The sequence below is a fragment of the Amborella trichopoda genome, chromosome 1 (assembly GCF_054954075.1).
Source record: "Amborella trichopoda isolate Santa Cruz 75 chromosome 1, AtrichopodaSantaCruz75HAP2 v2.0, whole genome shotgun sequence".
In the NCBI taxonomy this organism is placed as follows: domain Eukaryota; kingdom Viridiplantae; phylum Streptophyta; class Magnoliopsida; order Amborellales; family Amborellaceae; genus Amborella; species Amborella trichopoda.
The window spans coordinates 879819-941879 of NC_142336.1; the positions used below are offsets into that span (position 1 = coordinate 879819).

At 38.0% G+C, this 62061-nt stretch overlaps 1 protein-coding gene across 11 annotated transcripts; it reads left to right on the forward strand.

The window, feature by feature from the left end:
• Positions 1–8749: 8749 nt before the first annotated feature.
• Positions 8750–56438, forward strand: LNO1 (Nuclear pore complex protein). 11 transcript variants are annotated; one of them, XR_002279429.2, is made up of 20 exons: positions 8750–9417; positions 9924–10132; positions 14895–15063; positions 15427–15567; positions 23331–23455; positions 24682–24794; positions 25430–25569; positions 28877–29042; positions 29243–30224; positions 39298–39450; positions 39633–39690; positions 40759–40892; positions 40973–41097; positions 41768–42116; positions 42879–43062; positions 43167–45128; positions 46004–46163; positions 48961–49094; positions 49419–49715; positions 56086–56438. XR_002279429.2 is itself a non-coding variant. In XM_020661934.2 (19 exons), the coding sequence occupies exons 1-18, from the start codon at positions 9204–9206 to the stop codon at positions 46129–46131; spliced, it is 5244 nt and encodes a 1747-aa protein (XP_020517593.1). In that variant the 5' UTR covers positions 8750–9203; the 3' UTR covers positions 46132–46163; positions 56086–56438. The 11 variants fall into 11 exon arrangements, 7 of the variants coding, with proteins under 7 accessions (XP_020517593.1, XP_020517592.1, XP_088721664.1 ...); XR_002279428.2 differs by having other exon boundaries at positions 48961–49715; XR_016054910.1 differs by lacking the exons at positions 48961–49094; positions 49419–49715 and having other exon boundaries at positions 29243–29781; positions 29890–30224; positions 41839–42116.
• The last annotated feature ends 5623 nt before the right edge of the window (positions 56439–62061 follow it).

Genomic DNA, 62061 nt, shown 5'->3' on the forward strand with positions numbered 1-62061 from the left:
AATTCAATTTAATTATATTATATATTTGTTATAATGGTCTCATTACATTCAAATCCTTTGACTATCTTTTACGATATATTTCATTCAATTTCTTCATTTTTTTTAACCACCCATCAATGATATTCTAACAGTCACATTAAACCAAACCTTTTTTTTTAAGAAATAAATAGAATAATATAAAATAAAAAAAAAAGCTTAGTTATTGATATGGGCATATCGAAATCTAGACAATTGGATGAAAAACATGTCATATGTGGCAAGGGGAGAAGCTCCAATGCTTATAAAAGGGGCAAACTCACTCATTTCAGTACACATATAAAAATCTTAGAGCCAGTACTCCTTCTCTAGTTATCCATAAGCTGTACATAAAAATGTTTTTTTTTCATATCTTTCTCTCTATCATTTCAACCTAATTGTTTTTTTTTTTTTTCTGGAAATTTTGGTATAAAAAATGCTTAGTATCGCTTGAGAATCTATTTTTATCTCTAAATATAAAATCTTAAACTCCCAAAACGGATCAAATTAAGTAGATCTATAAAGACTTGAAAATGGATGGTCCAAATGATTTGTTGTAAGATACACTATTTTTAAGGATGAAAATATTTGTTTCATTTTATATTCACATGTCTCAATGTCGAGATTATCAATTAGATGGTTTTCCAACATCAAAACAACCTTCCATGATGGACTTTTGAAGTGCACCTTAATTCTACATTTTAAGGTCGCAACCTTATATACAAATTTTCATATTTTATTGGTCACTTTGTTGTATGTCATTTTTTACTTACTTATGTCCATCACACGAATAATGAGAGAGCCAGTGACAACTCTGTCATGCTAGTAGTCGAAATATAGATAGATCAAAGTTGTACTGCGAAATAAGCCTCAAGCTAAACAACTTGAGAATAATACTATTGTATACCTTACAACTATAGCCCCTTGCTAACAGCTTCAGAACAGTACCAGACCACCACAGTCCCATTTAGAACATCAAAAAACCCCTGATGACCAATTTTGGGCTTAATCGAACCATCCAAAAGGGGTATATGCCCAAACTTCCTAAAAGCGGGTAGGTTTTATACTATTGTGGTACAGCTTCACTGAACCAGTTCGCAAGCATGGAGACTACGACGTCACATCTCGAGAGGGACTTCAATGACACACATAACCTTCTTCTGGACTTAGAATAAGCTCAAACTTTGACATGCTCTAGATCACGACAATCCCGTCATTTTGACCTAGGGCATGCACCGTGGCGCGACCCAAAGTCAGACTTATTCTGGAAAGAAGGTGAGCACAAAACCAAAAAAATTAGAGTTTTAAGAAGAAGACATCTCGAATCTCATGAAGCACAATTCAAGATCCGCGCATCCGATCATCGTGAAAACGAGTTCAATGCAACCACCTCGTGAAGAGCTGCGAACTGGTATAACTGTTGTACTTAACCCAAGGACGAATAAGCACAAATCCCAAGATTACAAAAGAAGCAGGACTGCTCAGTTGCCAAAATCCCGTTTCTGATGACCTCCCAAATTATGAAATGATGCAGATACAAACCAAAATGGATCAAACTTGGTGCAAAACGACTGTGATAGTCTCATCTTTCACCTACAAACAAAATAAATACTTATAGCATCACAAGTTGAATAGCCTTGGCCACCAAGGTTCATGAATCTGGCCAGACTTCCACCTCATGGAAAAAAACTGCCTCGGCACGATTAAAGGCATAAAAACGCTCAGAATCGAACAAGCATTGAAGATATAACAACAAATCATTTGAACCATCGCTACAAATTTATGGAAAAGCTTAAAATATCTGGCAATGGCGGAAGACCCCTCAAAGAGGTATGGTTTTGTCATTAGCAAAAAAGGCTTTGGGGGCATTTTGGTTATTGGACCTAATTTCATGATTTTATTTTAAATTCTTTTAGTGCTAATTAAACGTAGTTTTTTAGCATCCACCCCTGTTCGGTGAGTTCTCTATGTAAACAAGCATAAGTCACTTGTAAAAGAGTGGATTATTCATCACTCAAATAGAGGCATCACATTGTTTTCACTCATTTTTTGTTTCTAAACCCTTAATCCCATCGAGATGAGAGATAAACTTTCTGAGAGAAAATACCCTTGAGTGTGCAGTCTCATTCTCTCTCTTTCATAAATCAAGCTACACCCGGAGTTGGCGAGCTCTCTCTGTCTTCTCCTCTAATTGCCACCTGCCCCCGCGCAGCAACCACATCCGAGACGGACATAGTCACGAGTGAACCCAAGAGTTCTAACCCTCAAGACACCGCCCTAACTTCCTCTCATACAGTCGAGTTGAGCTGAGACACGCATACGCTCTCTCCCTCAATCACTCGGGAGGAGTCAGCTTGAGCTGGTAGACAAGAGGGATCCAACTCTTCAATTACCTCAACCGCCCAATCGCCCAACTCTCATGCGAAGAGGGAGAGCTTTACTACCCTTACTTCGCAGCTTATCCCTTTCGCCAATTAGCATCCTTGAGGGAATTGACATGGGGAGGGACGATCGAACCCCCATCGCAATTGCAAGCACGAGAGAGAGAGAGAGTGAGAGAGAGAGAGGAGATATTTTGAAAGCCTGAAGAGAGCCCCTGTCCAAACTGCACTGGCAGACATTCGGATGGCTTCGTCATTGTTCTAAGAGGGTGAACCGCCAGGGTGTGTCTCCCGAACCCCAAGCGGCGAGGCAATCATCTGAACGTACAACGGCTGTAAAAATCTCTCGTTGTTGGTTCCTATTCGCGCTCAGAAGAGTTCGCGTATGCGCACCTGGCAAATGTGAGACGTGCACAAACCCTCCGCGGTTATTTGAGAGAGGATTTTTCTCCCCCCGTGAGCACCCCTCATCCGCACGAGGACTGAAGCAAAAATTAGGCCGTGACCAAGTTGTCACTAGCTCTCTCCTTATTCGTGCGAGGGACATAAGTACGTAAAAAATGACCTACAACACACTTATTTGAAGCATCAAGATATGAATACAGTGTTTTTGAATCATCAATCTTGATCGGTAATCAATAAGAACTTAATTAGTTATTTGACTCATTCAGGAAGTATTATATCATGGAAACATGTTCTTCTGTTAATAAAATGGGGACCCATATAGGCAATTCGCCCAGCTCCCAACTTTTCTTTTTTTTTAGAGTGTCTAAAATTTGTTGGAGCTGATTCCCGCACCAAAGACCCATCAGTTTTGACCCATATCGGTTTATCTGGTGAATGATTCAACAACTTGATCAGGATTTAATAATGTTATGTGAATGTGGGAAAAATATATATATTAAATGTTAAAAATAAGGAAATTATTGTTAATATCTCTATTTTTTTTAAAAATGAACTTACCAAAATTCCTCCTATTTTTTTCTATTTTCTATACCTAAAATGGCTCTGTACATGCTCGACAGATATGCCAAGTCCGTGGAGCTCATTTGTTATATGCATAGGGAGCACCATTTTGGTGTTTGAGACCTTTATAGACCCTGGTTAACCCTTTAAATGCATGTAAGGTGTCCATATAGGGGTGGCAGTGGGTTGGGTTAGGTATGGGTCCAAACGGACGCAATTGGACCCAACCTAAAAATAAAAATATATGTTTTTCGATATATTTAAATATAAAAAGTATATAATAAAACCATTTACCTTTGGTACAAGATGGTCACAATTAATCTTGACCATTGGATTTGAAATTGGATGGTTGTATTAATTCCATTAACCAAGCTCAAATTTCAAAAGAAATTTTCTCGAACTTTGTAACATATCCCAAGCTGCCAGATTTCACATCAGATAGTTGCAAATAATTGTGAACTCCTTGTATCAAAGGTACATGGAATAATTGTATACAATCGTCAGCATCATCATGTTAGCTTTTTCCCAATTAATTGAGGTCGGCTTCATTGTATACAATCCCATTTAAATAAATTATATATATATATATATATATATATATATATATGTGCGGTTTGTATAGAGCCAAGGCTCTGAGCAATCAAAGTAAAGCGTGCATTCAAATAGTGTCGAGAAATGCGATTTAAATACTGGAAATATTTGTGATAGCCTTAAAATATATTTAAAGCTTCACAACTAGTAGATCCAGCAGGTCTATGAAAATCATGAAAATTGATGGTAAAAAAATACGTTACAAGATGGACTATTTTCAAAACTCGAAATACATTTTTCTCATGTCCATGCATCTTGATGTCGAGATAATCAAATTTGGAATATTTTGACATCAAAACAACCTCTTCTAGCAAAAGTTTTGAGGTGGGCTCTAATTTTATTGTTTAGAGCCTCGGCTCTATATAAATTTATTTATAATTTAAATAATGTAACTAAAAATATATGATTAATTCATTTAAATACTATTAAAATATTATGTATTAAATATTATTTAAATAACAACACTATTCGGATTAGGGTCGGGTTGGGTCCATGTCGACCTAGACCCAACCTGACAGGTCCAATTCTTGGGCTCATACACGGACCTAGGTCAGGATCGGACGTTGAGTCCAGGACCATTGCCACCCCATATGTAAAGGTTTTGAGCCCAACAATGCCCTATTTTGAGACGAGCTTTACAAACCTAGTCTGTTGAGCACCCAATTAATACTCTCTGGTAGAAGAGGAATGCAGTGCACATTGCATGATGCACAAGTCTAAAATTATTGTCATAAGTGCGGGCAACACGCTTACACTTTGTGATGAATAGTGTGCAAATCTAAATGATAACCAGTATCTATGTGCATGTTATGCATGGCATTCTAGGTCTACACGGCCTTTTCAAATGGTAAAAATACTTTTGTTTATTTTAAAAAATAATACTATATTTTGTGTGGTTTTTCTAAGTTTTTAATTTGTATTGAGAGAAAGGTGTGGGTTTTTTAGTCTCATGTTAAAGATAAGAGTTTGGATATAGTGGCATTTAAGTGTGGGTATTCTCCTTCTTTATGTTTTTAAAATAAAGGAGAGAGCCATGGTGCACGTGCGTGGCACTCGTGCAACGTACGTACATGTGTATGAGGACGTCTAATGACACACTTTGCACTTCACACATGTGTCATTGGCTCGAGGCTCGATATTTTTTGTGAGGGCGGCACGTGCAAGAAATCCTAACAGACACTAATTGTTTAAGACTTGGAGCACCTTATGTATATAACTGTTCATATCCAACATCTAATACTTATTGATGGTAGCTGTTTGTGATCAAACAGTCTTATTGTGTAGTATTACAATATGAACTGTTCACTTAAACAGTAAATTCACAACCACTTGTTACTCTATAAAAGGAATTGTTCTTCCCATTCTCTAGACGCCTTTTTAATTAGAGCACTTGTCCTTCTCGCTATACTCATTATTTATCTCTTCCTCTATCTAAATATACAACATTATAGTTTTACAATGGGCTTCCAGCTCAAGTGCAAAGTGCTTTGAAGCATCAAAATAAACCTTTTGTTTTCTTATATTCCAAAGACAAATTGTCATTTCATATGCACATTTTTTTGAATATTGAAGGAGGTTAATATTATATAAAAAAAGTGATATGCGTATAAACAATAGGAAGGATTTTCACTTATTTTTTGCTTAATTCTTTATATTTTTTTTGCCCTTTTGTCATCCAACCAATTTCTAACAGGACCTTCATGGACACAATAGATTTGTAGAAGTCCAAGTAAGCTTTAGGGACCTAATAGCTTCGTAAAGCTTTACTTATCTATGAGGTTGTAAAGAGACATTAACGATAATTTCCTTTAAAATATATTATTTTAAACATTGCTTTATATATTTTAATTATTTGTATGTCATTGGAGCATTTACTTTAGGGTACGGTTTGTATAAGGCTAAAGTACTAAACAATAAAAATAAGGTGCACATTCAAATGATATCAAAATATGTTGTTTCATTACAAAAAACCTTTTGTGATGTCTTGGAAATTTATTTTTATCTCAAATATAAAATTTAAAGATTAAAAAAGTGTGGATCGAGCCTATCTATGAATACTTTAAAATCTTAAAACTTGACGGTCTGAATAATACATTACAAGATGCATATTTTTCAATACTTAAAATCTATTTTTTATCATTTCCACATATCTTGAGGTCGAGATGATTGAACTTAGGGTTTTTCAGCATCAAAGCAATCTCTTCTAGTACATTTTTGAGGCACACCTCAATTTGATTGTTTAGGGCCACGCTCATATATTAACGTTTTCGTTTACTTTATGAGCCTCAAATTCATAGATCTAAAATGGAATGTATTTAATGAGCAAGTTATAATATGTTTTGAATCCTAAATCCATACTTAAAACAAAATTTTTCAAGGGTGACCCTAATTGTGTAAGACCTCGTTAAAACTTTAAATACAATTATTTGATTGTAAACTGACTGTAGACAATATGATCCATTGTTATTTGCTCTTTGTGAGTGCTTATTTCAAAACACTGTATGGGTGAGCTTCTTATGTGTCTTGTCACATATACACCTTATATGGATTTGTAATTTTTTTATTATTGAAGATGTTATATTTTAGAAGTAAGGTGCGCATAAAAACTCACAAAAAAAAGTTGTTCTGATATTAAAAAGCCATCTAATTGTTAATCTCAACCTTGAGATATACGAATATAGAAGATAAAGGGGGTTTCAAGCCGATTTTGCATTGGTTCGTATTCAGCGGTCGAGATGAAAGGATATAGAAAAGAAAAGGGGTTTTAAGGCCTAAAAATAACATATCTCATAACATTGTATTTGGACCATCCATGTTCAAAATTTCCAAGGTTGAGTAGATTTGCTCGATGAATACCATTTCTAGAGTTTTAATATTTCATAGTTACACATGAAAATAGATTTCCATGCTACCCTAACGTATGTCAACACCAAAATTACATATTTCGACAAAAAGTCCGCAAGATGCTATTTTTCAGATTGTTTAAGGTTGACATGTTTACCAACACTTCCCTGGGCATTTATCAAATGGAAAATCATAGAAACCCCTTGAGCCAACTTTTAAGGCATAGACTACCCTCAACACTTTTTATACCACATTACTAACCTCAAAATTATTTATTTTAGCACACACCTCAAAGGGAAAAAAAAAAAAATTTAGGATGAAAATGTCCCCTCTCCTCCTAGATTGTTGGTACACCTCCTCTCGATCTACTGGAAAAAAAAATTAAGCCAGTCTGGGACACTAGGTGTAGGATTGACTTTAATAGAGGCAAAAATCCATTCCAATGCACTATATGCCGGACTGGCTTCATTGTTTAAAATGAAGCTGGCTTGACAAAATATGTATTAGACCGGTTTCAATAGGACAATAAGTTTCGACAAGCTTCATTTTAAATTCACAAGCTGGGATAGGTGCTAAAAACCTAGGTTTAAAGCAAATTTTTCATGTAAAAAAAAAATTATTACTTTCCTTGAGGGGGATAGATGCAAAAATAAAAAAGAAGTATAAATGAGACCATTTACCTTCGGTACAAGGTGGTCACAATTTATCTTGATCATTGGATGTAATATTGAGTGACTGCAATTATTTTTATTGACCTTGTTCAAAGTTCAAAAGAAATTTTTTCGAACTTTATGACACATCCAAGCTATCAGATTTCACAGTAGATAGTTGTAAGTAATCGTGACCTTCATGTATGAATGGTAAATGGTCGCATTGTATACAATCCCAAAATAAAAAGTGTTCAAGTTAACGATGTGATTAAATATGTGCTGGGACATGCCTAAAAAGTTAGGTCTAGGGCAGGGTGGATGTCATTCTTGTTCCTTAAATTTAAAGAATGGGCAGGTGTATGAGTGCTAATGAATAGACATAAAGTTCCAAAAGAAAAATTTTCAGACTTTATGACTCACCCCAAGTTATCCAATTTAACATCTAATGAGTAAGAACAATTGTTAAGTCTATATACAAAAGATAAGTGGTCTTTTTGTAAACAATTCCCTATATGTTTTGAAAAAATTACAAAAAAACCTAAAGACCACACTTTCTATTCAACTTACCCCGACCTAATTTTTTCTTTCACTTTTTTCCCCAAGACAAACTTTCTATATAAATACCTCGAAAGGGAAAAAGTTAGACAAAAAATGGCTTTCCCATATACAAAAATCATTTTGGACAGATTTGGCTTGACTTTTGGACCCCAATTGCACATTGTCGGAGCGTCGGAGTGGCATTTGCAACTGTCAGACTGTCTTTTTCAATTGCGGGACAGCACTTTACACAGTGCCAGAGCCCTATTGTCGGACTGCACTTTACTTAATACCGAAGTCTTACTGTTGGACCGCACTTTACACAGTACCTGAACCTTACTGCCAGACCGCACTTAACACATTACCTAAGCCTTACTCTCGGACCGAATTTTACACAGTAAGCCTTACTGCCAGAATGAATTTTACATATGTCAGAGTGCTACTATCGGACCGCATTTACACAGTGCCGGAGCCCTCTATTTTGGTGGGAAAGAAGATAGACATGGGTATAGTAAAAGTAAAGGAAGGTAGTTTAGCTATTTTTTTATTTTTTATTTGATTGGGGGGTTTTACATTGAAAGTACATTTTGGAGAAAAAAGTGAGAAAAAAAAGTTAAGTTGGCCATAAAAAATATAGTTTGGGTTTTTTTTTTTTCCTATTTTTTTCCTTTATCAAATGACTTCGGTACTAAGTTAGTGCTATTAACTGACAAATTGTAAGTACTTTGTCAATCAAATGACTTTGATATTTTTCTTGAAAAACACTTGTGTGCCGAAAATAATGTGACCTATCCATATTCGTATGGAGATGCCCACAAATCTATCTTGATGAAACTTTTAACCACGTAGAGGGGCACTTTGGTCATCCCTTTCATGACTGAAACCTTCCCGCCACTCTTCGCTTCTTATGTACTCTCTCTCTTTATGAACTCTCTCTCTCTCTCTCTTAATTCTAGGGTTTGTTTCCTTCTCTCTCTCCCTTCTAAGTCTAGGATCTCTCTCCTACTTCCACGGTTTAATTTTATATTTTATCTTCCAATGCTAGGGTTTTATCTGGCCTCTCTCTATTGTCTCGCTTCCCACTGGAGTTTTCCTCAAATTCGATTGCAGGGTTTCTCTCTCTTTCTTGTAGGGTTTCTCTCTTACTCTTTTCCTTTGTGAATTATTTGCATCGAATTCTAGGGTTTCGTTGTGTTTTGGATTGCATTATCTGGTATCAATGGCGGCGGGGGGCTGGGAAGGAAGAGAAGGTCTTATTGAGCTGGAAGCAGGGGAAGGGGAATCACGCGGATCAAGTGATGTGATTTTTCAGAGAATTGGAGCTTCTGTTCCATTTGCTAAAGGTGATTGGAGCTTCGATCCTGAAAGTCCACCAGCTCAAGTCCTTGCTATTTCAGATCGATTTGGAGTACTTTTTGCTGCTCATTCTCAAGGTGAGAACTAATTCTTAGCCACTGGTTAACTTTATCAGTTGCTTACAAAATTTTCGACATCTTTAAAAAATTTAAAATCGGGGCGCCTAATTAGGAACTGAAATAAAAGCAAATCGGGATTGCTTGTTGTGCGTTTGCGTAGTCCCAAATTGGGGCTTTATTTTATTCTTCGCTGTCCCACCCTTCATTTTTATTCTCTTGTTAAAATCTTCCATTTGTGATTCAGAATATTAAAATGTTAGCATTTTTGTGTTGCTTTTTTTGTTTTTGCAATGTCCAAGTTGGGTTAGTTTCATTCTCTCTCTTTTGAGATGGAAAATATTTACTGCTTTATATTCACCTGCAAATGTCGTGAAATTACATGTAAGAGGCCTTTGAAAATCATTTAGGACAATTGTTATGCTTTTGCAATATTTCAATCCATATAAGGAAAGCACTTTTTTTATTTGATTGTTTTCCTTTTTATCAGTTCCTTTGTTTAATTGTGTGGATTCGATGATGTATAGGGTTTTGTGTTGTGAAGACAAAAGAGATCATAAAATTGGCTGAGGACCTCAAGGAAGAAAGGAGTGTTTCATCTGTTAAAGAGCTGAGCATCATGGTTGTTCCACTTGCCGGTGTTTACCTATTTGCTCTGTCTACAGATTCTCAGACTCTTGCTGCGTCTGTAGCTGGTCAAGTTTACCTGTATTCTGTAACTTCACTTCTTAACAAGGTAGCAATGCATTATTACTTTATTGGATTTTTTTTCCTTAAAATTAACTGAAGTTATTATCTTCTTTAATAAGGTAGCAATGCATTATTACTTTATTGGATTTTTTTTCCTTAAAATTAACTGAAGTTATTATCTTCTGTAATAAGGAAGCAATGCACTATTACTTTATTGGATTTTTTTTCCTTAAAATTAACTGAAGTTATTATAGTATTTATGCTTTTTTTTCCCCCTTGTTTATTCATTTGGTTTCTTTGCTTAAGTCTTAGATAATTGGATGTTAGGTGAGCCTCTAGTTTCTGTTTTAGTGATGTAGCACTGTGCTGTTACTCTTACAAGATGCCAGCTATAAGTTATCGGCTACAGTTTTTTTAGCAATATGTGTGATATTGGGAAAGGACCCTGTCTCCCCCCTGAATTACCCCAAAAAAAAAAAAAAAAAAGTGCGATAGATACCTTCCAGCTATGGTGCTTTCAGTCATTGAATGATCGTAATCAGTAATATCTTTGCAAATCTTTTGGGGACTATCCTGGAATCAAAGATTGGCATGTGGGTAAAGGAAAAAAAATTACAAGTGATTTCTCAAGCAGGTTTCCGACAATATCATTCTACAATAGATCAACTCATCATCTTGAAATATCTCATTGATCAGGCTAAAAGCCAAATCAAGAAAACTTTCATATGTTTTGTGGACTTCTCTAAAGCACACGACTCTATCAATAAAAAAAATCTATGGCAAAGACTACAAAATATCGGGGTCCCAATGCCTTAAATGTCAGCAATCCAAATGCTTTTCTTAGAGGTATGTATCTGACTCAAAGATGATACTTTTCATAACAATGTGATGTTTCATAGCTCTGTTGGTGATAAGCGAGGTTGCCCTCTTCCCACCCCCCCCCCCCCCCCCCCCCAACTATTTGGTATTTTCATAGATGAATTAGAGAGATGAATAAGACTCCTCCCAGTCATTCTATTCTATTAGGCCAATCTCCTGTTCATCTCTTGCTCTTTGTAGGTGATGTGACTGTGATTTCCAAGTCATGTCAAGGTCTGCAGCAATGCTTCACATTTTGAATGAATTTTGCCAGTATTATGGAATGAGTATTAATTTCCAAAATACTGAAATTATGATTTGTGGTACATAAATACTGACTTGGCGTTTCAGATAGGAACTGAGCAGGTTGAGATTGTTTCATCATATAAGAGTTTGGGTTTAGAATGCTCCAATAATTATAAATGGGATAAATGCATTTCACAAAGAGTCACAGGAGGTATGAAAGCCTTATTTGCATTGAGAAGCAAATGCAAAAAGGAAGCCATCTTATGTTGGGATGTTCGGAGACAATATTTCCACAATATTGTACAACCAACTGTCCTTTATGGTTGTGCAGTTTGGGGCCCTGGATTAGGAGACAAATATTGGAAGAAAGTAGAAGAAGCTCGAAAACAATTGTTGTTGGAAGAGTTCAAGGTAAAACAACAAACCCAATATGATATTATGCTCCTAGAAGCTGAGTTGATGTCCTTGGAATTTGAGGCAATTTGTCAGTTTGTTACTTTTGCCCAACACCTCACAACTTCTGCAATTGATAAAATTTCAAAAGAAGTTCTCCATGCTACTCAAAATAAGGGTTATACTAGGGAAAACTTTGGTTAAAGAAATGGAACATTGATGAGCAAATCTTCTATTGGGACCCCTAAGCAAATTCGGAAAATTGTTTGGAAAAAAGCAACCCAAAGGATTTGGGAGGGAGTAGAAGGAAAGAAACCGTTTTATTTGAATAGTATCATGGGAGAAATTTCAGTAAAAACAACTTATTTGAGTGATCCTATCCCTCTTTGTCTATAGATTCAGATCAGTAGGGCGAGAATGGGATCTCATTACTTTCGTATTGAAACAGGAAGATGGCTTCAAATTCCTAAAGAAGAATGCACTTGTCAGCTTTGTGCCAAAGATGCTATTTAGGACGAGCATCATATTTTTCTGCAGTGTGCCACTACAACAACAACCCAGGAAAAGTGGAACATCAATGTTCATAATTTGATTGATTTGTTCCTTATGCCATCTAGGACTCTTGGTCACTTTATAGGGGAAAATTTTCAAACTCCTGCCATGTACACTTCTGTCCAATTGATCCTGAGGGTCTTATATGGACGTAATAAAAGTTTAGTTTCAGTTTCAGTTTCGTTATAATGTGGGTCACACGTGCATTTTTTCATGACTGACATGCCAATTATCAACAGAAAAGTTACCTTTTTAACTTCAACACAGGAGTGCAATTGTGGAGCCTTGAATCTCTTTGACTTATTCTTTAGGCTTCTTTGGCTTGAACTAATGAAGAGAATTTGCTCTAGAAAGGTGGTTTTCTTGGGACATATCAGATATGTTATGGAATACTTATCTAATTATTTTCTTGTTTGACTAGAATTGTTAGGGGCAAAAATTTCCCACAAGGTAATCTACGAACATATGCATGTGTAGCATGATGGTTTTTCTGCCGTTTGAAGAATAGTAAATCGTTTGAAGAATAGTAAATCTCATTCTGGACTGTTGAACAGAGGCATCTTGGCTGATTTGATGCTTGATTTGATTATTGACATTCACATTATTGGATAGAGAAATATCAGTTTAATTCAGTATTCCATCCTCTGGAGTGGTAAAGGTCATCATTATTTAGAGAATTTTGTGGATTATTCTACAAACACTTCTTCGACAATTTTGGATGTTTATGCGGTACTTTTTCATTACGTACTTGAAGGTTATGTTTGACAAAACAGGATTTGGATATTCAAATATTTAGAAATCTAAATAAAGGCATTGCCTTGCTTTCTATATATTTGGATTTTATATTATCATGATATGTCTTTTTATGTGCCCGTTGGCCGTTCTAATTGTATGTCAAATTTTTCATAGATTTGAAATTTTTTGACTTGATGGCTGACAAAATTATAATTATTGATTTTTATATTTGGCACACATTTGAGGATGGGTTTGCTCCACCATCTGTTTTACTAACAGATTAACAGATGGAAAAGAGTGATGTTTCAATAGCTATGAGAGTATGAAGTCTTGTGGAGCAAGCATAAGGAGACATTCGGCCGGGAAAGCCATTACCAAAGCTTCATTATCTCCCCTTGAAACTGGAGAAACGCTTCTTTCACATTCTCTCAGAGGTTCCACTAATTATTGCCATGAGTTTTGCAAATATGGCCAAAACCATGCCTTTTGAATCCAAAGGAAAACAGCCCATCTCTCTTCTTCTCACCAGAAAACCAGAGTCCCCTGTCCAAGTCCAAAGCCGTATTGTCAATTCAAGCTCCAATGAGTGGAAGAAAAGGAAGCTACCCATCAAGATTGAGATTACATCGTCTGGTGAAATAAACTCTATTTTCTCCATACCCAAGCCATCTCTATCTACCAAACCCAAGCCTTCTCTATCCCCTAAACCCAAGCCTTTTCTCTCCATCAAACCCAAATTCAATGTGAAATTAAACCCCATGTTGATTAAAATCCCATCATTGAAAGTTTCATGGACTTCAGCGAATAGACTCAGTGAGAATAAGAAAGTTAAGAGCAGTGAGACTAAGACAATTCAGAGCAAAGGCTCATCGAACTGTTGAAGACAAGAAAAAACCCAAAGTAGTGACTCCCCTTTCACCTTCTACCAATGGAATCATGAGAGAGAAGCAGCAACTTAAACCAGTGACCCAACCTCACCTTCCAAGCCTGTTGGTAATGGAGTTATTTCAGAGAAGGTAAAACCGAAACCTGCAAACTCTTTATCTTCTCCTTCCACTGGCAATCGAGTTATTTCAGAAAAGCAAAATCCCAAAACCTGTAAGCTCTTTATCTTCACCATCCTCAAGTAATGGAGTTACAGGTCTTCGTAATGGAATTATTAAATAGAAGAAAAAACCCGAACCTGTAAACTCTTTATCTTCGCCAACCTCTGGCAGTGGAGTTATAGGTCCTCTTAATGCAGTGATTATGGAAAAGAGAAAATCCGTGCCTCTAACCTCTTTGCGTTCTTCAGCTAATGGCATTGGAGGCTTGACAGTAACATGGAAACTTCTCCTTTGATAAAACCTCAATTGAGAGAAGCAAAACCATAGTTGCCAAAGATCCCACTACTCAAACAGTGGAAGAAGTCGCCAAAATTAGCAGGAACCGCCAAATTAGCGGTTTGCTTGACAAGAAGAAGAAGAGGCCACTGATAATCGCAGTGAAGAGCTTTGACACAGACAACAGTGTGAGAGAGATATTAGGGTTTAGAGGGTCTCCGTCGAGTGACAGAGAGAGGGTCTATGATTAGATAGAGAAAAAGGGTTTTAGTTGAATGATAGGAAAAGGGCTGTTGGACGGGAGAGGGAGAGTGAAAAAAGATGGTTATGAGTGGATGAGAGACGAAATAATTTTAACGCTAGAATTGAATCCCGCAAAATTCAATTACAACTTGAATTTTTGGGGATTTAGATATAGGGAGGTTATCTGAATATAAGAAGATATAGTTTGGTCATCTGAAACAGGGCATTTAACTTGTATAATTCTAATTATAATGGATGCTATATTATCCTGAAATATTAGGATATTCGGGTGTTGTCAAACAGTCCCCGAACTATCATCTTTTGTTCTAATTGATGTTTCTTCACCTATAACCAGAATGCTATATTTCTTTTGTCATTTATTTCTACTTTTTTTTTTCTGGTTTTTCTTGCACATGCTTCTTACTTGTTTGTTCTTTTGTTTGATTTGCTGATTTGGAGGAGGAAAAACCATTCTTTTCATGGTCACTGGGTGAATCTAGCCATGTGAAGGACTTCAAATGGAAAAAAAACAAAGACAGCGAATTTATTGTTCTTTCAAGCAATGGTTTGCTGTCCCTTGGAGCAGTGAATGGTCCTATCAAGGACATGAAAGATGACGTTGATGCTGGTCTGTTTTGATACCAAACTTTGATTTCCATATTTTTGTCCAGGCTAGAAACTCTATTGGTTTGGATTTTCTAGTTGTGTAAAACTGCTTGGAACTGTTGTTTGTTACTTTTGGCTGTTGTGATTTTCAAAAAGTAAATATTTGATTGAAAATTTAGATTCTTAACTTGCTTATACTATAATTGTCCTTTTTGCACATGGCCGATTTTATATTTCTTTGGGTTTTCCTTTCTGCACATGCTCAAAATTTTTTTTTGCTCATTTTTATGTTATTTTCCTTGACATGTCATGGGGTAGCATCTGCAATCATCAGTTTTTCCATCTCTTATTTCCTAATAGTTGGGTTGGTTTATTTGTTGTACAGTGGATTGGAGCGTGCATGGAAAATTCATTGTTCTAGCAAGAAAGAGTACATTAAGCATTGTATCAGTGGAGTTTGAGGAGAAGTTCCATATATCACTCCCTTTTCAATCATGGAATGATGATGAAGACAGTACCATGACAGGTCCACACCATAGCAATTTTTGTCTCTCTCCCTCTCTGAATGCTTTCAATTTATCATGCCTATCTTGTGATCTACCTAAATTCTTTTATGTGAATTTACAAGGGTTTCTTTTTCTTGTATAATTGGCCATATCATTAATTATCTAATTTCTTATTTCATTTTTTTTAAACATGCTCATTTGTTTTAAGGGGAAGACATTTCTTTGTTGTGCTACCATTTCCATTGTATTTCTATAATTTTTTTCTTCAGTTATGCTAGAAAGAATATTCTATTATGGAAATTCAATTTCAATATACATGGTATTTACTTGGTAAATAACTCTTGTGACATTAGATTGGATTGGAGGTTGTTGCTTGGACTTCGGCTTGCAAGGAGTAGCTAGTCAGAGCTTTGCATTAATATATTCATGCAACTTCAGTTGTCCATAACAATGTTCTTATGTTGCCTACCTGCTACTGAATATGACTTTGTTATGTTAAATTTGAAATGTCTGAATCATAGTTGAAGTAAAAGTGATTTGAATTTACAAAGCAATCTTATTATTCGTGTGATGTTTCTTTAACTTGTGATTGACAATAGTAATCATTACATTAAGAAGAGATGCACCATTGGCTCTCGAACCTCCTGGAACCGCAACAAAGAAACCAGCCTTTCCCATGTTGATGCAATTGTAGATCTCATTGAAACCCAGGGTTCATGGCATATGGTCCTAAGGTTTCTTAACTGCCTTCTGGCTGCTATTAGACTTTCCTATAAGTTAACATTTATATAGATATACTATAGTGTATCATAGATATACTATAGTGTATCCTTGACAAGCGTGGCTTTGAAATGCTAAGCCTCCATATACCGATTAGTACATGCTATAAAAGGACCTCTCTTTTTTTTGTCCATTGAGTAACATGCATGTGTATCCATTTGATCTTCGAAGGAGAGCCTTTGTACTACTAGACAAAATTTGCTTTGGTCAAATGCCCGTTTGAGGTTAAGTCCATCTCCCAATTAAGCTATTATCACAAAAGAACCTGAGCTTAGTGAACCACTCCATGTCGGCCAAGGGTTACCTATAAAATTCTTGTTAAATTTACTTGTTGCCGAGTTCATAATTTCTCACGAGTCATAGTTTATTACTGAACAAATCAAACTAAAAAAGTTATTATGTATGACCAAAAGGCCTCTACGAAAAGTGGAAATGTGGAATCTGTCAGTCTTTGGGGCTTTATTGTGCACGTGTATGCACATGCGTGTGTATTACTCGCATTCTGTTTCTGTCTCTGTCACTCTCTATCCTTTGGTGAGTGAAAATTTTATTAATAAATCTGAAAAATATAAGATGGGGAAAAGAGGGTAGACCCCATAATCAAGAAAAATTGAAGATTTACTTATGGGAGTGGGAATGCTCTCACCTCAATTTTTTGGATTCACTCCCATATATGCTAACATATTTTTTGAAATCAGATAAAAATTAACCTAATTCATGGCAACCAGTGATTTAGAAAGCGTGAGGTGCCAACTAGCTGGGCGCTTTATGATTGAGGTGCTCCAAGGACAGTGTGGTAGGTTTGATTTTCTTTTTCTTCTTTTGGGCTGTTTTTTTTTTTTTGGGGGGGGGGTAGAGTGGGTTGGTTTGATACTTTCGTGTGCTTGAAGCTCGGATTATTAGAAATACAGAAGATTGAAACTTGAATTATCAGAATCTGAATATTGATATTTGATAATTAGAAAGTTGAACTTGAAATAACATAATAAGTACTTCAGTCGTAGAACAATCCATAGGACTTATGGATTGAATATTGACATGCCTTACGGAAAAGACATGTCCCCTGAGACTTTATTTATTTTGACAAGGTTAAGTGCCTTTAAAATCTCAAGCAACAAAACAAGAAAGCTTAAGTTAGATTGCAAACTAAGAATCATTGTCAAGGTCTATAACCTCATCACGAACATCAGCACTATCTCGAATATCACTATCCTCTGCATCTGTTGCCTAGCAGTCATCATCAATCACTTCCCTCCTTGACATATTATTCTTTCTCTGCCTCCTTTGAGTTAGTCTCCTCTCTTATCCTCAAGTTCTTCCGTGAAGTTCTAGTGACCTACACAAGGCTTGATGAGAACAACCCCACAAACTTTGGCTTTGGCACAATCCCTCTTTAGAGAACACGTGATCATCTCCAACATCAAAAAGCCGCTCTCTAAAATATCCATATATCTGATAACAGTGGAGTTCATATGAAAGCATTCCTTGAACATTGAATTAAACATACACTATGTCTTCCAGTCTCTTTTGCTCCAATTTGTCTCTTGTTTGTATGGACCTCTTGAATAATGCATAATTGCATGATTTAGAAAAAAATAATGCAAGTTAGGGCTGTCCTAATATGGGATAGGAGTAGGATATAAGAAATTTCCAAGTCTAAACTACCATTTTGGTGTGGAAAATATAATTTTTTTTTTGAAAATTCTTTAAGATTGAAAAAATGGAAAACCTTGAGAAATTATTCAAGTCTACTTTTCTTTGGATTTAATTCACAGTGAAATATCAAGAGAGGTTGCAAGAGGAGATTTTTATGCGTTTTAAAGCTCGTTGTTCATCCAAAACATCGAGAATCAGTGATTGGGTAACAATGATTAGTCATCTATGGTTAAATTTACACATATTTGTATACTTCATACAAAGTTACATGCATTTTAATATTTTATAAGCATTATATGTAAGGAGTTTGACATGCGTTATTTTATCGTATACGCATATATGTAAGGTAGGGGCACCTCAAAATGAAGTGCCTTAGGTGTCCACATTGTGGCCTCCCTGGCCGTCTAGGTGCCGCTTAGCTTATTTTAAAACCATCATTGTCATCACCATCGTCATTATAGCCTTTCCCAACTGTTTGAGGTCGACTACGCGAATCCTAGTCCGCCATTCTGCTTTATCAAGGGCCATACCATCAGTGAGGCCATATGTCTCTATATCCTTTCTCATTACTTCCAATCGTGTCCTTTGAATTTCCACTTGAACCAACTCATATCTCCTAACAGGTACTGTATTGGGATTGTGCAGCACATGGCCAACCCACTTAACTCTACTTTCTCTTATCTTATCGCCTAATGGAGCCACACCTAAGTTATCTTGAATACATTCATTTCGAATTCTATCATTTCTTGTCTTGCCACTCATCCATCTCAACATCTTCATCTCAGCTACTCTTATCTTATATGTATGTTGTTTCTTGTTCGCCGAACATTCTGGCCTATAATGCAAAGCTGGTCTCATAGCTGTCCTATAGAACTTCCCCTTTCCCCTTTAGCTTCATTGGTATGTGGCAATCACATAAAACTCCGATTGTACATCTCCACTTCGTCCACCCAATTCTAATTTTATATGCGAGATCTTCCTCAATTTCTCTATTTTCCTGGATTATTGACTTAAGATAATCGAAAGTGCATAGTTTTGGGTATTTCTTGGCCGTTTAATCTTAACTACTTTCTCATCTCTACTTCTATAATTTCAAAATTTACATTATATATACTCTTAGTCTAGCTAATTTAAATACCTTTAGATTCTGAAACATCCCTCCAAAGTTCTTTGTGTTGACGTTGTTTCGGATCTCATCGATCAAATCTATGTTGTTGTGAACAACATACACCGCGGTATATCATCTTGTAGGTGCCTAGTTAAGTTGTTCATAACTAAGACAAATGTATGGCAAAACCATCACTGTCTATTCCACTTATTATTTGGATGTTTGAAATAGCTAAATACTTTTACTGGTCATGCCCTCAATACTTAGATCTTTTCCTTAGCAACCTCCATTACCTTGTGAGTAGGATCCATTGGTTGTTTCGTCTATCTAACCAACACAACAACTTAAAAAGGATCAAATGTTGGAGGGATTAAATGATCCCATTCTAAAATTGGAGTTGCAAAATATCATAGAAGCCCTCTCCTTTTGCATGCTTGCACACTTGCTCTTTGTCCATTGTTTTGAGACAAAATATGGCCTTGAGCTTGTCTTATGTGCCAAGATAGACTGAGGGGTCAAATATGAATTAGCAAACCTTGTTAGATGTGGCCTACCGACTCTTTTTCTACGAACTTCCTAATCATGGTTAGGACTTGTATGTGGTTGTATATGGAATGGTAACATATTTTGCTGCCTTTTTTACAAAGTCCACAATAATGAACTTACTTATCACCTCAAGCATGAGGTCAACACAATGCACCTCATAGGACGTCTTGAAAGCATGCGGGCTCTTCTCCATTAGTAGTTTCATGTGGAAGCCGACATATTAGTTGCTGTTGTATTTGTATCGCCTTGAATGACATATTGTTCCCGACCCCCTCTATCCATAAAACGTGCTTGGCATTGTGTGTTACTTCAGTGCATTAATGGACTTCAACAATGTTGTCCTCACTAGACGCTCAGTATAAAGTTGAGGTTACTTGTTCCCCTCCTATCAGTCCATGAATCGTTCATTGTTGTGCCCCATGCTTCCCTATGCATTGTGAGCTCTACCTCATCTAAAGCAACAACTCCTTGAGCTCATAAGGTGTAAGTGCTTTCAATTCATGCCCAAATTGCTCATTGATTCCAAAGCAGTGTGAAAGTTCTTCAAGCTTGCGGTATTGAAAGAAATTCCTACTTGTTACATACATCAGGCTATTGCATTTGTTTTTTTTTTCTTTTGAAAGAGTATAAATATATATATATGTATATATATGGAAGATGCTAGGGTCAGCTATATATATATATGGAAGATGCTAGGGTCAGCCACTAGCTGATGGAATAGTATAAGCCTAACGACCTATATTGAATTTTGGCTGAATTGACGGACTATATTTCGGTAATACAATTTTAATAATTTTTTATATAAATCCAATTAACATAAAGTTTGGAGCATCAACTCTTCTCATCAATGTGCACATAATAAAAATATTAAAAACTAATTTGCATAAAGTAAATTGACCAAAATACCCCTAGAATAGGAGCTCCAAATTTCAAATGATTTGGATTCTTAGAAAAAAATTAAAATTCAATTACGAAATAGAACGACAATCATTGGATTTGGCCCAGATTTAATATGGGCCGTGGGACTTACACTGTTCCATCAGCCCATGGGCTGATAATAGCTTTTTCATATATATATATATATATATGGAAGAAGCTACCTATGGGCGAAAATAAATAGTGTTTTCGCTCTTAGGCGGTACCGTCACGGACATGCTAGGTCTGTGACGGTAAAAAATTCACGTGGAACCGCAACGGACGACGCGTCGTCAGTTGTGGGTCCGTTCAATGGACTGCCACGGACATAGCAAGCATGTACGTGGCGGTGAAAAAACACTGTAGCACTTCACCTATAGGCGTTTTTAAGGTTTTATATATATATATATATATATATATATATATATATATGTATGAGATAATCTAAACTTCATAACCCTTCAAATTACAAAGGTTCAAGATAGAGAGAGTTGGGAAGGCTGGATTTATTAATTTTGTAGTTTATTTTTTTAAAAAAGTTACTTTTTTGGGGCAATTTTGTAAATATTACTACAAGACAAATGGTACTTTTGTCATCTCCATAAAGGGTAAAGTTGAAATTTTAACTAAAGGACAAGGGCACTCCACAAATAAAGTTCCAGGACAATAACTTCCAAAATGTCATTGTACTTTTGTGAAAATTTCAAATTTGCCCTTACTTGATGGTAAAATTACCTATTTAAATAATTTCTTAATAAAAAAGTAGTAATTGTTTTGTTAATACACCCATCACAAGCCCTTTTAATTTGAACCTTTGTATTTTGAGGGGTTGTTAGCTCTAGACAAACCCTATATATATATATATATATATATATATATATATATATATATATATATATATCGAGGGCACAAAAATCTCACAAAGTGGGTGGGTTTGAGGTAGCTTGCGTGGGGAGCCCATTTACAAAACAGAAAAGGAGAAGAAAAGGAAAAGACAGAGAAAAAGGAGGGAGGTTGGTCCGGCCACCCAGAAGCCGAGAGCCTAGAACCTAAGAGATAAAAAACTGAGACATGTGGCCCACCAACATGCTGGGTGCTCAACACACTCAGGCTATTCATTGACATATCTGACCCCGATCTTCCCTTTCAAAGCGGTTCTTTATAGTAGTGTTCCTTTTTTCTCTAATATCCTCCGGATTATAGGGAAGGGTGGCAATGTGTCGGGTAGTGTGGCTTGTCCTGGTTGGCCTTGCCCTAAATTGCTCAATCTTGGGCCGCTAAATTTGGCTTGAGGGACGGGCCCAAGCCTAAAATCTAGGTCTAGTTGCTGGGCTGGCTAGCCAAGCTTTTTTTTTTAAATGAATTTTAAAAAGATATTGGTTGAGTTTCTACTGGCCTGACCTGACCCATTAACGGCCAGGCAAGGCCATCTAGTTGAGGGACCAGGCTGGGCATGGACCCCTTTGGCTCGGTCGAGTTTGGGCCTGGCCCAGGCCATCCCTTGGTTGTCCCCTTGCCACCCCTGATCAAGGGTGACATAATAATTCCTAGGTCCATTTATGCAAGGCTTCTTCTGCCCAAACCCCGTTTGCTTACTAATTCTTGTTGAGCAGAGTCTGTCTTGGGCATTCCTTCCTCAACATAGTAATATTTAACTTCTTCTCCAAAACATTCTCTGGCCTCACATTCTCCTCATATCTCGTTTTCTTTTCCTTTTTTCTTCTACATTGCTCACCTCTAATACTAGCCAAGTGTTTCTCTAATGATGTATGCTGGTATTATGAATAATTTTGCAAAAATATTTGTTCCATTCCATTTCTTTTTGCTCCAAAGTCCAAATATTCAAAAAATCACTAATTGAAAACCAAATCATCAGAAAAGTCATCAAGGAACTCAAACCCATGCTAGAATAAAATTACAAAATCAAAAGGTCTAGAATCAAAATTTGAGACTAGAAAAAAATCACAAAACCAAGACCTAAATATTTGGAAAAGTCATTACGCCTAAACAAAATCTTGAGAAAAGTCATCAATAAACCGATATCTATATTAGAAAAACTTTGCAAAATCAAAGTTGAAGCCCAAAATAAAAAATTGAAAATAGAAAAAAAAAAAAAAAAAAAAACTTGTGACTTGGAAATCACAAATGAAAAAACCCAAATTGGAACTTAGAAATCACAAAACCAAAAATCTATCTTGAAAAAAAAATCCGAAACCCAATCTTGAAAAGTATCTAGTAACAAAATCCCAAAATTGAAATAAGCTAACCTTTTTAAACCTAATCAAAGTTGGCGCTAATGGGCAAGCTGTGGCTCCTTTAACATCTTCTTGAGTTCACAAGGAATCGTTTTCTAGTTTCTATGCTTTTTTTTTTGTAGGAATTGGACAGAACACAAAAGAGTTTTAATCTTGAAAAAAAATTCTCTAATATTGGTTCATATGCATGTGGCAGGTTATGTGCATTTAGCATTGAATCTTATGTTCTTAATTTTGAGTTAGACTCCTACATAGATAACAAGGTTATAAAGAAAGTAAACTCTTGTATGTGAAACTCTTATGTCCTTCTTATCTATCCCTTGTTGGTCTCGGATTTTGTTAGTTTTCCGTATCTAATCTCTTCTAGGTATTCTAACATCTGAGATGCATTCTTTTTTGTTATCCCTGTCTTTACTGTATTTCAGCTGCGTTAGTTGATTTTGATACGTGTCAGTTGATTTTCTTAATTGGTTGGGTTTGTAGGCATGTATAAATGCTAAAATATTTTTGCTAATCATATCAGTGGATTCTATCAAATGGGTGCGCCATGACAGTATCGTTATTGGATGCATTCAGTTGACTAAAGATGGAAAGGAGGATTGTTATTCAGTTCATGTCATCACTAGCAATGGCTGTAAAATAACAGAGGTTAGCTTGCTATTGAAACAAAGGCTACTTCACTAGTTGTTTATTATTTTGTTTTTGTAGATTGTCCTTTCCTTACTTTCTTGCATTATTTCAGTATGAGCTTTCGGTTTAAAAATAGGGCAAGTTTTCTATGCTTCCCCTACAGCATTAAACTTTTATGCTTTCCCTTATTCAACCGTCCATTCTACATGGAGGGCCAAGATTGCCCCAATCACAATATCGCGTCTCTACATTATTTTATTTTTAATTTTTTTCTATATACTATTTTGACACCAAATTTTAGATGCCCCATCCTCTATTAAACTCGCACTAGTAAAAAGTATAAAAAAAAAATTTTCAATAAAATAAATGACCAAAATGCCCCTAAAAGTTTCAAGGGGTATTTTGGTCATTATATTTTATCGAAATTTTTTTTTTAATTTTTTATAGGTGCCCTCCAATGAGAAGATGGCACGTACTAAATTTCATATTCATACAAGTTTTATAAAGAAAACTAAACATAAAATACTTTGAGACGTCGGATCTAAGATCAAACGGTGAGTGGCTCTCTGGATCAAAATTGGACGGCTGGTTGGTAAGGGAGGATAGAACTTCTATGCTGTAGGGGAAGCATAGAACCTTTCCCTTAAAAATATTTAATCTCAGTTTTTCACTTGTTTGGATACTTTCATTTTTAGTTAACATGTATGCTCTTGTTAAATTGTTGGTACATTTATCAATGTACTTCTGGAGAAGTATAGAAGATAAGATTTACATGTGCAATATTATTGGGATGATAACTTAATAACTCGAGGTTCTCTCTTGCAAATACCACATTTTCATGCTTCATTGGTCTGAAACTTTTGGGCTTCTTCCTCGACTTGGATGGCACTTGGTTAAACAAATTTGAGGTGATATATGAGCTAGTTATCTTGATTGTGGCATCTTATGATTCAGAACTTAGGCTGTCTCTAGTTCTTATGATTGATTCAATAGTTGGTTTTGATCATTTGCATATTGAATTTGGGGGCGAAGCTCTTCAATAACTGAAGTTCCTTATATTCTTGTACACGATTTGTGCATTGATAATTCCTATGCTCCCTTTTTTGACTATTTGTTGGCTTTTGGATTTTATGTTCAAGTATGTGCAAGCATAAGGTGGTGTTAGAATACGTGTCCAAAGTTTTGCATATGACTCCTTATTAAATGGTAAATGGAAATATGGCTGACTTACAGTTCTTTTGCAGGCATCCTCAAGTATGGTAGCTCTGTCCTTCAGTGAATTTTTCCTTGCTGTGAATGAGTCGATTTTACCAAATGGACATGGGCCATACTTGTTTGCAAACTATTTGGACATATGGTATGTGAGTTTATTTTCCTTGGCATTTGCGTATTTGAGATTAGTTTAGTTAAATGATAATGTTGATATTATGTTGTCTTCTTGTGCAATCTTCTTCTGTGGTCTATCAAGTTTTGTTAGTTGTATGTGATAAAGGGATAGACATAGTTTTGCATCTGCAAAGAATACCCTTGCAAAACCTGTATAAATGTAGTTTTATTCCAAAATGTTGTAGGCGTGCTTAAAAGCATGCATCCCAGCTTGCAGCTCGTATACCTCTAATGAAGAAGCATACATATTAAGATGCGCATGATAAACGTAAAAAAATCACATGAAATAATGACCTCATGTTTTGTGGCTTGTGACCCACTGCAAAAAATTATCTAAATTTGTTCCTTCTGATAATAAAAGTACATCGTGATTTGATTTTTTTTTAGTACTGTTTAAGACTTCTGAACAGTTAATTCTTTGTAATACTGCTCATAAAAAAGTCTCATAGTTTCTGGGGAATTCCATTGAAATTCCCATGTGTTTCTTGAAAATAGATTTTATGGTGTTTCTTGTATTGTTTTTGTAGTGGCCACAAATGTTGTATTGATGTCCTTGATTTATTCTATGTCTGGTAATGATGGGGAGCTTTGTTGTTTGTATGGTAGGGGGCTTGTTGTTGCTTCCAATAGGAAGACGGCAGATGAACATCTTGTTCTCCTGGGATGGTTTTTTGATGGAAAGAAGAGGGAAGCAACAGCCATTGAAATCATACAAGACAAATGGAGGCCTAGGATTGAGCTGCAAGGTGCCTTTTTGATGGGGAATCCACGTTTATGTTGATAATAGTTATAGATTGCATAGCTTATATTTAAATGGTTCTTTTAAGGTGATTAATTGAGGTGTTGTTGCTGTCTACAAGTATATGGTTAATTGGATTCAAGTTTTCATTGTTTTGTCCATTGGTCCCTGACGTCATTGGAGCAAGTTGGGAAAAAAAAGGGTCTTCATTTTTTGCTCAAACTAGGACCTTTCTTTCATTATGCATATGTGCAGAATAACTTCAGATATTAAATGCCCTTTAACTTTTCCTTTAGAGTTGTTTTTGGATTGGGTGTAATTCTATTGTTTGTTAGGATAAGAACACATCATTAGCTAAGGTTGACATTCAACTATCAGGAGGCATGGTGGTTCTAATTCGTGTCACATCTTTACATAATTGAACATCAGTCCATTATGGGCATTTTTATCATTACCCTTCACAAATGATAAAATAACCCGAGCCAGAAATGGCCAAAAAGAAGGTGAGGGCATTTAGTGTCCTAAATTATTTGGTGAAGGCCAAGATATTTGACCCATTTTCCCATACACTTTTGCTTCTTTTTCTCTTTTTTTTTTTCCTTTCCCCGGTTAAAGTCTAAGTTGTTTTGAGGATTCTTTGAAGGAGATGTACCCTGAAAACAGAGTTCATGGATGAATGAGAGCTTCTGTTGTGTATAATGATCTGTGCTGAACCCTTTCTTGTGTGAGTGAGCTTGCCTTTTTTTTGGCTTCTCTAAGCTCCTTGGATTAATATATAGGGACCTCCTCCCTAACCTACCAATTCATAATATTTGCTGGTATAATAGTATTTATCCGTAAATTGCTAGTGTTAGCCCCAACCCCAATTAGTTGGGAAAAGGCTCTGACGATGATGATCTATAGGTAAATTGCCTCTCTGAACCTCATTTGATCTTATTGAGCGAAGCTCCATCCTAATCAAATGGTTTATTCAAAACAAATACACTTTTATTGTTTGCTGGGGCTTTCTGTTTTACCCTAAGTTGAGTGATACTTCGCACGGGATCTATGTAGTCTTCAAGAACTCTTCTAACATGAACTCTAGTTAAACCTTCCAATTCTGATGTACCCTGGGGAATCTGCCATCAAACCTGTGTCTCAGGAAACCCTGCATCTGGGTCACCGATCGTACCTACCATACCCTTGATCTGGTTTTTAAGGTACTGCTTCAAGAAACAATCTTCTACCTCTATTAGATCCTCTGCTTTAAAGCCCAATAACTTCTTAAGCACCGGCGTATAAAATCTGAGTCCTCAATTCATTCCCTGAGCCGCTGAGGCTAAAAAACTAATACATGAACCATTTAAAATCCTATTAGTTCTCTCTTTCTTGATACCTCTGAAGATCACATTAGTACATTACTTATTGGACGCTACTCTATGTTTGTACTGATTCCAGCATCACTCGTGGTACCCCAAAGAGACCATAAGTTGCTCCAACATCCATAGGTACAATGACGCGGCAATGGTCTACATTCTCCTTACCTTCCCTACCTATGAAGCAAATATTAAGAATACACCCCAGTGTTTTAAAATGCGGCCGCATCATGTGGTATGCGGTGGGCATTGCATCTGCGTAGACCGCATATGCGGTTTTGAGTGCCGCATCAGAGCTGCATATTTTTCTGCAAATTTTTTTTTCGATTATGCCCCTCTAGGAGGGGCAAACTGGTCTTTTTTACCATAAAAAATTGGGGGAAACAATTTGGGAGGGTATTAAACTCCCTAAACAATCATTTAAAGCCACTTTTGTGGCTTTTTTAAGATCAAATCGAGCAAAAAAAAAATTTTGGCGGAAATTTTTTTTCATTAGATTCTGGATTTGGGTATTGTTTGATACTTGGATATTGATTTTTGATACTTGGATATTGATTAGAACCTTTTGATTGTTGATTTAAGAAAGTTTAGGTGAATTTGTGACAAAAAATCGTGGGTTTCAGAGGCCGTGAAGAAATTGAGCACTAAAATTGGGGATAGTGGATACAAAATCTTCGACAACTAATTATTTTGGAGTTAATCATTAAACTAAAATACCTACTTTCACATATATCACCTCCATATTTTTTTTCTATGCATTGACCTATTTTTTTAGATTTTTTTGAATTTTTTTACATTTATTGACCGCATCGTCGCGATGCACCCGCATCGAGCCGCATCGGCCCCCCCACCGCTTTTGGCCGCATCCTGCCTTCGAAAACACAGATACACCCCACACTTTTATGTGTGGTTAGCGTTAGTCAATTACTGAAAAAGTAAGCCTAAGATGGAGGCAGATTTTCCCAAATGTTGCGACCTAGGGTTCTTTTCTGCCACCCCATTCCCCTTGAAGATCCTAGGGAAGGTACAGAGAAAGGACTCATGCTTCCCAATTCCACAATTTCTTACTGAAGTTTCTGCATGTGATAAATTTTTCTTCAGGATACCATAATATGTGCCCAAACTCATCCATCTTCTCGTCCCTCAAAGCGTTTCTAGGACATGGTTGCCATACCACTTTGTCCCCTCTCAATCCCTCGCCCCAAGTGCCAATGCTAGTCAAGCCTAAGGTGAGATCTGGAGATTCATTGCTGCATACCTTAGATAGCTTACAGGAAGCTTGGGCAATAGATTCTTGCTTCTGTAGGTCACATATTCTTACATGTCTCTGTGACACCGCTTTTGGTGCACCAGTTCGAAGTATCTCCTATATTTCCCTGCTTTTCATTTTTGTTAGTTAATCCTGTATCTCTGACCCATCTCTTAGGTATTTTGCTATTATGCAGCCTTCCTTATAATTGTGCTGCACTGCTAGCTTCCATCGCCAACTTACTTGTAAAATCATTTGTACAATTGGTCTTATTTGTCAGAAATTGGCTAGTTTCATAGTTGTTGATTGGAGAAGAAAAAGAAAGTATTGCTATTATTCAGCCGATCTAGTTAACTATTTAGCGTGATTCTCTTGTTCTTAACCATCTTTAAATTGGATATGGTATTCTATTGGAGCCTTGATGATTCATTAGGCAATGGATTTTGTGTTGTGTGGTTTGCTGTTGGATATACCTCTTTTTGGCTTGTCAAATATCAGTCTGTTGATCTTATTATTTCCAATACCTTCATGGATGGCATGAACTGCACTTCTATACATTGTTGAATTATGTGCCACAGGCACATCAGTTTGATGCACGAATGATAAAAGTAGATTATTGTTTTAACATTGGTTATGTTGCTTTAGTTTAAAGAATGGAGTTCATCTTTTAGTCTAGTTGCACTAAGCTTTCTTTTGTCAACTGAATTTAGAAAATGGAGATGATAATTTGGTGGTGGGATTTGGTGTGGATAAGACTTCAACAGATGGCATATTTGAAATCAAACTTGCGGATGGAGAATTAAAAGAAATTTCACCATATCATATTCTGGTCGTTGTAACTATTGACGGGCATATTGATTTGTTTCGTATTGCCAGGTGGTCTTTCTCCTCTATTTTGATTGGTAAAATGTCCTGTTTTTATTTTTGAAGTTGGGGGTTTCATGTATCTCTGAGAAGATGGATTGAGATGGATTGTGTTTTAATTTTTTTTTTAAGAGCGATAGAAGCCCAAGGTTGCTTTGTTTTGATTCTAGATGGTACTGTTCGACTTTTTTATCATCTCAATTTTTTTGCAGTATTTCTGCACCACCAGCTTTGCCTGAGGTGCACTCTGAGCTGCCTGATAGTGTGCGGGATGCAGGAGCACGCACTTCAACAATTTCAGATGTTGGACATGAATTATCTAAAACTGCATCCATTTCTTCCATTCTTGATACCCAGGATGATTCCATGACTTCACAGGTTGAGGGAGTGCTTGGTGGAGCTGAAGAATCAGTGAAGAAATATGCTGCTGGAGAGTCTGAGCCAAACGAGAATTTGAGTTCCCCATTTGTGTCATATCAATCATCAAATAAAGCAACAACGATGACCTCAATTACTTCTGACTATGCAAGTCCATTTACCTTTAACAATGTAGAATTGAGAAATCAGGGGATTTTGACATCGGAAGGCCGTGATAAACAAAGGTTTAGTACTACTGCAAGTCAAAATCAAGGCACTGCTGGTAACAATGCAGATACTCTTAGTGGAGAGAAACCAATATCAGGAATGTTTGATATACAATCACCTCTAGTGCAAAGCTCTGCTCCTGGACTGAAAGATTCTCCCAATATAGGTACTACAAAATCTGTTTTGGATACTACTGATATTGAAGTGAGGAATAGCTCTATGATTAGAAGCATCGCTGTTAACACAGCTGCTATTATGAAATCACATTCTCTAGGTTTACCCAAAAGAGATGACTCGGCGAAGATTTCTGTGGACAAAACTAGATCCATTGGCTTTCCAACAGTTGCATCTGAACCCCAGTCTGGTGGAAACTTCTTTGGTTTTAAAAATTTTACTGGCCCATCTTCATTGTCATCTTTGGCTTCTAAGGGAGACCGCCTCATTTCTAGTCATCAAGGAAATGAGAAAAATATTCTTTCAAGTTCACGACAGGAGGTTTCTTTGCCTAGGATGTCTGGCAATTATAATGAAGAATTCAAGAACATTGGTAGAGGTCACCAGCCTCCCGGGACTGTGGACTCTGTGGACTTCATGAAGGAATTTGACAATGTAAGTTTTATTACTTGCCCTATATGCTCTTGATGTTTCTGATTGCTCTTAATTGTAGCCTTATATTCTCTTTGATTACTTCCCACATCTGAATTGATTGCTTGTAGTCTACAATTTCCATATTGGATAAGCCAGACCCTCAACTTGTCTGTAGTCTTTCATCCAGGAATACACAGGAATTGATCAACTTGAAGCCACCTAATTGTCATTTTCTCTTCTTTCCATTCTAGACAGGGTGTTTCATTTGGGGTAGTGATTGTTGCATGTCTTCTTAGTAAATCATGTTATTTTTTATCATTGAATTATATGCCGTCCAAGTATCTGTTTATCCAGTTACATGGTATCTGTAAAACTGTTTCTTATGGTTCCCAAGTCATCGCAATTGATTGATTCCAACATCCAAGATTCAACTCATTCAACCAAAAATGTTTGTTCCACTTATTTAGGACACTCGTAGGGAATTGAATGCTTTATGTCATCTCTTGGCAATACCATACCTATTGCTGTGTAATTTGGGGGCCTCTCAGCCTTGGCTCTTATGTATCATTAGTGATGGGAATTATTTTCTACCGTCTGGACTCTTTTATTCCACTTTGATGAGCTTCCAAACAGCTGGTTGTCACCTTCAATCTTCCATTTTCACTCAACCTGTCAATCAGTGTATGTGGTTGGCTCTCCATAATGAAGTTTTTAAATCTTTTCCTAACTCATCCATGATGGCTACTTACTGTTGTTTCTAATATTGCTCTTCATGCATCAATCCAGAGCATAGTTGTCGGATCTCCCAACCTAAGTCTTCATCCCTCTCTGGAATCTCACTCCTTCGCTTTTTTTTGAGGAAGGTTAACTTTATGTTAATGCAGTATAAATGTACAGAAAGCACTAATTCTATAGTAAAGGGAGCCCACAAGTGGGTGCTCAAAGTACGAAAGAAGTAGGGCAAATTGAAATGAATTGCTAAAACCAAAAATAAAAAAAATCCTTAATACAAAAATGGGTCTTATGTGTGAACTGCGGAAATGTGATGCTGCTGGTGCACCTTCAAGGGTGAGGGAGAAGGCCATCTGGCAGTCCTGGAAGCCCAAGTGTGAAACACAGCGAAGAAGAGATAGAGGTAGGTAGTAAAGAAGAGTTGGAGTGAAGGAGAAGGAGAGGTTAAGGGGAGAGGCAAGAAAAATAGAGCTGAGTGGGCTCAGTGGACAGCACCATAGTTGAAAGCCCTTAAACTTGTGCATGTGAACCAAGTATTGGCTGCACTTCCTGCCTGTGGTATAGCGTGGAATGAGGCAAGAAGATGAGAAAAGAAAGAGAAGAAATGACGAGAGTAAGAAGTGAGGTTAAAGAGAGAATAGAGGAGAGGTAGGGAACAATGAACGAAAATTCGGCCGCCCTGTCGTCTAGGCAACATTTTTTGAAAAAAACACCTAGTTGTGGACTTGGCGGCCTATCCTAGGCTGCTTTTGCTAGGCACCCTCCTAGATGGTGTAAAAGGCTGGTGCTTAGGCGCCGCCTAGACCTGCACCAAAAAATAGTACTAATTTGTAATTATTAATTTATTGGTAAACCAAAAAATAATAGTAATCTAGTTTTAATTAATATATTGAAGGATTAGAATTTTTATGCCACTTGTTGTTTTGCATGTAATAGTAATTATTTATTCATCGATAAATCAAAAAATAGTATTAATTCATAAGTATTAATTTATCGAAAATGGTTTTTGCATGTGATGGTAATTATTAATTTATTGGTAAACCAAAAAAATAATATTAATTTGTAATTATTAATTTATCAAAAATGCTTTTGCATGTAACAATAATTATTGATTTATAGGTAAACCAAACAATAGTATTAATTCATAATTAATAATTTATTGGTAGAGCAAAAAATAGTATTAATTCAGCGTTAATTAATATATGGAAGGATTAGACGTTTTATGCAACCTGTCGAAAATGCTTTTTGCATGTAACAATAATTATTAATTTATTGGTAAATAAAAAAATAGTATTAATTTGTAGTTATTAATTTATTGAAAATGCTTTTTGCATGTGATAGTAGTGTTAATTTGTAATTATTAATTTATTGGTAAACCAAAAAATAACATGAATTCAATTTTAATTTATATATGGAAGGATTAAACTTTTTATGCCACCTGTCGTTTTGCATGTAACAGTAATTATTAATTTATTGGTGAACCAAGAAATAATATTAATTCGTAATTATTAATTTATCAAAAATACTTTTTGCATGTGATAGTAATTATTAATTTAATGGTAAGCCAAAAAATAGTATTAATTTGTAATTGTTAATTTATAGTTTCGTAATTATTAATTTCTAGTATGTACAAAAAAATGGGGGGAGGTGTGGGGGATCCAATTTTTTTAAAAAAGACAACACAAACCTTTTTTGGGCCTGGGCGCTTGCCTAGGCGGCCCAGAGCCCAAATCGCCTAGGCGGTGGTCGCCAACGCCTTTTAGAACATTGGTAGGGAAAGAAAAGGAGGTAGAAAAGTATGGGGGTGAGAGAAAGCAATGACTAGAGAAGGGCGAGAGAATTAACGGTAAGCAAGAAGAGAGACTGTGGAGAAGGAGAGTGAGGAGAGAATAGAAAAGAGAGATAGAGACAAGAATGAAGCCTGATTGAGGAGGGGGAAGAAGGATGAGAAAGAATGAGGAGCCGATTAGAGATTAACATTAGAAGCTAGAGGAAGGAAGACTAGACAGAAAATAGGGCAAGGCCAGTTGCTGTCATATTATTTGCTCTTCACCTTTCTAATTTTATTTTTCTTCTTTTTTTTTTTTCTCTCTATCCCTCCTTTTTTAAAGCAAGGGAGAGGTGGAGCAGAGAGAAGAGAAAATAATTAGAGAGAAGTGGAGCTAGAACCTGGAGCTAAGAGTGCCATGTCTTTAGCTAGCCTGTCTGCTGTTGAATTAACTTCTCTGTGTATGTGTATGAAAGAAATAGAGTTAAGGATCTGATAAAAAATGGGTGCAAGGCGCCATGGAGGCTGGCTAAGGTTTGAAGCCCAAAGAATAATGTTGCTAGAGTCGGCCTCTACTAAAATCCCAGCATATGAATGAGTTGTTTTAGATGCTCTCTTGAGGACTTCGAATAATGCCAGGGCTTTCGCTGTGGTGAATTCTAAAGCTCCCAGGTAACCTGGGAAAGAAAAGAAGACTCGTTCAGAGTTGGCAAGGGCACCACCAAACCCGAGGGACCACTATTTCCAATGGAGGATCCATCATAGTTAACTTTAACCAAGCTAAAGGGTGGAATTCTCCAAACATCCCTTTAAGTAGCTTTTTTTTTTTTTGGAGGGTGTGTGTTTGTGCAAGTGAAAGGAGGTAACCCAATTAGTGTGGGAAATTGGTTAGGTTGTGATATTTGTAAATGGGAATAATCTTGGCCCAGAAAGAAATCAAGGCCATAATGGAATCAAATAGGAGGAGAAAGATGTCTAGCTGTACCCCAGAAGATTCTTGAGTTCCTTTGGAACTAAATAGACCACAATAGAGCCAATATAGAGTTGCGCCATAACATATGACCACTTCTAGGGAATGGGGGAGCAAAAAGAGTGGAGAAGAGTTGGGGTAGAGAGGCAGGGGTGACCCATTGGAGATCAAAAAGCTGGAGGAGGGAGGACCACATGGAAGAAGCGACGTCACAATGGAGCAAGAGATGAGGAATATTTTCCTTGTCATGAAGACAGAGGCTGCAACGATTGGGCAGAGCAAGGCTATGCCTTTGAAGCTGGTCAAGGGTCTGGAATTTGCCCTACAGAAGGATCCAAGTGAATGCTTGGACCTTAAGAGGGACAGAGATGGACCAAACTTTTTTTAGGAGGGGAGAGAGATCCAAAGGGGGAGGGGGAGAGGAGTAGAAAGAGGAAGCACTATAAGTTCCAACTGTGTTGGGAGCCCAAATGATGGAGTCTTCATTGGAGAAGATAGAGAAGAAAGGGGTAAGCAAAAGGAGGGAGTTGAGATAGCTAATCTCGGAGTCTTTCAGATTTCTCCTGAAGATAGGTTTCCATACCAAATTTAAATCCCTGCATTTCACATAAGTGGCCACAAGGGCATCTTGGTTTGTGGCTAGGAGGAAGAAAAGGGAAGACTAGAGGTTGGTCTCCTATCCAAAGATCCTTCCAAAATCTGATTTTAGATCCATCCCCTATCTTAAATCTAATGAAGGTTCTGAAGGCAGATTTGAAAGAGGATATCTACTTCCATGCATCTGAAGCACTGTTAAAGGAGAACAAGGTAGCCAACCATCCTCTCCCATACCATATTATTACTTGTTTCTAGAGAAGAGTGTGTGGGGACGTGAATCTCCACCATCATTTGCCTAATAAGGCAGAATTCATTAGGGTTATGTTCTTAATGCCTAGGCCACCACACTTTTTGGGGTTACAAATCTTATTCCAAGCAACAAGGTGAAATTTATGACCATTGGATTCCCCATTCCAATGGATATCCTGCATGAGTTTCTCAAGGCGATTGTCTACAGAGGAAGGAATCTGGAAGAGAAACATCTCGTAAATGGGAATGTTAGCCAACATCACTTTGATGAGGGTTATCCTTCCTCCATGGGACAAGAATCTGCCTTTCAAGTTTGCAAGCTTTCAAGAGAACTTCTCTATGACATTGTCCCAAAGTTGTTTCTTAGGTTTTCCTAGACAGAGGGTTAGGCCCAAATAGAATGAGGGTAGGCGCTCGATGGAACAAACTAAGATCTTCTAAGGATTGAATTTTAGGTTATAGGACCTGCACTCCCAACATTTTAGTTACGGACATATTGACCTTCATCCTTGTGGTAAGCTCGAAGCATCTGAGGAAGACCCAAAGATTATCTAGCTATGAGGGTTCAGCCCCATAGAAAATTAAGGTGTCATCAGCATACAAAAGATGGGAGATGACCAAGCCAACTCTAGAGGTTTGGAACCCATTTGGCAGGCCCTGATCAAACAACCTGGAGATGGACTTAAAGAAGAGTTCTCTTATGAAGGTGAACAAGAAAGGCGAGAGGGGGTCTCCCTGTCTAAGATCCCTATAGGAGGGGAATAATCCCACTGGAGAACCGTTAATAGTGATGGAAAAGAAAGGATTGGAGATACAAGCTTTAATCCAAGATCTCCACTTGGGGCCAAATCCCATGCAATTAAGTAGCTCCCAATCTATACGATCATAGGCCTTTTTCCAATCTAACTTGATGGCGAGGCCTTTGGATCCTGAGATAAACCTAGAGTGAATAGCTTTATGTGCTACGAAGGTACCATTAAGGATTTGGCTATTAGCAACAAAGGCTGATTGCACAAGAGATATGATTTTGTGCAACACCTTTTGGAGTTTAAGAGGCCAGAGCCTTGGAAGAATTTTGTAGGAGTTAAGTAGGTTAATGGGGCGGAAGTCCCTCACTTTTTCAGCCCCTTCAACCTTAGAAATCAAAGAAAAGTACAGTTCAACACTGATTTAAGACAACTTCTATGTTAAAATTCATTAAAAAAAGTTAACATGTCAAGGGCAAGGGCATCCCAGAATTCTTGGAAAATAACAATAGGGAAACCATCTGGACCAGGGGCTTTATCGTTGGCAAGCTGAAACATCCTCAAGGGGGAGGGTGAGAAAGGTTAAATCACCTAGCAACAGTTTAGGAGTAAAAGGGGAGGAAAAGAGTTTTTTGAAGAACCTTATAAAAGTCCTATTTATGTGGTCAGGCTCAGAGGAGGAGCAATCTCCTATTGAGATGTGAGAAATGCATTCCCACGTCTCCTAGAGCTAGCAGTTTTATGGAAGAAGCTTGTATTCCTATCCCCATCCTTAATCACTTAATCTTGGATCTTTGGTACCGTAAGGTTTCTTCCTATTTGAGGAAATGAAGGAGATTCTGTTTGGCAGTCAATCTATATAAGGTTTCTTTAGTATAGAGGGGTCTTGACTCTTCAAGGACATCTAAGCTCTGGATCTGTGCCAAATAAGCTTGAATATGCTGTCAGAATTTCCTAGGATTCCTCCAACCAAAAGAGTTCAAACCTAAAAAGCCTGAAGGCACACTGAATAGGGCTGGTGTCTAGAAGGATGGGTTTATGGTCAGCGGTGATCTTGGGGAGGGTAGAGGAATGGGTGTCAGGAAACCTTTCTTCCCACTCATTGGAGATGAGGAGTCTATCGATCTTAGTCACGACATGCACTGAGGTATGGTTGGAGTAAGTGAACGAAGCTCTAGAGAGGGGAACGTCTAAGAGGGGGACACTATTAATGAAGTCTGAGAATGCTCTCATGGAGGTAGTGATGTTGCCTTTGTAGCTTCTCTCATGGGTTCATCTGACAACATTAAAGCACCAAGGACCCAAGGAACATTTGCAGCCGGAGCTTCAAATAGTAGCTTAGTTCATAACTCTTGCCTTCCAGTGGGCAACCTCCCTAATCAACGAAAGATTTGAGGCCGGGAGCTTAGTTTCGAAAAGAGCAAGGAAATCAGTATTATGGCCCGATACGAGGGAGTGAACAACACTACACTTGAAATGACTACCAAGCCCCCTAATAGTCCAGCAGAGGATCCTCATTTGGGAGAATTTGGGGGTTCTCCTTCTAGACCTTCTATTCTTAGGGTTGTGAGACATAGAGGCTAGAAAAGGAATGTAAACAAAAGAGTGCTAAGGGGTATTGTAATTGATACTTGAATGCAGCTTGGCGAGCTCTCTAAAGCCTTTAGGGAGTTTAGGAGAGGGAGTTACCTGAGAAGCACCAGCGTCTGCTCTAAGAGTGTCAGCAAGGTCGGAGATGTTACCATCATACACATCCCGTTCAGATCATGGTTCCCATACCAGGCTCTCCTCTATCGATTCTCGCTAGCTCCCTGAAGTCAACTGAAGTCAAAGATTGGATATCAAAGTTGAACTCCTCCCTTGAACAGGAGATGGGTTGCAAGATTGAGAAGGTTCAATGGGGGAAGGAATGGAGGGAGGCAAATCTGGAGTGGAGGTTGTGCTTCTTAGGGAAGAACCTGCAGAGGAGTACATGAAAGAAATAGAATTTCAGCTTGTGTAAGAGCTTGCCATTTGGAGTGACAAAGAATTGAAGTGGGGGAATAAAGAGAGGAATCCTACTTGCTGATGAGTCGTGGGCGTTGATAGCTAGTCTCATCTCCAACGGGAGGGGGACTAGTTGGGCTAAATCCAACTCCTGCCTTCTTCAATCCTGGGGTTAGGGAAGGGAGTAGCAAATGAGTTTGATTGAACTGGGGTGGATGAGGAGGGTTTAGAGAATACGTAAAGGGGAATGAGCGTTACTGTAAGGATGCGGGGGAGGGGAAACTGGGGAAATGGATGTAACTAGGAGTTTGCATGAACGACACTAAGGGGTGGGGTAGCACAGGAATGATGGAAGGGGGTGGGGTGGGAATGGAGGGAAGGCAAGAGGGCCGGACGTGGTTGCAGTTTGCTTCTAGTGTCATCTCTGAGAAGGAAGATGGATGGGACAAGGTTTGTGAGGAAGGAGTAAGGGGCAAGAATAGGGGTAAAGAAGAGGGAAAGGGGGAGGAGGTATGGAGGTTGGCATTGTAAAGAACGATTACAAGAACTGGTGGCTTGCAGGGGCTCATTAAGAGGAGGGGTGGAATGAGAGGGATGGGAGGAGTATAGGGAAGCAGAGGAAGGAGAGGAGGTTGGGGAAGATGAAGAGATGGAACAAAGGGGTGAGATTGACGGTCTTGAGATGGGTGAAGTATAGGGAGAGGTACACTAGGTGTAATTAAGGGGGGGGTGGGGCAGGTGGGCAAGTGAGCAAGAATGGGAGGAGATGAGGTGTATTAGGTAGGGAGATGAGAAGGAGGGAGGGGGATTAGTGTGCCGCCAGATTAGCCACCTGGATGGTTGAGGGCGAATGGTAGGATAAAGGGGAATGGGTGTGCACTTGGGGTTAGATGCATAAATTAAATGCATGCTGAGGCATGTGGTTAGAAGGCGGCGCATGTTGAGTGATGGCAGCGCTAGCAATAATTGAGGGAAGGGAGGAGTGTCCAATTGGGATGGGGGTGAAATAATACTCCTTGGGAAGGAGTAGGATTTGGCTGCGGAGTGGGGGAGGAGTTAATGCAGGTATTGTAGAGAGAGAACAGGTGGCAGGAGGCGAAGGAAAAGAGGAAAATGACTTGCCAAAATCATCATTACTAACGGGATGGGGTGTTCGAGGAGCGCCGGGTGAATCCCAAAAAATGGAGATCGTTTGAGGACGTGACACGTTAAAAGGATTGAGACACTGTGGACTACTGAGATTCTGGGTGAAGTGTGGAGTAGGAGCACCAAGAGTAGAAATATTGTGGTCCATAGCAGTGTTTTTATGTTTTTTGTGGACTACGATGGTCTAGCCTTTGTGGTCAGGGACAGAGGATTCATGGATGATGGGAACTGATGGACCATGTATGGAACTCCTAACCTAAAAGGGAAGTCCATTGAAATGCAATCGTAGAGTGGAGGGTTTGGAGTATGAAAGGGAGGATTCCATTGGAAGAAGCCCAAGAGATTTTTAGGGAGCCCTCTAGACCCAGCATGTTCTCATTCCTTCGCTTTGGAAAAGGGATCTTCTGAAGATCACGTTTTTTACATTTTGTGATCTCTATCCCAACCTCAAAGACCAAGATAACAATCGCAGTCATGATTTTCTTTATTTATAGCCCACTAGCAATGCAACTATATTTTTAGTATTGGTTTCATTGCTTGGTGACCATAATAATGAGAAACCTACCGAAAAGAGTATATATAATCCTAGAATATATTTTCTCTATAAGGTTCCGATTGAGATCCCCAAAATGTTGCGATGAGATCTCTAACATTAAAGGATCTCATCCCTAACATATACCTAGACAGGCGACACTCCCAACCATAAGGATCTTCTATCCTTTCACGATCCCACCCTCATATTGCTGCTCCCTTTCTCGATCCCATCAACTATGGTCCAAAGTTTCCTATATATTCTGTGATTTTTATGGCTTTCACGGGTTTAGATATGAATCCTGAATAATTTCTTGAAGTGTAATTTGTTTTGGTGCTCCTAATGGAATGTGATGTTTCATGTTCCAGATAAAGCATATTGGAACACAACTGGATAAGCTTTTATCTATCATCAATGAAGAAGGTGGCCCTGGTGAAGCTGTTACTGTCTTCCGTAAAAGTTCTATTAAAGCATTGGAAGAAAAATCGCAGAACCTGTTGAGAAGTTGCAGAGTTTGCAAGGTAATGATGTCCTATAGCCATTCATGATACCCACGGTGATCTTTGACACATCAGTTAGTGTTGATGACTCTTTATGAATCAGATTAGGCTTAATTGTAAAGAAATAACTGAATAGTTGAGTGGAAATGAAGTTTTGTGGCTTGTGAGAGTTTGTATCAATGAAATTTGCTGTCCTCCTGCAGAGCACAATTGAGAAAAGGCATGAAGAAATGCAATCTCTTTGGGATAAAACTCTGCAAGGTAATATCCAATGCTCCAAATTAGTGGTTTTGCTTGGGATAATTCCCTGTTACACTTCTTGAAGTCAACTTGCTGATACGATTCTTGTTAGTATTGTGCAACATGCTTTTGTATAAAAGATAATGAATGTGCCATTTAAATTTGCTTTCTCTTCTTAGTGGTGGTCACGGTCTTATTAATTTCCCATGCAGACCATTCCAGATCTTTTGATTGATGTTGCAACGCTCACATCACATAATTAGGAATTTACCTTGAATACATGCCAATGCTTTGGTTAAGGTTCTATACATGTTTGATGCTGATGGTGATTTCCCTTAAGTCTCTTCTACATAGCCACATCTCATATCCTCTAAGAATCATTTAGAAGCTCATAATTCTTTCTTTTCGCGAATATATCTCCATGTTATCATGGCAACCCTGACTTTCACATCACATAAAGTAAGTGCTATGAAAGCACTCTGACCTGCTAGTTGGATTGTAATTTTAAGTCAAAAGGTGAAATCAGCCCTGATGAACTAAAAAATAATCATCAAGAAATTACCCAAAAAGAAAGTTGTAATGAGGGCATTACTAGAGGTTACAACAACTTGTTACTAATCTACCAGATTTGGTTAATTAAAAGTAAAAAAAAAGTAGTAGTTGATGAATTTTGGTTTTTCATGTATTGTAGTGCATTCTACTTGTCACAACAAATTGTTACTAATCTACCAGATTTGGTTAATTAAAAGAAAAAAAAGTAGTAGTTGATGAATTCTGGTTTTTCATGTAGTGTATTTCATTCTTCGCTTTGTGAGGCCAATTTGAGCTTGAAAGGTTGACTTGAATGGTTATAGGGCCTCCTTTGGTCATACTGAGCCAAATCTAATTGTCTCTAGGTTTGTAACATTGGGTCTCTAAGCTTCAGTTATAAAAATTGAGTCATAAATCTTACAGAATGCGTATGTGTCAAAATAGAACACAGTTACTGCAAAAATGCAACCAATGAGCTGGGTTTCCAATTTTTATATTATTAATTTGCTTGCACTTTTACCTGCTTCTCATTTGCCTGAACCTGAACATTCCTTTCAGTTGTTGCTTGGAGACTGCATACGGAAAGCATTGTTAAGCAAGCTGCTGATGACCAGTATTGGAAGTCGTGGAACTGCCAGAATTTGAGCCCTGAATTTGAGCTGAAGAGACAGAAAATAATGAAAGCGAGTCAGGTATTTTTGTTTTTTTGCGTTGACAAACTTATTTCTGTTGTATATGCATGCCTGAGATTGTTTTCATGAGACCTTTCCAGAATTTGAGGTGTCAGTTTATAGAACTGGAAAAACATTTCAATGCTCTTGAGCTCGATAAATTTGGTGAAAATGGTGGTGCTCTCAAGGGACGAACAGCATTTCAAAGGAGTGTGCAACCATCAAGGTCTGCCCAAAACTGAAATCCTTTTCTTGATGAAGTGTTTCTGTAATGCTCATGTTGCACATTGACATCAAGAACCAACATTTTTCCTTTTGTTTTCCCTAGATCTTTATAGTTTTGGAGAATTTGGGAAATCTGAAAAGTGTAATGTTTGTAGCTGTACCAAATGTCATTGTACTAACTGTAGTTAATTAACATAAATGACAATATGGTATATTTGTCCTGTGACTAATCATTTGCATTTGACATTATTTGTTTACTATGAATGTCGTTGCTGACTCCTATAAAATATCCACATTATAAGCTTCTGAATTTTCAGAGTTAAGAATAGTGCTTGGCATGGCAGTCAAGAAACTGTTCTTTATTGGTGGAGCTGGGCAAATTAATTTAAAAACTTTAGGGTGGTTTTCTTTTTTTCTTTGAGGGGAAGAGGGGAGGGGTGGGGAGAGGGGGGTGGGGGAATGGCTTTAAGAAGTTTCAACTTATGCCAATCTGTCTATAGACATGTTATTTTTGTACATTAGGGGTGCATATGGACAGGTATAACTAATCATTTGTAACTATAAAGAAAAAAAAAAACTATATGACTAGTAATCTACAAGTTCTGAATTTTCCCATTAGTACCGAACCTGTACTAATGTCTGTTGATATGATCACTTTTCCTTTCGTGCAGACAAATCCAATCCTTGCATAGTTTATACAACACAATGAATTCGCAATTAACTGTAGCTGAGCGGCTTGCAGATATCCTCTCGGACCAAATGTCTGCATTAAATATTGAGGCTCCATCTGTAAAGAGACGGAATGCAGCAAAGGAGTTGTTTGAATCCATTGGTCTCATTGGTGGTAGTGACCTTTTTAAATCCCCAGAAGTAAAAGAGTCTGAACATTCTTCTTATGCAAGCAAGAAATTTTCTTCATCTTCATTCAGCTCAACAAAAGAGAGCCCTCCAAGAAAGTTGTCAAGTGCTCAACTATTTGAGCCAGAGACTGCAAGGAGAAGGAGAAACTCAATGGACAAGGTAATATTTTTTTCCCTTTGTTCCTTTTTCTATTCATGTTTAGGTGAACCTTTTACTCTCTTTGATGGTTGTAGGCTCTGCATCCAAATCTGCTTTTATAATCTTGTACAAATACACACTAGATTATGCATGGCATTGTGGCTTTCTTCATTGTTGGCTTTTAATCTTAACAGTACCTGAAACCAGAATTATTGAAAATGAATTGATTAATTGTTGACTTGTAATAATATTTTGGTGAAACTGAAAGCTTGTTTTTGTTGTTACAATCTTTTAAATATGTGTACCACTTTGGTTTCAAGTCATGAAATATAGATTTTTCTTTTATCAGCCCAATCTTGGGGATTGGCAGAATGCATAGCAGTGATTTAATTTGTCCAGTAGTTACTAAGAAGCAGTTAGAAATTATTGCATAAAGATCAAAATATTATGTGCTTCCCAAACTCAGTTGTGACAATATTTGCTTCGTTGGCTCTTCGACTTTTTTTTGACGGGGCCTGGTAAAAGTTAAATATCTTTCTGTGGTTGATTATGAGCCTTGCCTACCTTTCCCTTCCACATGAAATGTGATGGGGATTCCTTGCACTGTCTCATTATCTTTTCTTAAAACACTATTAGATTTGGCACATAATTCCGCCTTCTCCATTTATTGCTTCTTTTGGCGCCTTTAGTTAGTTAATTTAGCAAATGCAGATAGTCAATGGCTTGGCCTAGCATGGAAAGACTGTCCAATGCTAATGCGATTGCTTGTGCTTGATTTTGCAGAGTTGGATCAATGTGGAGCCTCCCAAAACCACAATAAAAAGGACTCCACGAGAGGAACCTTCTTCAGATAAATTATCACTTGAAAAGCTTCCAAATTTGCGAAACAGAATTGGCTTCTCACCAGCTCGCCAGAAGGAGTTTACACCACCTGCTCGCCCATTATTTCCTTCATCTCCTGACAAAGGTTAATATGACACTAAGTTCCAGGTTATGCTGTAGTTAATGTTATCCAAAAATCATTGATTTGCTAAAAGTTCTCATTTTCTATTTTTCTTTGGTTGGCTGCAGAGATTCAGGAGATGTCACCTGTCCATGCGATTGGCTCGGAGACACCTGGATCCTCACCCTCATTTTTCAAATGGTCAAAACAAACTTCTGAACCATTGCAAATAGCACGATTGATATCTCCAAAAACCCAAGGTTTGCCAGAAACCATTCCTCAAGCATCGACACCATCATCAAGCTCTACTGGCGCCCAAGCTGTATCTGCACCAGGTTTCTCTGATGGAAAAAACATTTCTATCACGCACAAGGAGCATACGGGTTTTTCCAGTAGCCAAGCTATAATGGATACCAAGACACAGTCCATTACCCAACCCAAAGGTGCCAGTCCCATCAAGCAACTGTTTCCATTTAACACGGCCATATCTTCCACAAGTGAGCCGATGAGAAACACAATGCATGCAAAGGATCAAGCAAAAGGGTTTTTACCCCGTATGAGTATTGAAACAACTGTTACTCCAAAGTTAATGCCAGCAAGTGCAAAGCATGAAGCAGCTGAACCTGAGAAAATACCTACTGTGCCCATGAAAAACACGTTCGAGCAAAAGGATCAAACGCTAACGGACAGCACCAAGCATAAACCTGTAAAACTTGAGGATTTCCATGTTTTACCAGAAAAGAGTTGGACTTCACCAATCTCTCCACCAAGAAATGCTTCTTTTGCTGATGATCCATCTAAAAAGCCATTTCAGTTGGACATTTCATTTAACAAGGCCGAGTCTGTGGGAAAACCAATTTCACCACCTGTATCAGTGTCATCTGATTCTTCACTTTCTCCACCTGTCTTAGCATCAATTCCACCTTTCTCGGTTTCTCCTGTTGTTTCCCTGGCACCACTGTCGTCGCCTCTCTCTTTTAAACATCTTCAAACAACAGATAATCCACTAATCACTTCTGGCTTGACTGGAGCTAGTACTTCTCAACCTTCTCTAGATCTAAATAGGCCCCTTTTTTCTGATGCATCAATGTCTATGACAAAACCCAGTGCAGAGACTACTACCCAAACTGGTTCAACCTCATCACTTTTTGGGGCTTCTTCCACATCATCCCTTATTCAGATATCACTGTCACAGAACTGTCCTTCGACTACTGTCCCCCCAAATCTAGGTTTTGTTGCTAGCTCAGGGCCCGGACTCATATCATCACCCTCATCAACAAATGGGTTTTCAAACACAATTACAAGTACATTAGTAAATCTATCAAGTCCAGCACCTATTGTCCCTGCAGTTTCCCCAACCCCCAATATGGCCCAACCAATACCCACCAATGCAATTCAACCATTAGCTGACATGAAGAATGAGACTTTGGATGCTACCATCCTTGAGGAGGATGGGATGGAGGAGGAGGCTCCAGACCCAACAAATGACATGAGCTTGGGATCATTTGGTGTTTTTGGGCTTGGCTCATCTTCCCCGACTGCCTCGAAACCCAACAGCCCATTTGGCACCCCATTTGGCCCTTCAACTCAAACAAGCACTTCATTTTCTCTCTCTATCCCTTCCGGGCAGCTATTCAGGCCTGCGTCTTTTACCCCACCCTCAATTCAACCCACCCAACCAGACCCAAGCGTGTTTTCTTCTCCATCAAAAAGTGGGGCACCTCCAACTATGAGCGCCTTTGGCCGACCTTCACAGATAGGTTTGGGTGTGAGTGCCTTTGGGCAGCCTGCACAGATAGGTTCAGGTGCAAGTCCATTTGGCCAACCGTCACTGGTTGGGGGGGGTACGAGTGGCTTTGGCCAGCCAGCACAAATACGGGGAGGACCACAAGTTCTTGGATCAGCTCTTGGAGCTTTTGGACAGTCGAGGCAGCTTGGTAGTAGCTTACCAGGAGCAGGATTTGCTTCTTCTTCTTCTGGGTCAGCGAGTAGTGTTGGTGGATTTGCGGCCATGGCGACGGCTGGTGATGGGTTTGGAGCAATGGCCTCGGGTGGTGGGGGTTTTGCGGCTGCTGCAGCGAATACTGGAGGTTATCTTCTTCTCTTTCGTGAATGTGTTGATGTTGCAATGGTTTCATCTTCTTCATTTGGAATGCTTGTTGACAACCTTTGTTTTAGGAATCTTTCGTTGAGATGTTTATTGGGCAATAGGAAGATCTCAGAAAAGGTTATACACAAAGAATCTGTAGGAAAAAGTAGGAAAACTGAAAAGTAAAGAAGAACCAAAGGGGGAAGAAGTTTGACTTTTTTTTCTTATACTTTTAAAATTTAGTTCTCTATAAACTTGTATTTTTGTATTTTCCTTTTAGTTTAGAAAATGGAGATTATTGCATGCATATATTTTCATTAGGTCCAAACTAGCAAGGAGGACAGGGGGGGTAGAGAGTGGGGTCATAGAGAGCGAGAGAGTGAGAGTTGGGGCATGGAGAGAGTGGGAGAGTTTTGATAATAATTTTCAATTCTTCTTACGTAATGTTTTTCAAACATTTTCTGGATTCTCATAATCACGCTGTGTAGTGGTGGGCGAGCAGGTGGGCAAGGGAGGGAGGGAGATGGGGATGAATTTATTCCAATAAGACATTTATTCCAATGCCTAAATACAGTTGGGTAGGGCATTTTTGGAAAACAAATTATAATGAAAAAGGGAATTTGGATACTGAAGTAAAGTTTGAGGGCAGTTTCTTCCTCAAATCCCATACATGACTGATCCCGGAACCCATTTTTATGATATATTTTACGAAATTATTGCAGGGAGAAAAGTTAATGAAGAAGAGTCAAGCATTTCTTTGATACTTTGCTTTGACAAAACCTCAATCATTTTTTTGATAATAGGATCGTGCTTACATTTGTGCCTGATTTCAGAATTAGATGAATAGAAAAACAAATGAATTTAAGGTTTGTGCAGGTGGGTTTCAAGCTTTTAGCAACAAGCAAGGAGGAAGCATGGGTGGTTTCTCTAGCTTTGCAACCAGCAATGCTAGCCATAGCACTGGGAATGCACCAACCAATATTTTTACCCAGATTAGGAAATAGTCTTGCCATAAATTATGCCTCTTAGTGCCGTGGTAAGTCATTCCAAGTAACCTTTTTTTCTCTCTTTAGTACTTCTCGTTGTTCTTTTTTTTGCTATTTTGCATCCTGTCAGCAATTGGTGTATTCACATAACAACGAGAATAGAATGTATGACCTTATTTTTATTATTACATGTTTGTTTGTGACTATGTGTTAGTCTCTACTTTGTGTTCATGGTTGCGTGTAGATAAATGTATTTATGTGTGTGTGTGTGTGTTCTATGTTTGGACAATGAATTGTTAGATGATAGTCACATAGACTGTTGCATTGCGTTTAAAACCTAGATTGGCCAGGTGAACCGGCCATTTGAAAACCGGTTCGGATTGACAAATCAGACCATTTCTCCAGTGTTAGTAGGGGTCCAAAAAGGTTTTAAAAAAATTGAGACAATAAAAAAATGAAAAAAATAAATGAAATATGTTGGAATCAGGCGATCCAGTTGGTGTAGATCGCCCGATTCCCTGACAGAACTGGGCAACTCCAAGGGAAGCGTATTGATTCTTGGTTCTGATAGGAATCGGGTTAGTATACATCGATTCCCGATCTAGATCTACCTGATCTATTCCATAGTTTCTATGTGTACATGCATGTTGTGTTCGTGCATGTATGTGCCCGTGTGTGCTAACGCACAAGTATATGTATGAGATTTGGATATGAATTGCTAGATAACAGTCTCATGCATTATTTTAGGAGCCTCGTGCATAACTTGTTTCTGTACTGGCATGTGGTGTGTGCATGTGAGAGCACAAGTCCATGCGCTTTTGTTATATTTGTAGAATGAATTATTAACTGGCTGTTTCGTGGATTAATTAAAGAGCCTCTTCCATAGCATTTGTGTGCATGCGTGTAGTGTGCGTGTGTGTACGAGCATGCACGTATGTGTTATATTTTGGTAATGAATTGTTAGATGGCAAGTCTCATGGATTATTGTAAGGCCCTCCTCTATAGAATGTATGTGTGCATGCATGTAGAGTGTGTGTGTGCATGCAAGCGTGTGTGTTTGTGTGTTATATTTGGATAACAAGTTGTTAGATGGAAGTTTTATGTGTGTGTGTGTGCACATGCTTATCGCAAAAGCCTCCTCCATTGCAGTTATTTGTACACGCATGTAGTGTGTGCGTGTGCATACGCACTGCATGAAGAACTGTTAGATGACAGTCTCATAAATTATTGTAAGAGCCTCATCCAAAGCATGTATTTGTCCATGCATGTGTTAAGTCTCTGGGTTTGTATGTGCATGCCCTTGCATGTGTTTAATATTTGGATAGTAAATTTTTGATGGCTGTCTCATGGATTTTTGTTAGAGCCTCTTCAATAGCATGTGTGTGCATGTATGGTGTGTGCATGCTTGCACGCCTAAGTAAGTGTGTGCTATATTTGGATAATGAATTGTTAGATTGCAGTCTCATGGATTATAGTGAGCCTCTTTCCCAAATGAATATGTATGTGCATGTAGTATGTGCTTGCATGCATGGGCATGTTTGTGTGTGCATGATATTTTGATTATGAATTGTTGGATGGCAGTCTCATGCATATTGTATACGCCTCCTCCATAACATGTATATATACATACTGAAAATCTATCAATTTGTGTGCATGCGCATATGTGTTTGTGTTATATTTTGATAATTAATTGCTAGATGGAAGTTTCATGGATTATTGTAGGAGTCCTTTCCTTTGCATGAATTCGTTCATGTATTTAGCAAGTTTGCATGTGCGCATTTGTGTGCTATATTTGGTAAATGAATTTATTTTGTGGTTGTTTCATGGATTATTGTTTGTGCTTCATCCATAGCATGTATGTGTAAATGTTTGTGGTGCATGTCATGAGCATGCCCACGCTTGTGTTTGTGTTATATTTTGGTAATGAACTGTTAAATCACAGCCTCAACTATTATTGTGAGTGTGACCGCCATAGCCTGTACGTTTAAATTCATGTAGTGTGTTATGTGTTTTTGGATCAGTGCATGCAAACCCCTGTTTTTGTTTGTATTTGGATAATTAATTTGTTATATGGCAGTCTCATGGATTATTGTATGCCTTCTCCATTGTGGGTTTACTTGAATGTACAGTGTGTGTGTGGGTGTGTGTGTGTGTGTGTGTGTGTGTGTATGTGTGGGTGTGTGTGTGGGTGTGTGTGTGTGTGTGTGTGTGTGTGTGTGTGTGTTTGTGTTATATTTGGATGGTGGAGTATTAGATGGCAATTTCATGGATTGTTAGAAGAGCTTCCTTGTAGCATGTATTCACAGATGCATGTTGTCCGTCTTTTGTGTGTCTGCACATTTGTATTTGAGATATATTTGGATTATGAATTATTAGATGGCATTCTCATGGATTATGTGAGAGACTCTCCTGTAGCATGTACTTGTAAATGCATGCAATGTGTGTGTGTGCGATTGCCCGCATGTGTATGTGCACACACATGTTTTTCTGTTTGTTATATTTGGATAACGAATTGTTATTTGGATGGCGATGGATTTTTTGAAAGCTTCCTCACAATAGTGTATGTGGGTGTACGTATTGTATGTGCGTGTGTATGCCCACTCGCATTAGTGTATGTGGAACGTAGTTATACAATTAATTGTTTGACAGTCACTCTCATGGTTTATTATATCAGCCTAATCCTTAGCATTTATGTATAGATGAATATAGTGTTTGTATGTGAGTGCATGTTCGTGTGCATTTAGTTATATTTGGATAGTGAATTGTTAGAGGGAAGTCTCATGGATTATTTAATAGCCTACTCTACTTCATGTATGTGTAAATGCATGTGGTATGTATGTTCCACAGTTACCGGAAGCCGGAGCGGGAACAGCTTCGGGGTCGGGAACGGGTGCGTCGGATCGATGGCTGCCCAAAGTTCTAGCTCTCGGGGAGTGAGTTCCGATGAGGGTAAAAGTAGCAAAAGGCGATCCCATTTGAAGGTGGAGCACATTCCCAACACTATAGGATCTAGATCCTTATGGGGACACAGTCCGTATACAATGGGATCGTGTTCAATTGCAATAGGATTGTGCTCCCATCCGGAATAGGAATGAGATCTCATTTTAAGTTGAATCGCGTTCCTATTTTGATAGGATCGAACTCCATTCAAGGACAAATCACGTTCTTTGCATGATTGGTTCCCGCTCCCATCAGAGAACTCCACTTGTATCAAGAACCCAATCCCATTGCACATGGATTCATGTTTCCACTACGTATTGCAGCCCGTTCCCACATTAACGGGATCTCGTTCTGGTTTATTCTAGAACTCATTGGTCACCGCTTGATAAGGATGGAGGTCCGTCTACACAGGGATCGCGCTACCAAATTTTGAGGTTCGATGACCTTATTTATTCAGGAACGAGATCTACACTCTTCACGAACGTGCACCGTGGTATGTGGGGGTTGAGATCCTTTTGTTCATCGGAGCGAGTACCCTATAGAATGGGAGCGAGATCCCTAAGTAAAAAAATTTCGTTTCGAGTGAGATCCCAGTAATGGAACGTCGGAGCTAGATTCCAGAGCCGGAGCGTCACCCTGTTGGGGTGCTCCTGGTAACTATGGTATGTGCACAAGCCTATGTGCATCTCTGTTTATACTTGGACAATAGATTCTTTGGTGGCTGTGCCATGGTTTATTGCAAGAGCCTCCTCCATAGCTTGTTTCTGTACATGCATATAGTGTGGGTGTGTGCATGCACTTGCGTGCTTGTTTTCGTCTTATTTTTAGATAATGGATTGGTTTTTTTTTGGATAATGAGTTGTTGGATGGCAGTTTCATGAATTATTGTTAGAGTATCCTCCATAGCATGCTTTTCTACAGGCAAGGTTTGTGTGTGTGAATCCACGTGCTTCGGTGTGTTTTTGTTATATTTGGATTATGAATTGTCCAAGGGCAGTCTCATGAATTATTCTGAGGAACTCTTCTATAGCATGTATGTCTACATGCATTCTTTTTTTTTGGATAAAGTTTACAGTGTCATTAATGAAAAGAAAAGTACAAGATATTTGGGGGTAGCTAACCTTTACACAAAAGAGGTGCTACGCTGCTCCCCACAGGCGGGGAGTTATCTACACAGAGAAAACCCAAAATAAACAATCCGAAAGTAAAGAAACAGCAACAAGAGACAGAAAGCTCGTGACAACTGAGAGTTGGCTAAGCAAAAGGAAAGGGTTTATAAGAACACATTTTTTACATAACGAGGGAGAAGCTAGAGTAGGGAGAGGCAAAAACAGCAGCAAGCTTAAGGGGGTCCCTGGTTGTCCGAAAGATCTGCTCCATCATTGGCCAAGAGATCTGCGAGAGCATTGCGCGTCCTGAATATATGCGTCCAGGAGACGCTGATATCCCTGCATAAGCATTGTATTTCATCAAAAATGGGCAGTAGGTACCAAGGTGGTGCAGACTTTCTGGAAGCCCGAGCAATAACGTTGTAAGAGTCCCCTTCAACAATCAGGTGAGAACCCCATGACGGGTCGAAAAACTTGATCCCAATCAGGAGTGCCTTGGCTTTGGCATGTTGGGAATCAATTAAGCCCAGTGGTTCAGCAAACGTGAAGATGATATTCCTTTCAAAATCTCTGAAAACACCCCCGCCCCAGAGGGTCCAGGGTTGCCCCTAGAGCAGCCATCGAAGTTCAGTTTGATAGCTCCTCTTAGGGGTGGTTGCCAATTGCAGGGTTTGACTGGTTTCTTGGGCTTATGGTAAAGGATATTTTCCCAATGGCTAAGAAAGGAGTTCGAGGAGAAACCGGCAAACTCTTTGTGGTTGGTCGCCCAAAAAATAGTCATAGTCTTGATCTTGTGGAAAAGAGCAGACAACGGTTGGTGAAGACCTTGGAAAATCTTGTGGTTTCTATCATTCCAAATTACCCATATGCAAGCAGCGCTAGCAGCCTTACAAAGGATTGTACTTGCTTTAGGCCAAGGCATGGCGAAATCAGTGGACAGTAGCGAGGGCACCGAAGGCGGAGTAGCCCATTGAAAGCCAAAAAGGCATAGGAGTCTCCGCCATAGTTGTCTCGCCTGCTCGCAATGAAGGAAAAGATGGGCATTGGTCTCTTCCTCACTAAGACACAAAATACACCTGTTAGAGGTAGAGATACCCCTCTTTTGCAGTTGGTCCACAGTTAATGCCCTCTGAGAGCAAGTGATCCAGTTAAAGGTCCGAACCCTTGGGGGTGCTATGGAGGGCCAAACTTTGGCAACTAGCGATGGAGGGTTGAAAGGCAGAGTAGGAGATTGGATGAGTCTTTTGTAGAATGAGGCGACTGTGAAGCAACCAGAGGGGGATAAAGTCCACAACAAAGAGTCACTACCATAGAGAGGAATCTAGATTTCATGGAGAGCTGCTTAGAGTTGGTTAAAAGAGGCAATTTCGTCGTCAGAGAGATTCCTCCTAAAAGGAGTCCACACTCTTTGGCCGCCAATTAGGACCAATTCATCCGCTATTGTTGAGTGAGGGTGTGAAGCTAGGGAGAAGAGGCAGGGGTATAAATGTTTGAGGGGAGAAATACCCAACTAAAGATCAGTCCAAAAGTTAACTTTGGACCTTTCTCTGGCATAATGTCTGATGACGTTCTTGAAGAGGGCTAAGGATTGGGAAATGGAAATCCATACTCCTGAAGCACTTCTTCTATGTCTCTCTAGCGGCACCCAGGAGGAGTCAATGATTTTGTTTTTGTGTTGAATGAGTTGAGCCCAGGTTATGTTTTCTCAGGATTTTAATGCTTAGTTCTCCTTGTATTTTCGGATGGCATACTCTCTCCCAAGAGATAAGGTGGAACTTCTTCTGTTCTGTTGGCCAGACCATAGGAAGTTCCTGGATAATTGTTCCAGACGATTGGCAATAGACGTTGGCATGTGAAAAAAGGACATAAAGTAAGCTGGGATATTCCTTAAGGTGGCGTTAATAAGGGTTTTGCGATATGTTAGAGATAGGAAGCTTCCTTTCCAACTGGATAGACGCTTGTCTACCTTATCAATCACCTTGGACCAAAGATTCTTATTTGGTTTGCCTAATCCCAAAGGAAGGCCAAGGTAAGAAGAGGGTAGTTGTTCAACCTGGTAAGGCCAATTTGGGATAAGGGATCTGATTTGATCAGGTGTAATGGCTACACCCATCATTTTAGATTTATCCATATTTATCTTAAATCCCATGGCTTCCTGGAAACATCTAAGGAAAATCCTCAGATTATCAATTTCACGAGGTGCTGCATCTTGGAAGACCAAAGTATCGTCTGCGTATTGCAGATGAGATACTACAGGTCCTTGTGAAGAGCTCTTAAATCCTGAAAGCCAACCTCCCTGATAAAGACGAGAGAGTAACCGACTGAAAACTTTCGCCACAATGGTGAAAAGAAACGGAGAGAGGGGGTCCCCTTGACGAAGTCCCCTAGAGGACGGGAAGTATCCTTTGAGAGAGTCATTGATAATGATAGAGAAGTGTGGATTGGAATAACAACCATTCATCCATTTTCTCCACTTGTGGCCAAATCCCATCCTGGCCATGGTTTGGTCGAGGAGGGACCAATCCACATAGTCGTAGGCTATTTCCTAGTCTATTTTGAAAATAAGCCCAGGTTTCTTGGAAACATGTCTGGAATGGATGCACTCATGGGCAACCAAAGTGCCATCGAGTATTTGCCTGTCTTTCATGAAGGCTGTTTGGGTGGGTGAAATAATGAAAGGGAGGACCTTTTGAAGTCTGGTTGCAAGCACTTTGGAGAGAATTTTGTATGAAGAGTTAATAAGGGTAATGGGTCGAAAATGTTTCAATTCCTCTGTACCTTCTACTTTCAAGACAAGGGCTATAAAAGTTGCATTGATAGCTTTGTGAATGATTCCCCTGGAGTGGAACTCTTAAAAGAAGGAGATGAAATCTTGGTGAAAGGTATCCCAGAAGAATTTAAAAGGCGAAATGGGGAAACCGTCCGGCCCAGGGGCCTTATCTTTTGCAAGATTGTTAATAGCAGCAAGAATTTCAGTCTTTGTGAAGATACTTTCTAGCCAGGAATTCCACTGGGCAGGAATAGTGAGAAAGTCCAGAGAGGTCATCCTAGGCCTGCAGGCTGTGGGGGCTGTATAGAGGTTTTTAAAATATCCTAGTATGGCTTCCTCGATGTCCCCTGGGTGAGACAAAAGTATGTTATCCTTTTTAAGGAAGGTGATGGTGTTTTCCCTTCTATGATAATTGGCAATTCAATAAAGTTAGCCTATGTTTAAGTCCCCCGCTTACAACCATTGCACCCTAGAGCGTTGAAACCCGTAGAGTTCTTCTTTCTTAAGTTTTGAAAAGTAATCCAGACAAGCAGAAGATCTGAGAGAAAACTCTGGTTCTGTAAGGGGTCTGGAGTCCTCTAAGGAATCAAGGGACTGGATAACCTGGAGAAGAGAGTTTTTCAAAAGAGAGTAGTTCCCAGGCTGGGACGAGCTCCAGTTCTTCAGAGCTACTTTAAGTAGCTGAATTTTGGTCTGCAGCCTGTACCCCGCCCTTCCTGAAACAAGAGTGGACATCAAATTCCACTAGCGGGGAATTAATTCAAGACCTCTCTGAACTGTGGCAGCATCGAAGAGGATAGGGCAGTGGTTGAAGGTAGATTTTGGTAGCGTAACGCGTGAGAGCCAGGGAAAGCTTGCTCCCATTCGACTGAGAACAGGAACCACTCAAGCTTAGAGCGAATGGGTATCTGAGCATGGTTGGACCAGGTAAACCTATTCTCTTGAACAGGAATGTGTTTTTTGTATTTCTGTAACGAGTTGTTGAATTTCCGTCTCGTGTATTGTTGTAAGGGCCTCCCCTATATCATGTATTTGTACATTGCATGTGATGTATGTGCCACAAGTGTGTGTTTCTGTTATATTTGGATACTGAATTGTTGAGGTTATACTCATCGATTATTTTTAGAGCCTGCTATATAGTATGTATGCGTACATGGATGTTGTGTGTGCTATGAGTGTGTCATGTTTGGATTATGAATTGGTTGTTGGCAGTGTCAGGAGTTGAATTGTTAAATGGAATCTCATGGGTTTTGTAAGAACCTATTCAGTAGCGCAAATGCATTGCTGCATGTGGTTGTAGGAGTACACGGGTGTGTTATATTTGTATGATGAATTGTTTGATGGCAGTCTCATGGAATATTATAAGAGCATCCTCCATAGCATATGTGTAATGTATGAGTGTGTACATGCATGCTTGTGTATGTGTTATATTTGGAAGTGAATTGTTGGATGGAAGTCTCATAGATTTTATGTGAATTTTTAAGAGCATTCTCCATAGCTTCATCATCATCATCATCATCAGAGCCTTTTCCCAACTATTTGGGGTGGGCTACACGAATCCTAGTCCGTCATTCTGCTCTATCAAGGGTCATACCCTCAATGGGGCTATAAGTCGCCATATCTTTTCTCACTACTTCCAACTTTGTCTTTTTGGAACTACCCTTGTCCGTTTTGAGCCTTCCAATTGAACTAACTCACTCCTCATAATATGTGTTGTACTGGGTCTGCATTGCACATGACCAACCGATCTTTGTCTACTTTATCTCATCTTATCGTGTATTGAAGCCACACCTAAGTTCTCAATGTATTTATTTCGATTTCTATCCTTTTTTTAGTCTTCTCCATGGCTTGTATATGTAAATGCATGTTGTGTGTGAGTGCACGTGCATGTGCTTGTGCTTGTGTTTGTACTATATTTGGATATTGCATTGTTAGATGGCAGTGTCATGGATTATTGCAAGTCTTGGTGTATATGCATGTGGTGTACACCTGCTTGTGTGTGTGTGAGTGTGCATGCGTTAGATTTAAAAATCAATGACTTGATTATTATAAGGGTCTCCTTATCCTATTTGCCTACATGCATGTACAGTGTTTGCATGTGTGCACTCATGCATGTGTTTGTGTTGTAATTGGATAGTGAGTTTTTTATGCAGTCTCATGAATTGTTGTGTGAACCTCTTCCATAGCATGCAAGTGTAAATGCATGTACTGTGTGTCCGCACACACGCATGTCTGTGTCATATTTGGATAATGAATTGTTTAATGGAAGTATTATGGATTATTGTAAGGAAAATTGATTCATGCGGCTAGACCGCATTTCTACAATATGCGGTCCAAAAGGTATAAAGCATCCATCTTAAAGATGGATGCAAATAGGTGGTCCATCTAAAAACAAGTAAAACCAACGGTCCAAATGTTTTCTTCATATAATTATTATTTCTGGTTTTCACTTCTTTTTTTCATTTTCATGATCTCCATGTTAAAGATTATGTATTATCTAAAAATTAGGATCAAATTATATTTAAAATATATATTTATTGCCAAGCCCACATTTCTACAATATGCGGGCTGGCTGCATAGAAACTGTGTCCTTATTGTAAATTTTTGTAAAAGCCTCACCCTTAGCATGTATCTGTACAAGCAGGTATTCTGTGTGAGCATGCATGTGTATTTTATAGTTAGATAATGAATTGTTGGATTGCAGTCTCACAGATTGTTCTAGCAACCTGCTCAATAGCATGTATGTGTACATGCACGTTAGTGTGTGTACGCACACGCGATGCTCGCATGTGCATGTGTTGTCTTTTGACATTTTTAATATTGAATTGGTTGATGCCATTATTGGTTGTTGTAAGAGCCTCCATTATATGTGCATGAATAGTGTGTTTGTGGACATGCACGTAGGAGAACATATGTATACATCCTTCAATTCGGAGTCAAATATGAATTATCCATGTAAAAGGAATTGTAGGGCGAAAATATGATGGAAAATGATTTCCTTTTCTTCTAGAAGTTGTGTATACTATCATGGCATAAACTGTCACCATGTATTTTGCAGATTCGAAAGAAAAAACAAAACATGTTTGTCTGGAAGTTTGAGTACTGATCTCAAAAAATGTTTCGTAACTGAGGATTGTGAATTTCCATGTGCAGGTAGATTGTAGAGAAGAAAGTAAGCGTGTGGATCGATGCATAGTAATGGGAATTAATCCAGATTGTCTTGCCATTGACTACGCTTTACATATCCTTCTTGATGTGGCGTTTTTGCTGCATGTGTTCTTTAACACAGTTGAACAAACTTTTTTTTTTCCTTCCCTTTTTTTTCATTTTGTTGTCTAGTAGATAATGATCTTTGGCTTGTGGCGATCCACCACTTCAGAAATTTCGGATCTTTTTTTCTTTTCTTTTTTCTTTTGTTGAAATCTCATAATAAATGAACTTTAATGTCACATCACGGGTAAATATCCTATTCATTTTAATGCTGTACAGATATATCATGTTTAAAAGGCCAGATTTTTTATTTGCACTTCTATTACTAGTGTTCGAATTGGGCATTGAAACGTGAATATCAAAACCAACATATATACCATAATTGGATTGAATTTGAGCGGTTGCACGAAACCATGAGTGCATGGAAAATCACGGAGCAAAAAGAGTCTCTGTCTCTCTCACTTAACCATAAAATGGAAAAAAGGCCTAATTTTGTGGTACTTTTGGCATTGGGCAACAAGTGAAGAAGCCTGCAACAATAATTCGAGGTTATGAGGGCACCCATTTTCCTTGTTGGACCATTTGAAAAACCTAATCACCACTTCATCTACTTCCCATTGAAACAAAAACTCAAAAGGAGTTTGTGATAATCCAATTGTCCAATTCCGTGTTTCGGTGCAGTCGAGCATTGTCCACTTATACTCTTCATTCCCCATCTTTGAATCCTTCCAAACTGGTAGTATCAGTAGATGAAATGGGCAGTGTTGTTAGGGAACATGAGGCATGAGAAAGCAGTCCGGAGATGAGATTGTTGAGATAACCTACCAGAATATTGGAATCCATGGTTTAGGGTTGGCAGAAAGTAGTAGATGTTTTTCATGGATTGGGGTTTCTTTCCCGTTGATCTTTTTCATGGATTAGGGTTTCTTTACCAGTTGGGAGTTAGGGGTTTAGGACCATGGGTCTGTGTTGCAAGAGACTATTTGCTTTCAAAGCGGGCAAAGGGTACTGGAAGTAAATGGATTCTATGTTGTCATGGGGGCGCAAAATCCAGACTTTTCAGGATTGTATGTGTATTGCACTTTTGAGGCAATTGTCCAAAAATCTAATTTTACCCTTAGTTGTGAAGTTTAATGCTCCAAAAATATTGTAGATCGAGAATATCTATAGACATTAGAAAATATTGGAAAGGAAACGAAAATATGACTATTTATTCTTAATATAAGGAGGTTTCGGTAACTTTTAGCCATTGAATATGAAATCCAATCAATGAAAATGTGCACAACATTTGAGAAAATTTGTATTGGATCTTGTGCTTAAACAATGATACATCTTCAATCACCGGATTTCAAATCTCATGGTTAATGATGATTGTGATCACCGTATATCAAAAGTAAATAGTTTCATTGTATAGATTTCTTAAAGTTTAACCACAAATTATTTATTATTTGAAATTAAGTTCTTAGAAATGACCTAAAACTTGGGCGAGACATGGCCGGTTTCTTATATTGTACGGTCAATTCGAAGTCAGGGACGATGCCGAGTCCCGAGTCCAAGCCTTGTGTTTGAATATCACATGAATACGAAGCATGTATGTCCAAACTGTTGATTCTCTGGCCAAAGGAAGAGTTAACTTTTCTTCTTTGATGGTCACTTCTTTTTAGTGACATTTTTGTTCTTTATTATTGTATACCTTGGATTTTTCTATGATGGTCACTTCTTTTTAGTGACATTTTTGTTCTTTATTATTGTATGCCTTGGATTTTTCTATGATTAATGGAAGTTTTATGTTATCGTTCAAAAAAAAAAAAAAACACGAAGCATGCATATCCAATGCGTAGAATGAGAGACATTTGATAAATGAAAAATGATTCGTCACATTTAAAAGCAAATTGAAATCATAGAGAATAGAACAATCGACCTTTTTTTTTTTTTTGAGAGAGACAAGGTATATGCAGAGGATAGAAGTATTTTTGGAGAGAGATTGGTTATTTCTAAGTAAAAGGGCTGGGGTCGTTATGGTAGCACCCCAAAACCCTAGTCACTATGCCATAGCCATAGTTATCATGTTGTAGTTACTATTCTTATTGATAATACCCGACCAACTCCTCAAAAACGTAACTCCTATATTATTTGAAAAAACGGTCTCTTATACTGTTGTGGTAACCATTCCAATGAACAATCACAAAAAAGCAAAATTTGAAAATACACAGACGCATATATATTTGGGTTTCTATAAAGGCTGCAATGGTATTTATTGAAGTAGGTTTGCAACCACATGTATTATCCATTTTTTTAGAAAAATTGACGAGAAAACTAAGGAGTCTACTTCCCCATTTCCTCTTTGATTTTTGTGCTATATTATGCACCATCCAAATACTATGGACGGTGAAGAGGCTGCAACCCTACTTATTGTAGTAGAGGTGCAGCCCTATGTGAATATTTTCCGTAATAGTTTGATTTACTTTGTAATTTTCCTACTCAATACACTTGGGACATGGAGCAAAATATTCTTAATTGTTGTCGTTAACCCAACCAATGAGGTTAATATAAGGTGCCCACCTTATACTATACAAGCACGGCACACTAAATTTTGTTATGATGGCTTGAAAGTCTATGTTTAGTTCTAAGTTTGAAATTCGAAATTATAAAAATAGAGCATATCAAGTAAATCTATAAACACCTTATGTTGAAGATAGACGGTTGAGAAAACTTGTCATAAGATGCTCAACTTTTAGGACTTGATATTCTTTGTTAGTTTTTATGTGTATAATCTTGAGGTTGAGATGATCGATTGGAAGGTTTTTTAACTTTAGAATACTCTTGTGCATGGGAATTTTGAGGTGCATCACCCTTTTAATTGGGGGTGTGGTTTGTATAGGGGTGCAACGTTAAATAATCAGAGTAAGTTGCACCTCCAAGTTTTATTATAAGATGCAATTCCGCATAAAATTTTTTTAGGATGACCTGAGAATATATTTTCATCTCTAATTATAAAATTTTAAGCTTCAAAGATGAAAATCTTTAAAATCGACGGTTCAGATAATATATTGCAAGATGCACTATTTTTTGGACCCGAAATCTATTTTTTACATACCATATATCTCAATGTTGTGATGATTAATTAGAGGGTTTCCCAACATCAATAACAACCTTTTCGAAGAATTTTTGAGGCATTACGGGAAAGTTTTCTATGCCTCCTCTACACATAAAACTTTTATACATTCCCCTATACAATCGTCCATTCTAAATGGACGGCTTAGATGGTCCCAATCACAATGTCACCCTCTATACTATTTTATTTTTAGTTTTTTTAGGGCATCCCATCCTCTCTTGATATCACACCTATAAAAAATATTCCCCAAAAAAATTTATTTCCAATAAAATAAATGGTCAAAATACCCTTGAAAGTTTTAAAGGGTATTTTTGTTATTATATTTTATCAAAAAATTATTTTTAATATCTTTTGTAGGTGCATGCCAAGGAGAAGATGGCACGAAATTTTATATTCATACAATTTTATTAAAAAATTTTAAAAAGAAAATACTTTAAGGCATTGGATCTAAGATCAAACGGTGAATGACTCACTTGATCAAAATTGAACGGCTGGATGGTAGGGGAAGCATATATCTTCTATGTTGTAGGGGAAGTATAGAAACTCTCCCCAATTTTTCTTTGGAAAAAATTTATATAAGGTTGCAACCTTCAAATGTAAAGATGCACCTCAAAAATCCATCGGAAAAGATTGTTTCAATGAAGAAAAACCCTCTAATTGATCACATCTCGATGTATGAATATGCGAAAATAAAGATTTTGAGTCTCAAAAATAGTACATCTTGCAACATATTATCTAGACTATCCATTTTCAATATTTCATAGGTTTATAGATCTACTTGATTTTAACAATTTTTGTATTTAAAAATTAATAATTAGATATGAAAATAGATTTTGAGATAATCATTAAAATATTTTATATCAAAATTATATGTTATGATAAAATTTAGAGGTGCACCTTAATTGGTTTGTTTAAGGTCGCAACCTTATAAAAACCACACCCCCTTTCTTTTGATTTGAACTTTGAGCAAGCATCTAATACAATGGTTATATCATAGTATAATGCAACGACATTTTTAGAAAACCATGTTTGAGTTATTTGTATGATCCCAAATTTTGCACATACACTCTCTTCATCTCAGTAATTAATCTCAAAAAAAAAAAAAAAAAAGAGATGTCCGATTTGAACCCTATATATAATCAAAATGAGTCCCCTCCAAAAACAAATCTAGACCATTCATTTTGTGAATTTCAAGCTATTAGCCTTTATAAACTCAAAATTATTTTTTTATATTTTAACATTGTTCATCTAATGATAATAAAGTCATCTAAAAAAATTAAAAATAAAAAATTTTCTCTGAATCTTAAGTCTAAGCTTCTTATCAAAATGAACGACCTATGTTAAATGAGCTAAAAAAGTTACTTTTTAAATTGTGTTTTCAAATTTTTATTTTTTTGATAAATATTATATATAATAAAAAAAATGTATATGTTAAAATTTGGATCAAACAAATGGCCATGAATTATTACATCATATTACGGTTGCATTAAATCATTGAACTTTATAGAAAAAGTTTATGAAAGGGTTTTTTTATGCCCCGTATGGCCGTTTGGATGCTTGGTCCGGGCTCTCTGCTACTCTTGCTGGCCAAGGTACCCCCCTCTCTTCTCTCTCTACAAACCCTCACACCAGGGAACCTCTCTCTCTCTTCCCCCCCCCCCCAAAACCCCACACCAGATACCAAGTCTCTCTCTGTCTAATTCTAATCTCTCTCTCGCTCGCTCGCCACAACCCTGCAGCCCTAGGTCGAAGCTCTCTGCTCTCTCTCTCACTTGCCAATATTCGTCTGTCTCTCTCTCTAAATCTCTATCTCCACTCTCCCTCTAATACCCCTTTTCCTCTGTTCCGGTGGTGTCTCTTACCCGCTCTCTGATATCAAGTTTTTTAATTTGGGTTTTGTTGGATTTGCTTTAATGTTTTGAGTGATCTGATTGCTATCTATGTTATTTCTGTAAAAATTTTATGGTTTATTAAGTATTGTTTTGCGCAAATTTTTGTCATTACTCCTTTCTTCATCTTCTATGTTATCATTTCTAGATCTTGCTTAACTTGCTTTTATAGTTTATGGGTTTTGTATCTTGATAGCTGGATCAGGAAATTTCGTTTCCTAATTACCCCACAAAAAAGAAACAGAGAAATTGGATTTTCTCTTGCACTTTAATGTGCTCTGTAATGCAATATGAAACAAACTCTCTCTTTCTATCTCTAATGGTTGCTATGTCTAATCGGTGGCCTGGACTGGTATCTAGAGACATTTCCAATGAGTTATCTGGTTGTGGTTTAGATTCCAGTGAGTTTTCTTGTTGTGGGATTCTGGTGAGGCATCCTGTTGTTCGTTGCATGGGAAGAGGTGGCCAGTCCTCTATGTTTTCTTGAAGATCTTGGACATGGTGAGAGGTTATAGTCGAAATTAGGGTTGATTATTCACCAATCAGAACCTTAATTCGCAGAGACTCTAATCGATGACAAGAAGGACGGAAAAATCATAAAACCAAAGAGGAATCTGCATCCCAAATTATATTCACTCAAAGTTCTCTAGAAAATAATAACTCTTCCTTCTCAACCCGTCAATAACAAGTATTTAAGTAACTATTTACCCAAAAACAATAGTATTTAAGTAATTTAGAAACCCTAGAAAGCTCCTACAAAATCCTGGCCATCTACTCTATTTGATCATAGCCGCCCATTATTATCTTAAAAATAAATGACTATACTTGCCTCTAATAAACTCATAAATAAAAAACGAAACCCCCAAAAACTTCACCTAACTACATTGCTACCCTTTTTTGTCTCCCATGGTCTTA

Bases quoted from the DNA above. Each gene is read 5' to 3' on its own strand.
- LNO1 (XM_020661933.2), top strand. From the start codon at position 9,204: ATGGCGGCGGGGGGCTGGGAAGGAAGAGAAGGTCTTATTGAGCTGGAA. The intron at 30,225-39,297 runs GTAAGTTTTATT...TTCATGTTCCAG, and splicing joins TCATGAAGGAATTTGACAAT to ATAAAGCATATTGGAACACA. The intron at 39,691-40,758 runs GTAATATCCAAT...CATTCCTTTCAG, and splicing joins TTGGGATAAAACTCTGCAAG to TTGTTGCTTGGAGACTGCAT.